We start from the raw sequence: 72,089 nt of genomic DNA on the forward strand, positions 1-72,089 counted from the left end.
CGTGTTCCTGCTACTTTTACATTTTTTTTGTTTTTTTTTTGGTTTTTTTGTTTGTTGAAGTTATGCATTGGACTTACAACACATTCGTGGGTTGCCTCCAATGTAGCGCCTGATTTAACGTCGCGGCACGACGCAGATGAGCGCATTTAAGGCTCGCTCAACCTCTGTGGTTCAGTCAGGTGTAGTTCAGACACTTCCTTAGGTTCTCTCATGCCCACATATAGTTTCAGTCTCTGCCCATTGACTCTAAATGTACGAGAGTCTTTCTCTGTGTCCACCTCGACAACACCTGAGGGGAAAACTTCGACCACTCTAAATGGTCTAGACCATCGTGACCTGAGTTTACCCGGAAATAGCCTTAATCATGAGTTATAAAGCAGCACCATATCTCCAGGATTGAAATTTCTCTCCACAATGTTCTTGTCGTGCAACCTTTTCATTCTTTCCTTGTACAACCTTGTGCTTTCAAAAACAAGATATCTGAACTCGTCGAGCTCATGCAATTCCGTGATTCTCGTTGTGCCCGCAGTCTCGATGTCTAGATTTAGCTGTTTCAGTGCCCACCACGCTATATGTTCAAGTTCCACTGGCAAATGGCAGGCCTTCCCGAACACCAACTTATATCGTGACATACCAATCGGTGTTTTAAAAGCAGTTCTATAGGCCCAGAGTGCATCATCTAACTTTTTCGCCCAATCAGTTCTTGTGGCGTTCACAGTCTTGGTGAGTACACTCTTTATCTCTCTGTTGGACACTTCAACTTGCCCACTAGTTTGCGGGTGATAAGGGTAGCCACCTTGTGGCGTACATCATACTTTGCAAGCAACTTCTCGAAAGCTCTATTACAGAAGTGAGTGCCTCCGTCACTGATAATCTCCCTTGGTGTCCCAAATCTAGTGAATATGTTCTTTTTCAAAAAACCCACCACCACTCTCGCATCATTGGTGGGCAATGCTGCAACTTCTACCCATTTGGACACGTAATCCACAGCAACAAGTATGTACTTATTGCCATAGGAGCTGACGAAGGGACCCATGAAGTCAATCCCCCAGACGTCAAACACTTCCACCTCTTGAATTGTGTTCATGGGCATCTCATGGCGACGGGAAATGTTCCCGGTCCGCTGACATTCATTGCAGCCCTTCACCCATTGGTGCACATCTTTAAACACTGTTGGCCAAAAGAATCCGGCCTCAAGCACTTTCGCAGCTGTCTTGACCCCTCCAAAATGTCCTCCATAAGCCGATGCATGACAAGCCTGCAAAATGGAAGATTGTTCTATCTCGGGGACACACCTCCGGATCATATTGTCAACACATATTCTAAATAGGTAAGGCTCATCCCAATAATACATGCGGCAGTCACGATAAAACTTTTTCTTTTGTACAGATGAAAGGTCATAGGGAACTATACCGCTAGCTAGGTAATTTGCAAAGTCTGCATACCATGGTGCTTCTTCAAGAGTAGTGGCGAGCAGCTGCTCGTCTGGAAAGGTTTCCAGAATATCTTCAACCTCAACTGCATTTTCAGCTCCCTCAAGTCGTGATAGATAATCAACGACTTGGTTCTCTGTGCCCTTGCGGTCACGAATTTCCAGGTTGAATTCTTGCAGCAGCAACACCCAACGAATCAGGTGCGGCTTAGACTCCTTCTTCTCGATCAAGTACCTGAGAGCTGCATGATCAGTGTATACAATTACCTTAGAACTAATCAGATATGATCTGAACTTGTCGAAAGCAAACACCACAACCAACATCTCCTTCTCAATCACAGTATAGTTCAGCTGGGCTTCACTCAGCGTTCTACTAGCATAGTAGATTGGATGCATCAGCTTGTCCTTCCGCTATCCCAGCACTACCCCCACTGTGGAGTCACTGGCATCACACATGAGTTCGAATGGTTGCTCCCAGTTGGGGGCAACAATGATAGGTGTTGTGACCAGTCTCTTTTTCAACTCCTCGAATGCTACTCTGCAATCATCAGAAAACAACAAAGTGTGATATTTTTCTAACAACTTACAGAGAGGGTTGGCAGTTTTTGAGAAGTCTTTTATGAATCTCCGGTAGAAACCGGCATGGCCAAGGATGCTTCTGATTGCTTTGACTGAAGTTGGAGGAGGTAGCTTTGCTATTACTTCCACTTTAGTACGATCTACCTCAATTCCTTTGCTTGACACCCGGTGCCCCAAGACTATGCCTTCTTGTTCCATGAAGTGGCACTTCTGCCAATTCAGAACTAGGTTAGTCTCCATACACTATTTCAGCACACGAGTCAGATTTATCAAGCACTCATCAAATAAGTTCCCCACCACTGAGAAGTCATCCATGAATACCTCCATTATATCCTCTACCATGTCAGTGAAGATGGCCATCATGCACCGTTGGAATGTGGCGGGTGCGTTGCATAGGCCAAATGGCATCCTCCGAAAGGCATAAATGCCATAAGGGCAAGTGAAGGAGGTCTTCTCTCTGTCCTCCGGTGCAATGGAGATCTGGTTGTATCCTGAGTACCCGTCCAGAAAACAGAAGTGTAACCTCCCCTGCCAGTCTGTCTAACATCTGATCAATGAAGGGAAGTGGGAAGTGGTCTTTCCGGGTGGCTAGATTTAGCTTTCTATAATCCATGCAAATTCTCCAGCCTGTGACTATTCTTGTAGAGATCAATTCGTTGTTATCATTCTTAACTACCATCATGCTACCCTTTTTAGGTACACATTGAACTGGGCTGACCCAGCTGCTGTCAGAGATTGGGAAGATAATTCCCGCGTCTAACCACTTTATTACTTCCTTCTTCACCACTTCCTTCATGTTAGGGTTCAGTCTTCTTTGGTGTTCCCTGGACGGTTTGTGTCCCTCTTCCAGTAGAATTTTATGCATACAGTAGGCGGTGATCCCCTTTATGTCTACCATGGTCCACCCAATGGCAGTTTTGCACTCCTTAAGTACCTGCAAGAGTTGTTGCGCCTGCACATCTAATAAACTAGATGAGATAATAACAGGTAATGTGGAGTTAGGTCCAAGGAATTCATACCTGAGATGGTTGGGCAATGGCTTTAGCTCCAGATTTGGTGGTTCTTCGATAGATGGCTTGGCTGGAGGAGTCTCTCGATTTTCCAAGTGCAAGGGCTCAAATTCTAGAGTTCTATCCCAGAACCCTCTACCCTCTAATGCCAACACCCATTCCGCCAGTTTCTCTCCATTCACCTCATCCAAATTCATTAAACATGCAACAAGGAGGTCCTCAATGGTTAGCACCTCATCATCAGTCTCTACGATTACATCCACGGCATCAATAAGAGAACAATTGACGAATTCACTTGGTCTCCTCATATATTTCTGCACATTGAATATTATCTCCTCATCATTTAATCTCATCTTTAGCTCCCCGGTTTCACAATCAATGAGAGCTCTCCCTGTGGCCAAGAATGGTCTTCCCAAAATTATGGGGATCTCTTCATCCACTCTGCAGTCTAAGATCACAAAATCTGCAGGGAAGATAAATTTTCCTACCTGAATTAGCACATCATCTAGTATACCAGATGGTCGTTTCACTGTCCTGTCAGCCAGCTGCAACAACATAGAGGTGGGTCTAGCTCTTCCAATGCCCAGCCTCTTGTAAATTGTCAGAGGCATAAGGTTGATGCTGGCCCCTAGATAACACAGTGCTTTGGAAAAAAGCAAAATTGCCAATAGTGCATAGGATTGTAAAGCTCCCTGGGTCAGACAGCTTTTCTGCAATTGGTCTAGTCACCACTGCACTACATGTCTGAGTAAGAGTAACTGTGGCCAAGTCATGGAAATCAAACTTTCGGGATATCAAGTCCTTCATCATTTTTGCATACCCAGGCATCTAATTCAAAGCTTCAATCAATGGTATGTTTACCTAGATTTGTTTCAGCATTTCTAAGAACTTCTTGTATTGCTCCTCCTTTTGGTACTTAGCCAACCTCTGAGGGAAAGGTGTAGGAGGTCTCTTCTTCCCAATCAACTGATATTGATCTTTATCAGCTGTTACATCAACTACAGGTTCCTGGACTGTCTCGGCTTCTTTCTCGGTCGCATTCTGAATGCTATTTTCTTCCTGGGCAGGCTGGACTGGCACCTCCATCAGTTTCGTTGACTCATCCAGCTCAATGGGCACTGGTATAAGTGTCTCATCTTGTCTAGTTTCTCGAACCCTCTCTTGCTCTACGTCCAGATCTCTGCCATTACGTAGACTTACTACCATCAACTGCTTTGGGCCTTGATCTTTTGGATTTTTCTGGGTGTCTGCGGGTAGTGTCCCATGAGGACGATTGTTCAGAGACATCGAAATTTGGCCTACCTGCACTTCAATATTCTTGATTGCTGCATCATGTGCATCCACTCTCTCATTAATCCTTGCATTAGACCTAATAACCTGTTGCATCATTGCCTCAAGTCTAGCAAACCCATCTTCCTGCCTTCCACCATACTGTTGTTGAGGAGGGTGATACCCCTGCTGCTGATTCTGATTATTATATCCCTGTAGCCTTGTGTAAGGTGCCATATTGTTAGGGGGTCTCATACCTCCCATGTTCCCAGTGTTGAACTGTGGCTGAGCTGGCCTGTACTGCTGCTAGTTCTGCTGACCCCAATTCTGACTACCCTGTCTCTGGCCTCCATAGTTAGATACATAATTCATGTCTTCCGGGTAGTGATAATGACCATGTTCTACATTCCACTGGTTACCAATGGGCTGACTAATGCAAGATGCACACAAGCCCCCATTAGTAGTATCTACGATGTGTACCTGCTGCTTCTGCCCTGACTCTTTCACCTTTTTGGTGAGTATACTCATCTGTGTCAATAAGGTAGCCATATTTTCAGCCACAGAATTTGATGGATCAAAAGGCACTGAGTGCACCACTGGAGTGATGGGTGCGTTCCTGATTGTCCATCCCGAATTCTATGCCATCTTGTCAATCAGACTCTGACCTTCTCTCTATATTTTGCTCAGGAATGCCCCACCAGCTGAGGCATCCATGATGTTCTTCATGCTATCTGACAATCCCATGTAAAACCGTTGTCCCAACATCTGATCTAGAATACCATGGTGTGGACATATAACCAACATTCCCTTAAAACGCTCCCATGTCTCATGTAGTGTCTCCATTGGTTTCTGTTTAAAGCTCAAAATTTCGTCAATTTGTTAAGCAGTTTTGTTGGGTGGGTGGAACTTGTTATGGAATTGCTTGACCAACTCATCCCAAGTTGTTATAGAATTTATGGGGAGTGAGTTTAGCCAGATCTGGGCAGCTCCTGTCACTGAAAATGGAAACAATAACAGCTTAATTGCTTCAGGAGTTACGTTGGGCTACCTTTGGGTCTTGCAGATAGATAGGAAGTTCTTCAAGTGCTGCTGAGGATCTTCGACTTGCGACCCCGAAAATAGTCCCTTGTTCTGCAACAAGTGCATCATGTTATTTGTAATTTGGAATGACTCAGCCTGTATCTGCGGAACTACAATGGCTGTTTACAAATTTTCAGCTGCGGGTTGTGCCCAGTCATAGAGAGCAGCCTCTAGAACTATTGGTACCGCTGGGTTTGCCTCGTGATCCCCCATGACTGTTTCGAACTGTGCAGTTATTGGTTATTGTTTGTTTTTCCGATTAGCCCAGTTCAAGGCCTTGAAAACTTTCTCGGGATCTGATAATGCTTCAAATACTTTACCAGATCTCGATGAGTTTCTAGGCATGCACCTGTCCAACCAAGTCAACAAACGTTAAAATTTCAATGTAAAAATTGGGTATAGAGAAAAATGACTACAATAAGAATTTTTGTACTTCTTTCAATTGTAATTGATAACACCGTTAATTCCCTGGCAACGACGCCAAAATTTGATCATGCCCAACTATGCCTTATAAAAAGGACAATGCGGACGTTGCAAATATAACCTGAGTATTTATGCCCAGAGTCGAATTCACAGAGAATTAACCTATCAATTACTTTTGTAGGACTTACTAAATTCTTTAGAATCAACTTCCCCAAACGTTGTCAATAACAGTTGATGGTATATTTAATAACTAAGATTGAAGTCAATCAACAGTTGTAAACTAACTATGCTTAAGCTGTGAACAATAATGAGAAGGTTCTAAAGTAGTGATTTCCCCTATTGATGGAATCTCTTCTGCTTATGTTTCATATAGATTTACCAACACATTCTATCAATCATGAACACTCTTTTCACCGTGAATCTCTCTCGAATAATCACGATAATTTACTAAACGCACTCTCCCGAGATACGCTAGCTGGCTTGTTTATTACAGTTCACTTTAGATTGCACCCAAGACTTCGTTATCCCTAATCACGCCTTTAAACCCACAGTTATCGATCCCTCTTATACTTTGGGAGTGATGTTGTTCAACAATTTCCTAAATATGCACTCTCTCCCGAGTTATGCACACTAAATAAGCACATCTAATTGAGGATCCTGTCAATTAACTATAACAAACACGTAGTTGAACAAATAGAGATTAAACTGGCAAACTATATTAACATAATCAAGAAGTTCATCCTTCAATAGGTTCCATCAAAACCCTAGACAAAGGATTTAGCTACTCATGACAATGGGTAAATAAACTATGAAAATATTCATGATTAAAATTGCAAGAAAAATAAAGAGAAGAAGAAACCAAGATGTTTTGGGTGATCTCTCACACTTGTTCTTCTTGCCAAAGTACTCTCTCAAACATTCCCCCCCTCCCTTGGGCAAGTTCTCTTGTTTAATATAGGGTTTTGGGCTAAAAATCCTGTGTTTTGCACTTCAGTCCCTGAAATTTACGCGTCCTGCCGCGGTACCGCGGTTACGCCAGGACAACGGCCAGAGTGGCCTTCAGAATCTGCAACAGTGTTCTGCCTCGGTCCGACCACGGTTACGCCGGGACCGCTGCAGTCCATCTTCAGTTCTGGTTTTGCTGCCTTCGCGTGGTGCACTTAGCGGATATTATAAGATTGACCTCTTTTTCTCCATAATTGATCCCAAAAGTACTCCATAGACTTTTTTTATTGTATATAGCCTGCAAAGCATGAAAAGCACTAATCAGAGCATTTTGTTATCACTTTTTACCATAAAAAACTATACAAGAAGGTGATTTTTTAGGGCATAATTATAGTCCAATTTACCTATTATCACAAAATAACGATGGCCGAGATTTTAATGGTGGGCATGGTAGAGGCCTTACATGATCAAGGATTCTCAAAATCCTTTAACGTTGCCCCTCAACAATTTTCTGCTCGCCTCTGACTTCCCTCGATATTAGGTCCTCCGCCCTTTTGCAGTCAAGCTTCGTTATTTTCCTCTCCAACCATTCATGGAATTATTTCTTGTCAACTTTGCTATTAGCCCTACCATACTGCTCGTGATTGCTCATTATTGGTTTCTAAAGCTTTTGTTTCAGATGTTCAGTCTAGTTCTTCTTTCTCGTCTCATGCTCCGCCAGGTGATGCCTCTTGATTTGTGGATAATGGAGTTTCTTCTCACAAGACCTAAATGTATCCATTTTATCATCCATTCATCCATATAATGGCTCCGATCATGTAACTGTGGGTAATGGTACTCGACTTCCTATCTCCTATACAGGGCATGATACACTTTTTACTCCTCATTCCGTCTTTTCTCTTAAGGATATTCTAATTGCTCCTCACCTTTTTGCTAATTTACTAAGTGTTCGTAAATTTGTCTCAAATAATAGTTGTTCTATTGAATTTGATCCTTTTGGTTTGTCTATTAAGAAATTCCCGACGAAGAGGCTCCTTCATCGATGAAATAGCTCTGGACCTCTGTATACTCTCTCTTAGCCTTTCGGTGGTCTAGTTGATTCATCTCACTCTTCTCTTTCCAGTGTTTGATTCTCTCCAAACTTTTGGCATCGTCGGCTAAGACATCCAAGTTCGGCAATTTTAGCTAGATTAGCTCCACGATTACAAGAAAGTCAGTTGTAAAGCTCTTCTAAAATTTAAGAAGATTATGAGAAGGAATATTTTGGTGATGGAAGATCTCTTGTTGTCCACCATGCAAAAGAAAGAGTATGTATGAGCGACCTAACCATCCTTAATTCATTTCTTACTTTGTTTTACTTTGCCTATAACTTTAAGTGATCATAAACTTGAAACAGTCCAATTGAATTTTTCTAACACTTGAATTCATATGTTTGGTGTTCACAGATAACACAAGCAGTAATGAATTTATAATGTAGAGACAAAATGAATTATTGAAGGATACATGTAACCTATTTTTGAATACGTAAGTTATGCACTAGCAACTATCACTCATTACTTCCTCGCGACAACATCCTATTTGGGCATAAAGTCTGCTATGGAGCAGAATTTTGAGTGATTGTCAAAGAATCCTAAAATTCCTAAAGCTAGCGTGATAATATGTCGAGTTATTGATGACATTGGCAACACATTAGATATGAGTTGTATATCACGAATTTATATTATTAAATGAGATTTGAACAAAGTGTTGCAACAATAATTGAGGCAATATAAAAGCTAACCCTTAATCTATCTGAATTTTCAGGTTGAGCAAGTAGGGGAAAAATTTGTATAGGGTAAAATATGATATGACACGTGATCATTTAAAGGAAAGACACGTGGAACCCAAGACGGGGATGGCTGAAGACCGAACGTAGCTATTCCGCTTGTCACCGGAAGGGATAACATTCATAAAGGTATATTAAATGCTCTGCGTCCGGTAACATTTAATAAAAAATATTCTGCAGCATTAAGAGCGACGATCCATTACATATAATTTGGAATTTATGTTCATCATTACATCTTCATCTATGACCCTCATAATGGACATTAAAGAAGGGCACGATCCTAGGACATCTTTCCCTAGACACAACTATAAACAGTGTGCCCAGTTATTATTATAAGGGACACGAATTTTCTGGCTAACTTACACTACATTCTATACAACACTTAATACAATATTACTTTCTCTCTTTTTGATCTCATCATTGTCGTGCCCGGAAATCTTGTTCCCGGAACTGTCATCTCTGCTGTTTCATCTACATTTTAAGGCTAAGTATTGTATAATTCTTCAATTATTTTATTATTTCACGATCAAATTAGTTTACTTGTCTAGAAACTACGTATAAATTCAACTGTACTGCTTTACGGTTAAATAGTTTGGCGCCAACCATAGGGACTAGACAACCGTGCAGTTAAATTAATCCTTGCCTTTTTCACTAACGTGATTTGATTATTTTTCTTAGAAAATATCACAAAAATGGCAGATAATACTGTTAACAACATTCATAACCCTGAAATTCTAGGGGATCAACCTTATTTCGAGGATTCAACTAATGACACCCGTAATAAGGGGAATGGCTCCACGCTGGTGCATGACAAGCAGTACCCTCAATAGGTTCGGGAGACGACTCTCGATGATGCTGATCAAGAGTATGTCATTGATGCGGTGAGGGTCCTGTAAGAGCAACATACGATCATTTTAGGCCATCTCACGCGGCAGGATAAAGTTATGACAAAGTTAAAGTAGGCGCTATCGGGGGCTTCGAATAATGCAAACATACGAGATCCAATTCCTCCCGGTGTTCCCGCAAACCAAACAATGCAGAGAGTCGATAACAACACTCCCAGGGGTGAAGTTGGCTTCGACGGCTCTTGGGGGAGCGGATCCGATCTTAATAACGAGAACGACCCATTCAAGAATAAACTTTTACGGTTTATGAGGAAAGTAAACGCTCGCATGGAACAAATCCTGGGCGCGCCACTAGTATTGAAAGGCCAAGACTCGAAAAAGTATACTCAATTGACGTACAAGCCGAGGGCGGCACCAAAACTAAAAGCGGTTAAATATGCCTGATGTGTCAAAGTATGACTGGACTTCAGACCCACATGAGCATATTACCACCTACACACGACGGTAAAAGGAAATGATTTATCTCCTCACGAAATTGAATCTGTGTTGCTAAAGAAATTTGGAGAAACTCTCACGACTGGAGCTCTAATGTGGTATTCATTAGTACCCGAGCATTCCATAGGTTCCTTTGAGATGCTCGCAGATTCTTTATCAAAGCTCATGCCGGGGCCAGAAAAGTACAAGCCGGGAAAGCCGATATATTCAGGATCACACAGGGAGAATCCGAATGATTACGAGAGTTCGTTACCCAATTCCAGAAAGAAAGAATGTTCCTCTCGGCTGTCCCGAATGAACGGGCAGCTGAAACATTCACTAAAGGACTGAATCCGAGAAGCTCAAATGCTTCCTGGAAGTTGAAAGAAAGCCTGCTTGGGTTTCAAGCAACAACTTGGGCAGATTTCCACAACCAGTACGAGTCAAAGATAAGGATGGAAGATGACCAGGTTGGTTCTACATTGTCGGCCAAAGGACGATAAAAGAACACAGAAAAATCTACGACACAGATAGACGGACTTCGAGGGGCCAATTTTTGCCTTACGAGCGGACCGAAGGCTGTGGAAGAAACTTCCATACAACAAACAAGTTCACCATTGATAGAGGGACCGATCGTGGTTAAGACAATAAATCACTTCAGGATAAAGAAACGTCGGGGTTTCAGGATCTTTCTTACCCCAAGTTATCAGAATATAAATTCATTGCAGTATAGTGGAGTTGGTGTCAGCCATGAGAAATATCAAAGAAGTACAATTCCTGAGACCTATGAGATCTGATTCCAGCCAGAGAGATCCCAACTTATGGTGTGAATACCATGGAACAAACGGCCACCGAAAAAGGGACTGCCGATACCTCTGGAAAGAAGTGGCAATACTATTAAAGAATGGTCATCTCAGAGAATTCTTGAGAGGTCGAGCTAAGAATAATTATGGTCGTAACAGAGACAACGGGGAACCCTCTAAAGTAGGAGAAGAACCCCCACGCCAAACGATCAATATGAACTTCGGAGGAAATGAGATTAACGGGGTCACATTTTCGGCAACAAAGAAGACAAAAGTATCAATAACTCATAGTAAAAAGCTTCGGGAAGATGATATCACTTTCACGGTGGAGGACGCAGATGGATTGCTGCTACCACACAACGTTGCACTGGTAATTTCTTTAAATGTGTTAGACTTTAAGATTAAACGTGTTCTAGTGGATCCAAGAAGTTCGGCTAATATCATACAATGGAGAGTATTGGAGCAAGATAAACTCACCGGAAGCATTATTCCGACCACAAAGCTCCTCGTTGGATTCAACCTTGCGAGCATGAAGACCTGGGGAGAGATTTTGCTGCTCACAAACGCCGAAAGAGTAATGAAAAAAACTCTCTTCGAAGTAGTAGATGGTGACATGGGATACAATATCATCCTGGGAAGGCCATGGTTACACGAGATAAAAGCTGTACCCTCAACATATCACCAATTTCTGAAGTTTCCAATGCCCGAAGGAATCAAGAGATAAGGGGCGATCAACCGGAAGCAAGGGAGATGAATACAATTTTGGTTTCCAGTAGCAAAGGTAAAAATATGCAGCGTATCAATTACAGGAACCGACATATACTCCCGAGCTAGAAGAAGTTAGCCCGGTAATAGTGTTGCCGGAACATTATCAGGTGCCGAGATATTTCCAAGCTCCAGCAGAGATAGACGCAACGAAGTCCACGGCAGAAGAACTTGAGCGAGTTGCATTGTTTGAAGAATTCCTAGAAAGAAAATTCCATTGGGAACAGGATTGCACCCGGGGCTAAGGTCTGATTTTATTGGATTCCTTAAATTTAATACCGATTGTTTTGCATTGTCGCACAAGGATATGACAGGTATCTCGATGGAGGTAGCTGTACACAAGTTGAGCTTGGATCCCAACATACCTCCAGTAAGACAAAAGAAATGCCCTATTTCCGAGGCCAAAAACAAATTCGTCAAAGAAGAGGTAACCCGCTTGCTTAATATCGGTTCGATCCGAGAGGTAAGATATCTAGATTGGCTAGATAATATAGTAGTAGTTCCTAAGAAGAATAATAAATTTCGCATGTGTATAGACTATAAAGACCTTAACAAGGTGTGCCCGAAAGACTTATTCCCACTGCCAAATATCGATCAAATAATTGATGTCATGGCCGGGCACGAGTTAATGAGTTTCCTTGATGCTTATTTTGGGTATAACCAAATCAAGATGAACCCGGAAGATCAGGAAAAAACTTCGTTTATAACGAATTTGGTTACATATTGTTACAATGTGATGCCCTTCAGGCTGAAAAACGCCAAAGCCACTTATCAACGACTCCTGAATAAGATGTTCGAAAAGAAAATAGGAAAAACTATTGAAGTTTATATAGACGATATGCTCATTAAGTATTTGCATGCAGGTGACCACTTTAAGCATTTTCAAGAAACATTCGACATCCTGTGGAAACATAACATGAAACTTAATACTAAGAAATATGCGTTCGGGTTCAGCTCCGGTAAGTTTCTAGGATTTCTGGTCTCACAAAGGGGAATTGAGGTAAACCCCGACAAATCAAGGCCATAAAGGATATCCCGGATCAATTGTCGAACGTAGTAGAAGTCCAAAGGCTCACATGGAGATTATCAGCTTTGAGCAGGTTCATTTCCTCGTCATTGAAAAAATGTCATCGCTTCTTCGCACTGCTCAAAAAGAAAAATAATTTCAAATGACACCAGAGTGCCAACAAGCCTTGAGGGTTGAAGAGGCACCTATCAAGCCCTCCGTTTCTTTTAAAACCAAAAGAAGGTGAAACATTGCTATTTTATCTCGCGGTTTCAGAAGTTGCGGTAAGTGCGGTTTTAGTCCGGGAGGATGAAGGTAAGAAATCTCCCATTTATGACGTTAATAAAATTATAACGGGGGCAGAAACTCGCTACCCACATTTGGAAAAACTGGCCCTACTTCCTATTCTACCCGATAGTTGTGGTGACTACTTTCCCTTTGCGCAACATCCTCCATAAACCCGAGATCTCGGGTAGATTGGACAAATGGGCCGCTGAAATAAGTGAGTTCGACATAGAATATAAATCAAGGACTACAATTAAGTCACAAATCTTAGCTGACTTTGTGGCCGATTTTAGTCCGAGACTACTGCTTCTAGCAACCAAGGAGGCAGTAATGGTGTCGGAATCGACATCAGGGATGTGTACCTTATTTACGGATGAAGCTTCAAACATAAAAGGGCTCGGACTCAAAATAGTCTTAATCACGCCTTCGGGGTATACCTTAAGGCAAGCCATCAGAACGATCCCTTTAACTAACAAAGAAGCAGAGTACGAAACTTTGATTGCAGGGATCGAATTGGCCCAGGGACTTGACTCTGAGGTCATCAAAATCAAATATGACTCGCAGCTAGTGGTAAATCAGGTCTACAGGATCTTTGACACTAAAGAAGAACGTATACAATACTATGTAGTAAAGGTCCAGGCCCTGTTGGCGTGATTTCGATAGTGGTTAATTACTCATATCAAGAGGGAGGATAACACGGAAGCAGATGCATTGGAAAACTTGGGATCATCGACGGAAATAAAGGGATCGGAGTTCGGGATGGTAGTACAATTGATGACTCAGTCCTGGATACAGATGGTTACTATGAGGTGAATTTGACTAGTTTGGTCTCGAACTGGAAAAATGAAATAATTGACTATCTCGAGCACGGGAAGTTGCTCGAAGACCCCAAAGCATCACGGGCATTACGCGCCAAAGCTTATAGCTTCAAGAGAGGCCAATTGTATAGAAAATCCTTACAAGGCCCACTGGCCTGGTGCTTAGGAGCGACAGAAGCTAATTATGTCATGAGAGAAGTCCATGAAGGGATATGCGACAACCACTCGAGCGCTGATTCTTTGGTGTTGAAGTTGGTACGAGAAGGATATTACTGTCCTAGCATGGAAAAAGATGCTAAAGACTTCGTATGAAAATATGATAAGTGCCAACGCTACGCACCACTAGTACATCAACTGACAGAACCCTTACATTCGGTTCTGTCCCCATGGCCGTTCATGAAATGAGGGGTGGAAATTGTCAGACTGCTGCCACCGGCTCCCGGAAAGGTAAGGTTTCTTGTAATTCTGACTGACTATTTTTCTAAATGGGTGGAAGCATGTCCTTATCAAAAGATCAGAGAACACGAAGTGGTCGATTCCTATGGGAAAATATAATTTGCAGAATCGGAATACCAAAAGCGATATCATGCGACAATGGACCACAGTTTATTGGTGCAAAAGTTACAAAGTTCCTCGATGATTTGAAGATAAAGAGGATCACATATTCTCCTTATCATCCGAGCACGAACGACCAAGCGGAGTCAATGAACAAAGTGATTATTTAAAACCTCAATAAAAAGGTTGGAAGTGGAAAAAGGCAAATGACCCTAGAATTGCCTGGAGTTCTATGGGCCTACAGAACAACGACCAAGTCAAGCATGGGAGAAACTCCTTTTTCCCTTGTGTACGGTACTGAAGCTTTAATCCCGATGGAAGTGGGTGAACCCACTTTGAGATATTTCCGGGTAGATGAAGAATCGAATAACGAAGCAATGTTAATCAACTTCGAACTACTCGAGGAACGCAGGGACATGTCGCGTGTAAGAATGGAAGCTCAAAAGCAGAGAATGGAGCGATATTATAATCGAAGAGCCAACCTCCGTTATTTTAAAGTAGGAGATTTGGTTATGAGGAAAGTAACTCAAAATGCCCGGGAGCTCAATGCGGGGAAGCTGGGTCCAATGTGAGAAGGTCCCTAGCGGATTTTGGCTATTACTAGGAAAGGTTCATACGAGTTGGAGAACCATAATGGAGATAAGTTGCCTAGCAACTAGAACGTGGTACACCTCAAAAAATATTATTGCTAATGAACATTATCTAAGTGGAAAGTATGTTCTGCACTCTTTTTCCCTTCATTCAGTTTTTGTCCCAATTGGATTTTTTTGGCAAGGATTTTCATGAGGCAGCGATAGAAAGCATACTACGAAGGCAGCAACAATAAGACCTTTGATAGTAAGGCAAACAAACAAGCTTCCACTCGAGGACTGTTAGATAATCTTTGGCTCGATAGAAAATTCTCATTGGGACGTTAAGTTTGCTACCGAACAAAGGTTACCCGATCGTTCATGAGCACAAACCACAAGAGGATTATTAGATAGTCTTTTGCTCGATAGCATGGATTCCTAAGGGAAAGTAAGGTGTGTTGCCGAGATAAGGATTATATAGTAATTCATTGATGGACTCTTTAAAGGCACAAGACTTCCAGTGTTCCAATTTGCATTCTTCGCATTCGAACACTGGGGGGATGGTATGAGGATACAACAACATTGACTACCACATCAACCGAAAAATGAAAATCCGGAAACAAAATACATCATAGGGGCCTGGGATTGCACAGCTAGCCCTGTAGCAATAAGTTGTACAAGATAGCTACAAGTAATGTCAATTTCTTTTTAGCATAATAAATGCTTGTGTACTTTGAAAATAGAAGGAATTATATGAAATGAAATCCTTTTATTTTTATCTTGTTTCTTGTCTGAACAATGAACTAACTTTGTCATTTGAAAGTTAAACAAGCATTTCAAATGTTAGTCTCGTAATGAACAAGATACGTCATCTTCAAGAGCACTTTAAACATAAGAGGGCCCTCTCTTATGGAAACCCTCACGTTAAAGGGTTGGTTTTGGAAAAATTTATGTCCGGATCAAAATGCCTTCGAGGAAAAATGCACCCAAAGACATACACGAAAGGACGCAAAAAGTAAACTTGCACAAATACTTATAGAAACCCTCACGTAAAAGGGAAAATGCTCAGAACCAAAGTGCTTCGAGGAAAATGCATCCGAGATTACACATAGTAACGCGCGAACAGAAAAACGTGCGCAGAATTCTTAAGCAAATGCAAATGTTTATTCAAATGAAAGTAAGACTCAAACAATACTTGAGCAAAAATATGTCTTTATTTATAAGAACATGCCAAAATGGTAAAAGTACAAAATGGGAAAAAGAAAAGAAAAGCTAAACTGCAGTATCTCCAAAACCATGAGGAAGAGAAGTGTCTGCATCCCGGGAGAAGTAGGTGGGTCCACCGATGACTCGATATTTTCCCCAGTTTGGTCCTCAACATTGTTCGCCCTCCGATACCTCTTTAGTTTCCGAAAACTCGGAACAGAACTAGAAGAACCAGGAGCATCAGACTGCTCGGGGAGTTCATTTTTAGCAGCTAACTCAAGCTCTCAGGCCTTAGCAATTTCAGCATCAAAGTCAATGAACCCTACTTTAGACTCTTCCAAGGTTTTCTCCTCTTGTTGTCGTAAGTTTTTTCAACAACGAAGGAAGCCGCTCGGCGCTTAAGTTCTTCTTTGAGTTGGGTAACCTCGGCAGAAAGGCTTTCCCGGGCGGACCTAACAAATCTGAGGCTAACATCAAGGTCACAGACACTTAAACTAAAAAGCCTGTTATGCTCAATAGTTTTCATGTACTTCTCTTCCAACTGGGCATGTTTCACCCCCACAGCAGCAAGCTCTTCAATTTTGGAGTTCAATGTTGCTTCTAAGTCAGTCATTTTTTCGGTAGTAGAAGCCTCGCGCTCGGTTGAAGCAAGAACAATGTCTTGGACTTCAGCTTGGCCTTGGCTTCATCAAATCTAACCCTTAGAGGGCCAATTTCTTGGCTAAGGGTTACCACCTCTTGCTGACTTTGCTGCAAATGAGCCTACAAAACAACGACTTCAGTAGCTTTGGTTTCCAGTTTCAAGAGGCGGAGAACAGACTGGTCCCGTTCCACCAAAAGTTGATTCCGCTCATAAGTAAGTTCCTCCTTCTCACGAATCAACCTCTGAAGGCCCTTGGATGCAAGAGAGTTGTCCTACAAAACAAGAGAAGTAAAACTTAGAATACATTCATACAAAAGTTGAAGAAGTAACAAAGGAAGAAAGGAACGCACCGCTGCGGCACTATGCATGGCATTGTTCAACAAACACTTTCCCGAGAGTGCTTGAATCTTTTCCCAATCCTTCTCTGAAGCCAAAGGCTTCAGATAGTACGCAAGTTCCACCAGCCGGGAAAGCAGGTTGCACCCGGTAGAGACCAGAAGGGTAATATTCCTCTTCCTCTGTGGATCTTCAGAAAGGGCAACATAATTTTGCCCCAAATTCCCATGAACTAGGGACTGGGGAAGAGGAACACCCTTTCCGTGGTAAGGTATGGTCGGCGGAGATGATGTAGAAGTTGCTAGTGAAAGAATGGATGAAAGTTGAAGTGATGTAGTAGTTGTTAATGTTGGTGAAGATGTAGATGAAGCTGATGGAGTCGAAGGGTGAGAAGCAGTTGCGTCAAATGCAGTGCTGGTGGATGGATGCTCTCCAACCAAAGACGGCAAGGATCCGGTACTCAGCCTTGCAGTACCGGACATAACAATTGGGGCCCAAAAATGGGAGTTGGCATTATCTACCAAATCAAACTCTCCCCAAAGTGCCTAGACATCGTCCTCGGTTGGTGTGAGTGTCTCAATAGGTCGAGTATCCTGTTGAGATGATGAGGATCGTCGCCTTATACGTAGAGAAGCTCCCTCATCACTAGCTTCTTCATCATCATAAATCATCATAGTGTCTATGACCATCCCAGAAGGAGGACCATTCACCATCTCTTTCGGAGATGACTCGGGGGCATCAGTCTTTGCCCTCTTATTCTTTTCCCTGTCCACGGAGGAGCGTCTTCTCTTTGGTTGTTTATCCTTTGGCCGGGGACTCCATAAAGAAGTGTTTGCGCCCGAAACGGGCCTGGAGATACCTGTTCAAGTAAGTGCCTCCTGAAGCAGCCTTGCTGCATCAGCAGGATCAGCCAAGACGTCCTCCTTGGGGACAGAAATAGAGCTCGTAGGTAGACCTAATTTCATGAACAAGCTAGAAGGGTTCAACCAAGTTCTTAACATAAAAAATGGAAGCAAGGTAAGTTAAAATTACCTTGATTTTTGGCATTCCACCCGTATTTAAGGGTCAATTCTTTCCACAAACGAGTTTCGGGCGTCGTAATGTCCAAAATCTTCTGAACTCACTGGTCCAAGACTTCCACCACCGGTGGGATCCATCTAGTTACTGAAACATGCGAGGGGTGAAGAGTCAATATGACCATAAAAGAATATTTAGTGAAAGAAAATATATTAAATAAAGATCTGACGAGTGCAGTTCCAAGCGGCCGGAAAGGATGAAGTCATTGTTGGAATAATATTATTGGTGGCAACTGCAACGAACTGTTCCGTCCACCCACAATCGTTATCTTCATCCATGCTAGTCAACAGAGCATGGTGACCACGTTTGCAGAGGTTTATCATACCTCCACAGAAATTCTTGGGGGAGTAGAAATTCATTATACAAGCTAATATTAGATTTTCTCTAGTCTCCTGGTACAAGCGCCGAAGGCAGGCGATTGTCCTCCACACTGAAGGACTTACCTGTGCCAAACACACTTGGTAGCGAAGGCAAAATTCCGCAATCGTGGAATTAAGCTTTCCACTCAAAGAAAATGCACCCAAAGTAAAAGGATACGTGTAAAAGTATGTAAAACCTTCCTTGGGAAGGGTCATTCACTCCGATAGATCAGGAGCAATGTTATCCAACTCATGGCAGCGGTAGTCTTCCTTCATAGCAGGAATACTGAAATGATGAATGGAAGAAGGGTACTTACTAACAACCCATGTACGAGGGTTAACAGTCAGGGATTTATCTGTTAAGTCCTTTCTGGTACTGAGTCTTCTTGGGATGATGGAACCACCGTTGGAGGAGCAGAGTCCTCGACTTTGTTCTTGTTCTTTGAAGAACCAGCACACTTGGAAGAAGACACCATTGATAAGAAAAAGGAAAAGGTTTTTGTTTGAAGAGAATTAGAGAAAAGATGGAGAACAAAGATGCAAATCAGAAGCTCGAGAAATTATGAAGTGCAAAGGAAAATAATGATGCGTATAGGTAAAATTTTGGTGGCTAGATTCATTGCCATGATTACCTCGATAATCGGCAAAAGTTGTGCTGAATCGTGGATGACGTGTGTTTGGGGCGTTAAATGCGGAGAGATGTGCATCTAATCAATCATCAGAAGCCTTCAGAGGGAGTTATAGTAATTCCCGCCAAAAGAGTATTTCTACCAACTTTCCGGTAACACAAAATTATGTCATCGGAAAGTAAGGGGACTATCTGTATAGGGTAAAATATGATATGACACGTGATCATCTAAAGAAAAGACACGTGGAATCCAAGACGGGAATTGCCGAAGATCGAACGCAGCTATTCTGATTGTCATGGAAGGGATAACGTTCATAAAGGTATATTAAATGTTCTGCGCCCGATAGCATTTAATAAAGAATATTCTGCAGCATTAAGAGAGACAGTCTGTTACAGAGAATTTGGCATTTATGTTCACCGTTACATCTTCATCTATAACCTCATAATGGACATTAAAGGAGAGCACGATCCTAAGACCTCCTTCCCTAGATACAACTATAAAGAGTGAGCCTAGTTATTATTATAAGGGACATGAATCTTCTGGCTAACTTACACTACATTCTATACAAAGCTTAATACAATCTTACTTTCTCGTTTTTTGATCTCATCATTGTTGTGCCCGGAAATCTTGTTCCTGAAATTGTCATCTCTGCCGTTTTATCTACATTTTAAGCCTAAGTATTGTATAATTCTTCAATTATTTTATTATTTCAGGATTAAATTAGGTTACTTGTCTAGAAACTACGTATAAATTCAACTATACCGGTTTACGGGTAAACAAAATTACAACATGGATTAAGTGTTGCATGAGAGATTATGTGTGTATCAATAAAAGAGGCAATGAATAAATTTCAGGAAATGGTTGAGGCGGCATGGAAGGATATGAAAAAAGGAATTCTTAGTTGATACTACTTTGGAATTGTTGAACTGAATATTTTTTTTCCAATATTTTTTAAGTTACTAAAAGACTTCAGCTGGAAATGATAGATTTCGCTTAAAAGGATGTCGAAGAATTATCTAAAAAAAGAAAAGATGAGAGAATGAAAAGAAAATTTCTGGAAGTGCCGACATAATCTTATAATTTGTTCCAAGTAAAATATGATATAATGACGCGTTTAATTGAGAGGTCTTCAATTTAATAACAATTAACACATAGTTGAACAAACGGGAATAAAATGGCTCGATTAATTGAAAGAATAATCAAAGAATTCAACTAACGGCTCCATAAAAATTCTAGATAATGAGTTTAACTACTCATATTTAAAGTAATAACAATAATAAAATAATAATAACTTATGATTCACAGTAGAAAGATTGATAGAAATCGAGTGACGATGATATAGATGTTGAAGGTTCCTCTCCAACATGAAAACCTTCGTCTCTCTACTCCTAATGTGTTGCTCAATTGCTTTTTCAATACAAATAGATAACCTAAATTATAAAAAAATTACTTAATTAAAAGATTTAATAAAAGCTGGATGTCAATGCTGGATCGCGCCCTAATAAAAATGGGTCTATACTAAAGGTTCGAACTCGAGATATGTAGTTAAGGTATTTATTATTTAAATTGTTAATTCTTAGTAGCTAATACTGAATTACATTGTTACAAGTTCCTAATTTATATGGGTATGCCTCCTATGGAATAGTTGACCAATGATTATGTTGTAGTAGCCATCACTATAATCAACCACTGTTAGCCATTATCACCTCCAGCTATATTTTATTGATATGGAATTAGATGAATTAGTATTAAATTTAGACTTTATATTTATTAAACTTAAATAAAAATAAGCTATATACATTCAAATATTAAAAAAACTAAACAATTAATCATTTCATATTCAGATCTAATTAATTCACATCTTAATATCTATACGGTAAAGGTGTACATGGGGCAGGTTGGTTCGAATTTTTCAATTACCAAATCAAACCAATTGTCTCGAATTTTTAAACTTATAAACCAAACCAAACCAACAAAAGTCGGGTTTTTCAATCACGGTTTTTCTTAGATTTTTTTTATTTTCTTGGGGTTTTCGGATTTTTTCCCGATAAAATCTTCATAGTATAAAATTTATAATTTGTGTTCTAATATTTCTTAGGTCATAGTAGGATAAAACTATATAAGATGTTACCCAATAGAATAATACAAAATAATATGAGATAATTCATGATTATACTAAAATACTCAACAAATCACATAAGATAAATATTGCTAATTAATAAGCCATAACAAAAATAAACATAATCTAAAAGTACTAAGTCGTGTTAAAATAAGTACAACTAATAAGTACTACGTATTAATTACATGAATAAATAATATTAAAAGCGAGTTATGCATTCTTACTATCTAAATCAATGCAAAACTAAAAAAACAAATCCATTACTATTGTCGTTTCTAGTATTTGAATTGAATTTTTTGTTAGCATTAGTATTAATTTGATTTTGCTTTGAGCTTTATTTGAGTTACTAACTTTTATGGGCTATAAAATATATATGACCATTCAAAGTTCTAAGTCCAAGCTTGAATACATTAAAAGAGAGAACTAGTAAAGAGTTTAAATTATATTTATAAATTACATTACAATAATTATTTTAAAATAATTTTTAAAACTTGTATACATGTAATGTATATATTAAAAGAGAGAACTTTTTTTTTCCCATTAATTTCCCAGCATTACCAGGGGTACTATTATTACTAAGGACACAGAAAGTCCTTCAAAAGGAACAAGAGAAGTATTATTACTTACTCTCTGTTCGACAAAAAAAATCTGCTAAGCCTATTCAACTAACAAAAAAATTGGCCTTATCATATTTTGTTCTAATGGTTTCGGTTTGACTTTTTTTTAATTAAAACCAAATTAAACCAATTATGGTCGGGTTTTTTTTCTAACACCAAATCAAATCAAACCAAATCGTAATCGGATTTTTTTTCTCGGTTTGACTCGGATTATCGGTTTGATGCGATTTGTTGGTTTCCTTTGTACACTCCTACTATACGGTATTGGGACTTAGACATCTCAATCTTAATACATATCTTAATATTCATATGTATTGGTCTTAATAAAATCAATAAGCCTAAATATAAAATCGTTGCAAAAGGTGGTGAAGATTCTTTTGCATGTGCTAGCATTTAGTACTAGATCTTGAACATATTTTCGACCTTTTTGTTTAATAGCATGAAGCTTGCATAACGAAGTTAATAATTGCTAAGATTATGTTCTTAATTAGTTTCAATAATAGAACTTCTTAGCATTGTCTTCTTAATTATCATTAATCAGTTCCAATATATATAAATTACAGTCAAACCTCTCTACAATAGCCATGTTTGTTCCAACATATTTTAGCTGCTATAGTGAAGTTTTGTTATAGAGGACAAATATTAATCAGTTCCTATACGTATAGATTATATTGATGCAAAGATCCAACCAACAAACACACTTCCTTTCAATGAAGAGATGCTCCTCCTCCACCTTTTCGCTATTAGCTATTAATATCTCTTCGCGTTATAACAACATGCTTAGCCATAAATATAAGCACAGACCAATGATGCTATAGTGAATGAGTGCTATATATGAATGGTGTTATATAAAAGTCTGACTGTATATTGATGCAAAGATCCAACCAACAAACACACTTCCTTTCAATGAAGAGATGCTCCTCCTCCTCCTCCTCCACCTCCGCCTTTTCGCTATTAGCTATTAATATCTCTTCGCGTTATAACAACATGCTTAGCCATAAATATAAGCACAGACCAATGATGCTATAGTGAATGAGTGCTATATATGAATGGTGCTATATAAAAGTCTGACTGTATATTGATGCAAAGATCCAACCAACAAACACACTTCCTTTCAATGAAGAGATGCTCCTCCTCCTCCTCCTCCACCTCCGCCTTTTCGCTATTAGCTATTAATATCTCTTCGCGTTATAACAACATGCTTAGCCATAAATATAAGCACAGACCAATGATGCTATAGTGAATGAGTGCTATATATGAATGGTGTTATATAAAAGTCTGACTGTATATTGATGCAAAGATCCAACCAACAAACACACTTCCTTTCAATGAAGAGATGCTCCTCCTCCTCCTCCTCCACCTCCGCCTTTTCGCTATTAGCTATTAATATCTCTTCGCGTTATAACAACATGCTTAGCCATAAATATAAGCACAGACCAATGATGCTATAGTGAATGAGTGCTATATATGAATGGTGCTATATAAAAGTCTGACTGTATATTGATGCAAAGATCCAACCAACAAACACACTTCCTTTCAATGAAGAGATGCTCCTCCTCCTCCTCCTCCACCTCCGCCTTTTCGCTATTAGCTATTAATATCTCTTCGCGTTATAACAACATGCTTAGCCATAAATATAAGCACAGACCAATGATGCTATAGTGAATGAGTGCTATATATGAATGGTGCTATATAAAAGTCTGACTGTATATTGATGCAAAGATCCAACCAACAAACACACTTCCTTTCAATGAAGAGATGCTCCTCCTCCTCCTCCTCCACCTCCGCCTTTTCGCTATTAGCTATTAATATCTCTTCGCGTTATAACAACATGCTTAGCCATAAATATAAGCACAGACCAATGATGCTATAGTGAATGAGTGCTATATATGAATGGTGCTATATAAAAGTCTGACTGTATATTGATGCAAAGATCCAACCAACAAACACACTTCCTTTCAATGGAGAAATCCTCCTCCTCCACCTCCGCCTCTACCTATTCGCTATTAGCATTTTTAGTAATATCTCTTCGCGTTATAACAACGTGCTTAGCGATGAATATAAGCACGGATCAATCTTCTCTTCTGGCGCTAAAAGCGCGCATCACTTCAGATCCTAATAACATTCTTTCAACAAATTGGTCTTCTTCAACCACAGTTTGTAAATGGATTGGAATTACTTGTGGTTCTCGTCATCAACGAGTTACTGTACTGAATATTTCAGGTTTAGGGTTTAATGGTACTATCCCTCCACAACTTGGAAACCTCTCTTTTCTTGTTTCACTTGATCTAAGCCACAACTATTTCCATGGCGAATTACCATCAGAAATCTCTCATTTACCAAGATTGAGAGCCATTGATCTTAGTGACAACTACTTAACTGGTCAAATTCCTTCGTTTTCGGGTGATATTCGAATGTTGTCTCTTGAAATAAATAGTTTCAGTGGGTTCATTCCTTCTTCTATCTCAAGAATCAAGAATCTTGAATTCTTGAAACTAGGTTACAACAATTTGGAAGGAAATATTCCTAAAGGAATAGCCACTGATCTTCAGAGTTTGAAATTGTTGAGCTTTGGATTCAATAAACTCAATGGCTCAAATGTGCTATCTATATTCAACATCTCATTACTAGAAGATTTGGATCTTGAAAAATCTGGTTTAAGTGGTAATCTTCCATCTGATTTGTGTCGTCGTCTTCCCAGATTGCGAAAGCTTGAACTTAATTTTAATAAGTTAAGAGGACAGATACCAAGAACCATTTCTGAATGCTCACTACTTCAAGTTCTATCTTTGATGGAAAATAACTTAGATGGAACAATTCCAAGAGAACTAGGTAACTTAAAGCTGCTGCAAGATTTAACTCTTGGAAATAATACGTTAGAAGGTATGTATGTGTTTACTATTTTTCTTGGGAGTTCAATTTTAGTGATAGTATTACAGAATTTGACAGAAGGAGAGTCTTGACGTAACTGATAAAGTTGTTGTCATGTGACTAGGAGGTCACCGGTTCAAACCGCGCCGTGGAAACGGCCTCTTGCAAGAATGCAGGGTAAGGCTGTGTACCAAGGGCGGATCTATAGCCTCAATTATGGGGCACGTGAACTCATGATCCTTCCGTCAAATTAGGTACTTTATAGAACTGATCCAATATTTTGTATTGGCACCTATGCTACATAAAAGTTGAATGGTGCACTTGGTTCAATACTTAATTATTTACTCAAAAAAACAACGATCAATTCCCACTTTACACTTTTTCCTCATCCTTTCTTTACTAGTGCACCCATGTTCTAGAAATTCTAGATCCGCCTCTTTTGTGTACAATAGACCTTTTTGGTCCGGCCATTCCCGGGACCCTACACATAGCGGAAGCTTAGTGAATCGGGGCTGCCTTATTATTATTATTATTATTATTATTATTATTATTATTATTATTATTATTATTATTATTGACATATCAGAGCGAAAACTGCTTCTTTGTCTTTTTTTTTTTTTTTAAAAAATGTGCTTATTTTAGAGAGTTGAAGTATTTAACCAAGTTTTTAGAAAAATACATATTTTTAAGTAGTAGCTGTAGTGGTAGAAAAATGTACATATCCCCCCGAATACACAATCTTTAATTTAGCATAAGCAGTTTTTCTGCTATGGGAAAGAAGGAAAAAAGTACTCCCTCCGTTTCAATTTATGTGAACCTATTTTTTTTTTTATTCGTGCCAAAAAGAATGATCTCTTTCCCTATTTGGAAACAATTTATCTTTATGCAATGATTTATAGCCACACAAAATATATGTGTTTCATTTTACACCACAAGTTCAAAAGTCTTCTCTCTTTTCTTAAACTCCATGCCCAGTCAAATGAGTTCACATAAATTGAAACGGAGGGAGTAACATTTCCTTGGTGTCAGAAGCCAACTTTAATTTTTTCCATCACAAAGATATATACCCTTTTCTAAAATTTATATACTAAATTATTCCTACTTAATTTAACCTAGTGTCTATCATGGCTAAAAATACAAACCTATTCTCCTCTCTATTTTTTTGTTCTAAGGTCCTCTCAATACAAACTAAACCTTTGAACTGTTAAAAACTAAACCATCTCATGCCTTAAGAAAGTTAGGCTTCAACTTACCTTGTACTTGACATGAAATAACGCTCCTACGATTCACTGCGCCCAATTCAGGGTTGGTTTGGTATGAATGAAAATAGTTTCCATTGAAAATATTTTCCTCAAAAAAATATTTTCTTAAAAAATAAATGGTTTTCATACTTATTTTCTGGTATTTGGTGACCTAATAGAAAATATTTTTTGGAAAATATATACTTAAGCATATACTGTGAGAGATAAAATGGGTAAAGATATGAGGATGAGCTAGGTAATGGGGGTCCGAGCCAAGGTTGAGGACTAGATCAGCAGGGATTTGTGGTTGGGGTGGGGGGCCGAGATCGGGGGCAAGAGTCAGGGTCGAGATCAGGACCGAGAGTTCGAGTTTAGGGATAGGGTCGGGGTTGTGGCCCAGCTCGGGTAGGAATTCGAGGTCGGGAGTCGGGGTTCAGGATTAGATTTGGGATCAGGATCTGGGTCAAGATGGAGGATAAATTTAGGTTTGAGGTTCAAGGAGGGTCGAACATCGGGGTCGAGATCGAATTTGAACCAGAATCCCTACCCCGACCCTAAACCTCAGACCTCGAACCCTGACCCCTTAGCTAGACGTCAACCTTCGACCTCGAACCCTGACCTGACCCACAAGCCCCAACTCAGCCCTAAGAGGGTCGTGGGCTAGGGCAGGACGACCCTTTTTTTTAGAAAAAAGAATTTCGTTAAATCCTTAAATATTTTTCGTGACATAGTCGATTAATCATGTAAACAATTAATATTTACTTAGAGCATACAAAAAGCTTGATATTTGACGAGGAATCTCATAATTGAAATGCAAATTCTCTATATCTCTAGCTCTTCTTTTTTAAAGTTACATGAGTATTTTCTTAAAATTTTTCTTTTATTTTTCTCAGGATTGCTTCAATAAGTTTATATGCTGAGGTTTTTTAATATAGGATTAATATCATTTACTGATTCATAATTATAGTCCATAAAATTTTTAAAATTCCTTAAATTTGATAGTGGTCAATTTTTTTGTGTATTTAAAATTGTTCTTTTTCTATACTGAAGAGCAGTTTAAATATTAATAATATATTAAAGTAATCCAAACTGATCATTGGCCACTTAAAATAATATTTTCTTTTGAAAAAAGATTATTATTTGTCACCTAAAACTTTTCGATTTCGTTATTAATTAAGCAAAAGAAAAACTAATTTCGTCATATTCCATGCATGTCAAAAATCTAAATTCTAGTTGATATGGAAGGGTAAATGAGCAATCTAGGGTTGGGGAATGAGGATTATAGTTAATAATTTTTTTAGTTTTTACTTTTTTTAAATATTAAATAATTAATTAATTTAAATTTAATTAATTTTTGGCCCACGGGCCGGCCCAGGCCCAGCCTCGGTCAAGTCCCAAGGGCCAGCAGGCTGACTTGGTCCGGGCTTATAAGCCCAGTTTTAAATGGGCTAAAAAAATCCTAGTCCAAGTTGGGTTGGCCTCACGTGCCAACCCCAATCTAGAAACCTGATCTTGATCACCAATCCTCGATTCCAACTCTAATCTCGATCTCAACCACAACCTCGACTTCGGACCCCAATCTTGACCCCAAATCTCAACCCCGACCTCGACCTCTTCCTAAGGGAAGGGGACCAGGGAAGAGTGGGTGGTGGGGCGGGTTGGGAGGTTACTGAGGGCAGGGGTTAGAGGGTGGGTGGAGGATACAGTGGTGGTGGTGGGTCAGGAGTCTCGTGGAAATTGGGTAGTAGCAAGGGTGTGGATTAGGGGTGGGTAAGATAGAAAGACAGTTTTAGAAAATATTATTTCTCTTCTCGGTAGGAAAGTTATTTTTCTTCATTTGGAGGAAAATAAATTCATAAGAAAAATATTTTGCAAAACATTTAAGACAATGAAATATGAAAAAATTAAAAAATACTTTTCTTCGTACTAAAACATAGCCTCAATCTAAACAAACATAACATCAATTTTATCAATTCAAATTCCACACAATCTGTTTAGGCCTTAGTGATTGGTTCTAGCCACCAAATCTTCACTTCTAAGCTTGAGGTGAAATCTTGATACACCAACCTTCCTTGGAAGCCTCAAGGTTCGAACCGAACTCAAATATCACCCATGCTTCAACCACCCTTCCTTCTTTACCTTTTTCTTCAAAAACTTAAGCTAATTAGACTGATGCTAGCAAATATCTGGACTTGGAATGGAGGGGGTATACAAAAAAGAAAAAAGGTCAAAGGGGTTGGATTACCTGGATTGCTAAGGAGTCATTTGGAGTAGTAAAAATAGCACGGGCTAACCAGTTTTCGTACTAGTCATTCAAAAATAATCAGCGGTTGCAAAGTCATTGAAAAATAGCCACTATTTTGCTGCAATAGGGACTGGTCCAACATAATATACTGGAGATCGTTGCACCTGTGTATGAACTTCCAGCATATTATGCTGGAACTCCAATACGCGGAAAGTTCCAACATAATATACTAGAGATTGGAGCACCTGTGTATGAACTTCTATCATATTATGCTAAACCGGTATACTGGAACTCCGGTATATTATACTGGAGTTCCAGTATACTTATGCTGAAACTCCAGTATATTATACTGGAATTCCAATATATTATGTTGGAGTATTTTCCAGATTTTAAACAGTGTTTTCGTTCAGATTTATCTTTACATGAAAAGTGACTAAATTTCGATTACTTTTGAAACTGTGACTATTTTTGAATGTTCACTTGTAAATCTAAGTATTTTTTAATTTCTCCCTTTGGAGTATGCATATACTGGCTTACCAACCTCACAAAATAGATAATGTCAAGTCTAGTGATAGTAAGATATTTAAGTTTTCCCACAAACCTCTGATGCATGCATCATCCAAGGGTTCCTTTCTCTTTTCTTCGAACTTATAATTTTCTTCTATTAACTTTTTCACATAAACTGGGAGAAAAGGTTACGATAGCAAGCCCCTCCCCTGCCGGAGAGCCTCAAGTACAAGGAGGAGGTGATCATAATGAATTTCTTGAAATCAATTTTAAGAGTAGAGTTATGCAACCAAGAATTGGACTTTGAAAGCTAAAGACACGAGCCAAGAAAATAATGTGAAAACGATGAAAAAAACACGAACAAATTGATTTCAAATATATTAAAAACTATTTAATTTAAACTAGCATTATATATGTTACTTCATCTATTGTCAACTGCAAATATATTATATATGGTTCGTTTGATTCTCTATGACCATTATTGTATAGAGTTGAGCTCTAGTTAAATTAATGCTTTTTTATGTGATATTTCTTTTGACAGGCACAATTCCATCTGAGATTGGTCATCTTTATAACTTGAAGTTGTTAGTCATGGAAAAAAATAAATTAAAGGGCCCGATCCCTTTAACCATATTCAACATTTCATCACTTGAATTTTTATATATGAGTGGTAACATGCTTGAAGGACCTTTACCAAGAGACATTGGAAATTTGACTATGCTTACTGCACTTGATCTTGGAAATAATCACTTGACAGGTATTGAAAAAATATCCAATCCGCGTTATTTTACAGTTCAATTTTTTGGATAAAAATGAAGCGGAGCATTAGCGTAGCTGGTAAAGTTGCTTCCATGTGACGAGGAGGTCATGGATTCAAGCCGTAGAAACAACTCTTGCAGAAATACAGGGTAAGGATGCATACAATAGACCTTTGTGGTTCGGCCCTTCCCTGCACCTCGCGCATAGCGGGGGCTTAGTGCACCGGACTACCTTTTTTAATATGAAAAATATGTATATAAAAAGGGTAGTTCGGTGCACAAAGTATCCCGCATCACGCAAGATACGGGGAAGGGCCGCACCCCAAAGGGCATGATGTAGACAACATACCCTAATGCTAGCAATAGTGGCTGCTTCCACGGCTCGAATCCTTGATCTATAGGTTACACGGAGACTCTGGAAAAAATATGACACTTCTTTTCATTCACCTTTACTAATTTTTGCAGGTGTAATTCCAGATGAACTTGGTAACCTTCAAGAGTTGGTGGACCTTTCATTGTATTTGAATAACTTTAGTGGTTCTATCCCTATTGGTATCTTCAATATCTCTACTCTTGAATCTATTTCACTATCAGATAACCACTTTTCAGGTAATCTTCCTTCAACTATAGGCCATGGTTTACCTAATATTGAAGGAATATTTCTAGGTGAAAACAATATTAATGGTATTTTACCAAGTTCCATCTCAAATTTGTCTAAGCTTACAGCTCTTGAACTAGGTGGAAATGAACTTACAGGTTCCATTCCTAAATCTCTAGTAAACTTAAGACTTCTTGAAGTTCTCCACTTACAAAGCAACTCCTTTATTGGTGAAACTTCAACATTGAGCTTCATTACTCCTTTGATAAACTTAGTAGATTTGAGGTTATCTTTCAATCCCCTAAATGCATTGCTTCCAAAGTCTATTGGCAATCTTTCTCTTCAATGGTTTTCGGCGATAGGTTGTAATCTCAAGGGTCATATTCCAAATGAAATTGGAAATTTGATAAATTTATCTTCTTTGGAGCTAGAAGATAATGACTTTACTGGCATTGTCCCGACGACGATAAGTTCTTTGAAAAACCTTCAACAACTTTCACTTGGTGTAAATAGAATAAGTGGTCCTTTTCCAAATGGTTTGTGTGAGCTATCTAGCTTGTTTTTTCTAAAACTTTCACAAAATCAAATGTGGGGAAGTATTCCTACATGTTTAGGGGATTTGACTTCCCTAAGGGAGGTTTATCTTGATTCTAATAACTTCACTTCTAGCATACCTTCAAGTCTATGGAATCTCAAAGACATCTTGAAGTTGAACTTGTCGTCTAATTTCTTCAATGGCTCTCTACCACTAGAATTTGGAAATCTCAAGGCTGCAATACTTCTGGATCTTTCATGGAATCAATTATCTGGCAACATACCAAATACATTAGGAACTCTACTGAAAGTGACTCAACTATATTTGGCTCATAACAGAATTGAAGGATCAATTCCTGAGACATTTGGAAAACTCGTAAATTTGGAAGCATTGGATCTTTCATATAACAATATGTCTGGTGTGATTCCAAAGTCATTAGAGGAACTTAAGCAACTAGACTCCTTTAATGTCTCGTTCAATAGGTTACACGGGGAAATTCCGAGTGGAGGGCCTTTTGTCCATCTTCCTTTCCAATCTTTCATGTCGAATAAAGGATTATGTGGTAACCCTCAAAAGCATGTCCCCCCTTGTCCTTCTAATTCAAAGAAAAGAAGATTGATATGGATTTTAGTTGCCTCTTTGGTTATCTTTGTAGTAGGGGTTGTTTCATCAATAGTTTTCATATTGATGAGACGTCGGGGTAAAACAATCAATACTGAAGATGAGTGGACACCTGAGATAGCACCACAAAGAATTTCTTACTATGAACTTCAAAGAGCAACTCAGAGCTTTGATGGAAATAACTTGATAGGTAGTGGAAGTTTTGGTTCTGTTTACAAAGGGACATTGGCAGATGGGATGATAGTTGCTATTAAAGTTTTCAATGTGCAGATGGAAGGTACATTTCAAACTTTTGATACAGAATGTGAAATCTTGCGGAATCTTCGTTACAGAAATCTCACCAAGATCATAAGCAGTTGTTGTAACTTGGATTTTAAAGCATTGATACTTGAGTACATGCCAAATGAGAGCTTAGACAAGTTGCTATATTCGCGAGATTATTGTTTGAATATAATGCAAAGATTGAATATCATGGTTGATGTTGCTTCTGCACTGGAATATCTCCATCATGGTTACTCAGTACCGGTTATTCACTGTGATCTGAAGCCTAGCAACGTGTTACTTGACAATGACATGGTGGGACACCTAACTGACTTTGGCATTGCCAAACTTTTGACTAAGGAAGAATCTATTGCTCACACTACAACCTTTGCCACAATTGGTTACATTGCTCCAGGTAAATTCTTTATGCAACTTTATCGGTCAGCCAGATGCACGAAGCATCCACGTTCACGCAGGGTCAGGGGAAGGGCCGCACCCCAAAGGGGATGTAATGTAGACAGCCTACCCTGATGCAAGCATCAATGGCTGATTCCACGACTCGAACCCATGACCTAGAGGTCACATGGAAACAATGTTACTGTTGTTCCAAGGCTCCCCTTCAAATTCGTTATTTAGCTTTGTAACAAAGTAATTGATTAACACATAATAAGTTTATTTGCTGACATATTGTTTTATTTTTTCTTGTTTAGAGTATGGTTTGGAAGGCCTTGTATCCAAGAGGTCTGATGTTTATAGTTATGGTATCGTGTTGCTGGAAACCTTTATAAAGAAGAAACCTAATGATGAAATGTTCGCGGGAGATTTGAATTTGAGAAGCTACGTGCATAATTCGCTTCCAGATGAGCTGAATAAAATCATAGATGCCGACTTACTAACACTAGATGAAGAAAACTTAAGTCAAAAGCTGCAATGTGTATCATCAATCATGGAGTTAGCCATGAATTGCACCGCTAATATTGCAACTGAAAGGATGAACATGACTAATGTTGTAGCAGCATTGAAAAAGATCAAACAGAAGCTTTCTTCATGTTATCAAACGACCTTACGACATGACATCAGGTACTTTAATTCCATATTTCATTTTGAAAGAAAAAAGTTATAAAGTTCAGTAGCATTTGACCATATCAGTAGTTGTAGTTGTTCGACGTAGGCGGATGTAGAATGAAAGTTATGGGTTCACATGAACCCAATAGCTTTTGCTCAGACTCTATATACTCATGTACTACGAAATTCTAAAATATCTATAAATATTTGACTCTGATCCCAGTTATTGCTATATATTAACTTGAGATCATTACAGGAACCAATAAACTTCAAATTCTAGATCCACCTCTGGTTGTTTGTCGAATGTTATTGCTGGATTCTATGGTTATTGGAAGTTAAAGGGATGAAGGCTCTCAACTACGTCATACTTAACGAAGTTACTACAATTTTGGAGACAAATGTTATATAAAACCGTTGATAGCTTGTGTCCATTTTCTTTTTCTTGATGATCCATATTTGTTTTAAGAATTTAAAACTTTTTACTCCAATTCTTGCATAACAATAAGTGTTTTTCTTTTTCCTTGTTCTTTACTAATCTAATATTATACAACTCCATGGCATGTCATACTCTGTATTTCTTGTGTAGCAACAAAGAGCCTTTCCTTTACCTAATTCTCTCAACATATCAACATCACAATACCACTACTTTGTTAGCACTAGTGGCCAAGCCAAGAATTTCGTTAAGAATGTTTATATTTGACTTATATATACAATAATTTTCCAGCAAAAGCGAAAGATGGTCAACTGACCATCCTTCGCAACCACCCTTAGCTTGTTGTAGCTCCTCCTCGGAGAGATTTATAGGATAATTTTTAGCAGAATGATCTCTGCCTACTATCAACCAATTAAAGAACTCCATACTGATGACTACAATACAATTACTGCACTGCCAAATCAACTTTATTTTTTTGACTAGAGAAAAATATTGTAAACTATTCAACAGTATCGAGACTGTAACAATATGCTACCCAACTCGCAACAGGAAACGTCTTTAATTATATGTTTTCATTCCCCCGCTCTAATTATCGCGTTCATGGATGTCACGGAGATGGAAGAATAAACATTTCATATGGCCAGAAAAACCTAAGAATGAAACCGTGAAAAAATCAACTGTGCTACAAATGAGTTTTTAGCATTTCTGTAGTTTGTTGTACTGAATGTCTAGAAGCTGCAATGCCAGGATAATAAGCAAAAAAGAAGTATATCTACATCTTCACGTCAACATAAGAAAAAGAATGAGTTATGAAAATTTCGATCCATCCAGCCCAACCAACAACTCATGACGGTTACAGATACTCAATCTGTACGACAACAACAACCCAGTGAGTGTCCCACAAGTGAGGTCTGGGGAGGCTAGTGTGTACGGAGACCTTACATTTACCTTGGGAGGATAGAGAGGTTGTATCCAATAGACCCTCGGCTCAAGAAGGAAGAGAGAAATAGTAAAAACAAGCACTACCAACACCAAGTGCTAGCGGCAACCCGGTGCACAAAGCATCTCGCATTATACAGGATCCGGGGAAGGGCCGCACCCCAAGGGGTGTGATGTAGACAACCTACCCTAATGCAAACATTAGTGGCTGCTTCAACGGCTCGAACCCGTGACCTATAGGTCACAAGGAGACAAAGTTACCGTTGCTCCAAGACTCACCTTCCTATTGAAAAGCATTTAGAAACCAAATGTCGAGTATGCTACACCAAAGCAAAGCAAACAGCTTGAAGAAACAATTATCCATGTTCGTTGAAACTTTTAGTAAGGACCTGAATGCATTCATTAATATGAAGATTCGTCATAACAATTTTTATGCTGGCCGTCGACCTACACGCTAAGCTCAGAAAAAAATGCAATTGCTTATGCTTCTCAGATATATATTAGCAATAGAAAAGCAGTACATATACAAGATATAGCATAGAACTATCATATGGAGGACCATATAATATGAAATATGGAACATTGTAACGTTACAGTTCCCTGTAACTTAACACTACGACATAGTTAAAAGCTTACTTTACGATATTCAAATGCTGGCAAGCTAAAATTTTACCTTTATTTTCACAAACATAAGAGGCATTCATTTAGCACTTGTTAAGCACTAGCGGCATCCCCAATAAGCTTGAAGTCTTCCAATTGCTTGAAGTTCTGCCACGGCTTCACCCAGACCTTGGCTTCGTATGCTTTCTTCTTACCACCTTCAGTTGCCTCCAGTGTTATGTAGTACATGGTTCCAGCAACCACTTGTTCCTTCACATTAACAACCTTTCCGAACTCCAGAAGTGCATTCTGATATAGAACATTGTTCAAAAAGCAAGAAAAGTAGCCCATGAGTGCTGAAGCAATCAATCTTAGTCGTAACAAAGTGCAAAGAAGATAAAGGCTGTCCCTGTACATGCTTAATCACAGAGACACCAGCAAAGATTTATCCAATTCAGGCTTTCTAAAGTGGAAGGGGAGCCTCGGCGTAACTAGTAAGGTTGCTGCCATGTGACCGGGAGGTCACGGGTTCGAGCCGTGAAAACAGCCTCTTGCAGAAATGCAGGATAAGGTTATGTACAATAGACCCGGCCCCGCGCATAGAGGGTGCTTAGTGCACCGGGCTGCCCCTTTTTTTAGACTTACTAAAGTGGTCAAAAGCATACTAAAATACTTATTTTGTTATTTCTGTTTGGATGAATGCAGCTCTTCTCCTCTTCTCTTGGCTCTCATTCCCACCATGAAAAAGCACTATCTAAACTACCGCATCCTAATGAAGAATGCCCATTTCAAGCACGTAAACTTAAACAAGATGAAAGTTTGAACATTTGTACAAGCTTATCGCAATTAGTTTAGCAACTTATAGGCTAGTACTCACTTTGTTCCAAAAATATGAGATGCAATTCAACATTCAAGATTCAAAAAGATGAAACTCTGGCTGAAATTTTCTTTAATAATTACCTATTAAGGTAATGACTAAAGGTCTAAATCATTACTATAAATGATGTTGTTTCAGAATATATCTACAAGATTTACATTTGAAAAGATTAATAAGTTTATCGCTAGTTTGAGGCAAACAGATCAAATTAACTCCTGAAAGATAATTAGATTCACACAATTTTGGATCAAGAAAATATCTATTCGATAACCGAGAAATTCCCTGAGGGCTGGTGGTGCAAGGTTCGACAATGGATCGGCCCGTCTTACCCTTCTCTACTTACCCAACTCTTAGCTTAGTAGCCTTAAAACTATTCATAAGCAGGTCAGGTATTAAATACTTGTGCTAAATGGTCAAACTACTTGTTCAAACAAGTTTTTGGTCTAACCACTAGATAGCCACTTATCATAGTCAGCACCTAGCTTAAAACTTCAGCTAACAATGTAGGTGCTTGGAGGATATTCCGTTATCAGTATATTATCACAATTCGGCTTGTACATGAGTTTAGATCTGGAATTGTGGAGATTTTAAGGCTTTACTTCCTATTCCAGAAAGATGTTACTTTGCAGTATTTTCTGAGGCATATTGTATCTATACATATTATTTTCTTAAAAAAATATTTAACCTACACATATTCATTGACATTTTTCTATGAAGCATTGTCATGTTCGATGATACGGCTTGTAATAAGGTATCCGCCACTGAGAAGGAGGATTGCAGTAAGTTGAGTTCGTCTAATTTGGAGAAAATGATCTCATGTACCCACTTACGATTTTAATAGAAGAAATTGCTCCTACGATGATCGCTTGTGTTTTATGTAAAGATCTCCCGTGTTATTTTTGCTGATCTTCAAGGTTCATATAACTAAAATAATATTTATAATGGACTACAAAATCAAATCACCCTCTTGAAGAAAATTGAGACACAGTAGATCAATAGCTTGATTGATTTTCTTTTTATTTTGTTTAAGTTACACACAATTTCAGTTTAAAGATTTTGCTACACTATCATGTCGCATTTACTTGTTGTAGCAAATAACCTATAAAATAGGCTTACAGTGACAGTGAGTATAACAAACCCATTTTTATATAACAATTTCTTTTGTTTTAAAAATAAAATAACACAGGTAAAAGAAACATTTGAACATGGGAACATTTGACAAACACATTGCAACCCTAGGTAAAAATAAGAGGAACAAACACAATCAATTCCACAATCAGGGGATAAAAACAAAGGTCAGTTCCAATTAGGGGTGTTAAATGGGCCGGTTGGATCAATTTTGGGCGGGTCAAAATAGATTCAATTAATGAACCGCCCAAAAGTTACTTGGATTGGGTCAAGATAGGCTAAACTTTGGATCATACCCCAAGCCGTCCAACTCTTGCCAAACTTTAATTAAGATGTGTTGTTTTCTTATGAATTGTATATTTCTAAGATATTCTGGGGCAAAATTACTCATGTATTAATTGGGGCTAAAAATAAACCCAACTTTCAATAAATATGCGGGTCAATAATCACTCCAACCTTGAGCGGGTTGGGCGGGCTTTTGCCAAATTTGACAGCCCTAACTCCAACAAAATCAAAGAAGAAAAAACAAAATATAACTTCTTGTTTGAGAATAAGGAAAAAGAAAAAAGAGGGACCTGTTTCTTGTTGTGTTCATCAACAGCAAAGCGAGCAAGATCATTGATCTCAAGACTGTTCTCAGATCCTCCTGCCTCACGAATTCCTCCTAGAGTTGCCATTAATTCTCAATTTTTGCACTAATTTTGGGTTTTCTGCAAATGGGTTTTTAAGAAGAATAAATATATAGAGACTAAAGCAAGTGTAAAGAAAGAAGATGAATGAATCGTCAGTCACTGTCTACGAATCTACAGAGCGCGTTTTGATTAAAGTTGCACCGAATAATGTCATGTCAAATCGGTCGTTACCTAAAGTTACGCTTTTATCGTCATGTAACAAGAAATTTAACAATACAATACAATAAAATTTAATTAATAATCAAAATAAATAATGTATTTAAAGTAAGAAAATCTTACGGAAATATCCAAAATAAGCTTAAACTTACCAACCTCTAACTAAAACTAGTCAAGTGGATACAAAAATTAAAAATCCAGATAAATAAGGATTCTTTTTTTTCAAGAATCATACACAAATATTCCATTCTATATTTTTAACCGTAATTAGCAATATTAGATGCTGCAATTCATAATGACATATATCTCAAATAGATGATAGCTAATGCACACAAAATCAATCTCATAACTTTTTTGCAAGCAGAAGAAAAGAGAAAAACGAGTGAAACAAAGTGAAGCTGACGGGAAGGGAAGATCTACTTGGAATTAGTTGTCAATGAATCCCAAGTATGACATATATAGAGGAAAGAAAATCCTGCTTGCAGTAAGAAGCTTAAAAAATGAAGCTCATTTGTTTTTATATCCCACTATAGTAATGCCAATAAAAATCGAAAATAGGAGACCAAAAATAATGAGAAAATAACTTGTAACTATGAAGCTATAAGGTATCAGACGTACGGAAACATCTAGTGTTTATGTCAAATCAATCATTACATGACATTTGGGTTTGACACATATGTTGATCACTTAAGATCAATTGATGTATACGCTCGTTACCTCAATATATCATTTATTTTAGAAATTATTGTTTTAATGGAATAGCAACCAAAGTTGGTCGCTTTTTGAGAAATCTGGGTTAATTAGCGACTAACTTTGGTCGCTATTTTCCAGAAAATAATTTTTTTAATAGAAAAGCGACCAAAGTTGGTCGCTTTTCTGGGGGCAGAAACTGCCTGTTTTGGCAGCTACACCACCTGTCAGCATACCAAATCCCTATTACAAGCAACAACAACAACAATACCAACAACAACACAACAACAACAACAATACAAAAACAACATTAAAACCAACAAAGTATAAAGTTCAATAGAACTACCACATTAAGCTAATCAAACTAAGTTAACTCTTATTACAAGCTCATTCGAAAATCGATTCTATTTTTCTAGTTCAAAGTGTATAAAAGTCAATGAGTGTTTTGTACATCATTATCATCACCGTCTGATGAGCTTTCATCAGCAAGACGGTATCCAGAAGGGTCTACTTGTCGAGGACGGGAAGAATGATCATGGGGAGGACGGGAGAAACGGGCACTTGGAGGACGGGAGGAACGAGCACGGGGAAGGCGAGCCTCTGGCGATGAGTCATGAGACCGGGGAATCGGAAAACCTCTAGAATCTAGGAGAGATTTGAGCTGCTCTTGCATGCCCTGGCACTGAGCGACCACACCAATGTACTGAGCATCTCTAAGCTTTTCTCTTTCCTTGGCCGCTTCTAGCTCGGATGTGAGCTTTGTCACAGTCTCCCGCATAGCGGAGAGGCTCTCCCCATCAAGTTGCTCGGCTTGCGAGGAAGTCCCTATTCCTTGCATTCCACACTTATAGCGATGAAATATCTTAGCAGGAAGCTCGTATACCTTCCCCCATTTTGGACCGCCTGCAGCCTCCGTCCACATTCTTTCAGCATCCTCGTCCGAAGGTTGGATTGGCTCGCCCGACTCATTAGGTGGCTGACTACGTATGAATTCTTCCACTTCAGCTGTGAAGCGACCCTATAAGAAAAATTACATTGAATTAGTATTTCAAAATTTATATAAAAGTAAATCAAAATACTTAATGAAAAGTGAAAACTTACATGTACAGTCGAGGCTCGTCCCTTGACCCACCTTTCTTGATCCGTCTCTTTCTTCTTCTTCACAATATGAGTCTCCTTGAATAGCTCATCTTGGTTCATCGGACGCCCCAACTTCTTTTCCTGAAAACACATAAATTTTAGTTAATAAATAGAATAGATATATTTTGAAAATTAAAATAAATTAAGCAATTACGTATCATTCTTCTTTTTATTGTCCCTAGGCTGATCGCACCTCCAGTGTGCAAGGATCCTCCCTTCTCAGATGCGCGAGCTTTCTTTCCTTTTTCGCTCTTCTCTAAAAACTTTGCAGTAAGCCATTGCCTTTGCAAATCCTCCCATAAATTCTGAAGCAACCAGTCAGGCTTCTGGTTCAACTTTCTAGCTTTGGAGAAAGTATGTGACAACCGCTTGCGAGCTTAGAGATGAAAATTTGCAGTCACGTCCGTGCTATAGCAATGTTTCCATACACGCTTGCTTTGTATTTCAAAAGTTAAATATTATATGGAAATATCATAAATATAAATAATTATACTGCTTAAAAGAACATTGATACCTTAAATTCATTGAAAATTTGCTCCTTCAGCGAGAATGGGAATTCACTCCAAGACGCATAAGGGCCATCATAAAGCTTTCTGGTTGCTTTTGTGATTATCCTCGTAGTAATATTACTCGGGATGAACCTGTAATTTAATAAAAAAATACATTAATATCTTAGTAAAAACTGTACAAAACAATAAACGTAAAAATAACAAATAACTCTTACCCATCACCCTCAGGGACTCTGATGATCCTGCCTTATTGATCATAATGCACCTCCTCGTCAACATCAACATCACCGTCCGAAACATGTATATTAGAGGCATGTGTGGAAGGCGTAGGGGGGTCAGAGCTAGTATCTCACAGTCGAAGGCCTGAAAGATGGAGTCCCTGATGAAGATGGATGCGATCCCTGTGACTGCGACATTGCTGTATGGACCACCAGTGGATGTGATACTGATTGCTGTGACCCGAGTGGCTGTGACACTGATGGCTGTGATCCATGTGGATGTGGCATGGATCGATGTGATCCATGTGATGCTGATGGGTGTGATCCACGTGGTAGTGAGACAGGTGGACTGTATGTCGGACGTATAGTCCTATGGCCCTGTGACGAAAGACCTGGTGTCTGCACGAAGGTGTAGGGCGTGTGATGCTGTGGCAACTCAGAATAGCCCTGGGGTGGAGGCAAAAACATAGGCATAAGCATAGGTACACCAGAAGAGGGTGGAAAAGAGTGAGTATTATCTTCTACCTCCTCTTTGGTTTTCTAGCCTTTTCTCGACCCCGAGAACCACTATGGTCATTGTTACCTCGATCATTGCCTGTCATCTGCATAATATAATACATATTTAGATTGAAACATATAAAGAAACTAGCTATAAACGAGAGTTATTAAAGAAACCAACTTTTTAAAGCTCATCGACGTATTGTTCCTCGTCAGAGAATTCTTCTTCCTCACTAGTTTGAGCTTCATCAGTTAATTCTTCTTCCTCGTTTTTTATAATTCTTACTTTATTTATATCAACTTCTTCCAATATGTGTTCAGGATGTTCCAAATCATTTTCTAACAGTTCGTCCACTATTTGGTGAACACTGGAGATATCATTTTGATATGCAACATCTAACACATTCTCGACTTCCACCCTACCTACTACTTTCACCCACAACCATGTTATGAAATATCCCATGGCTACCATCGATCTCTCCATGATTAGTCCACACAAAGAAATTTGCTATAAACTCCTTCATATAAAGATGATGCTTAACTTCCGCCGATTTTCCAAACTTCATACAGTCGCACCTAACACAAGGGCACCTAATTACTCCTTCACTTAGGTATGGTGGAAGTGACATTACATGTCTAATAAAGTCATCCACCCCTTCTACAAAATCCTCCCGCAATCCCTGCCGATTAGGATAATTCTTATTGTACATCCAAGTACGATGATCCATCTATACAAATAAAACAAGAACAAATTAGTTTAGTTAATTCATATCCTAATCTTTTTTTAGTTAATTAAAAATCCAATTCATATCCTAAAAGTCCAATTGAAGTCAATATAAATTAATACAAGAACTAAAAGTATTGCTAATGTTATCTTATGACTTTTCCTTGGGTAGTCTTTAATATAACCTTTTATTTCTATTTGTATAACCTTTTATTTAATTCTTGCTAAAGTTTTTTGGCTTAATTTACACAATTTTGTTAAATATAGTATTTATGGTGTACCTAAATAGTGTTTATAGCTTCCTTATAGCCAACCATACGAGATTACACAGTGGAATGCCAAGAGTAGAGTAAAATTCCAGTGGAATTATATAGTGGAATGCCAACCATACGGGATTACACAGTGACGGCTTCGAACCAAAAAGCCTAATATTTAGGTATTGCTATCCCCAAATTAGTAGGTAAAACTAAATATTTTAGCTACTAACAATTATCATAGATTTAATTTAGCTAAGAACAATTAATTTTTACAAATCAAACTAGGAGTAATTAAACAAAATCAGTGTATTTCGAAAAAAAACAAAGGAAGGAGAGGAAACCTACCGGGGAAGTGGAGGTCGCCGACGGTGGAGCTGTTACCGTCGGTAGGCGTCGGTGGCGCCGCTGCTGCTGGGAGTCAGAGGGGGGGGGGTTGAGTGTGAGAGAGAAAAGAGAGAGTTTGGGGAATTTTTTTGAAGAAAATAAGAGAATGGGAAAACCCGATTTGACACTGGAATTAGAAATAGCGACCAACTTTGGTCGCTATTTTGGTAGCAAAATAAGTTTTGACTGTTTGACCAAAATAGCGACCAAATTTGGTCGCTATTTTTTGACCGTTTGACCAAAATAGCGACCAAAGTTGGTCGCTATTTCTAAAAAAAAAATTAAATTATTTTTAATTCAATTTTAAATTATGTACATATGTAGTATAGTGTATATATACATCTACATACATACATATATACATATATACATATATACATATATATATATATATATATATATATATATATATATATATATATATATAGCTATATTCGATATAATATTAGCTAATGCACTAATACTTAGTGCATAGTATAGTGTGTGTGTGTGTGTGTATATATATATATAGTATAATGTATTATATATACTAAGTGCATAGTATACAGGGTATATTCGATATATATATAGTATATAGTATATAAGCCATATATATATATAGTTATAGTTATAATTGATTCATCGACTTATTATAACAGAGTTAATTGATTACATTCATTCATCACTAGGTTATAAGTCGATGAATCAATTATAATATATTAATTGATATAAGCCGAGATGTTTTGTTTTTAATAATATATACATGCATCTGAGTAGGTTATAAGTCGATGAATCAATTTACAAGTGTATCAATACCTAAAAGAACCCAGCCCTGTGTTCCGAGCGCTTCATGTTCTTCTAAATATATATATATATATATATATATATATATATATAGACACACACACACAGACACTTCACTGTAATACTATAACATATATATAACTTGTTATAGTATATGTTAGTGTGTGTATATATATAACACACACACACTTCATGCTACTTTAACTACATATATAGCATGTTATAGTACATGATATTGTATTCATTATTTGTATTGTAACAGAGTTAATGAATTACATTCATTCATCACTAGGTTATAAGTCGATGAATCAATTATAACAGATTAATAAATATAAGTCGAGACGTTTTGTTTTTAATATTCAACGATGCATCTGAATAGGTTATAAGTCGATGATTCAATTTACATATACATACATACATACATACATATATATATATATATATATATATATATATATATATATATATATATATATATATATATATATAACACGCTTCGTTGTACTACTTTAACTACATATATAGCATGTTAGAGTATATTTTAGTGTATTCATCCCTTGTATTACAAAAGTGTTAACGGATTATATTTATATTATTTAGATAGTAAATACAAAAGTGATTTTTAATTTTGACCAATGTTGACCTGAAAAGAGACCAACTTTGGTCGCTACTTATCCAGAAATTCAAATTAGCGACCAAAGTTGGTCGCTACTTATCCAGAAATTCAAATTAGCGACCAAAGTTGGTCGCTAAATATCCAGAAAATTAAAATTAGCGACCAACATTGGTCGCTAAATTTAAATCAGATTTATTTATATTTTATATAATATTTAAATTAATAATATAATTGTTAAACGTTAGAACTGGGTCCCAGATTAACGACCAAAGTTGGTCTCTATCTGCTTCCCTTTAGTAAGCGACCAACTTTGGTCGCTAACTTTGAATTATATTTATTTATATTTTATAATTTTTTAAAATAATAATATAATTATTAAAATTTATAACCGGGTCCCAGATTAGCGACCAAAGTTGGTCTCTATCTGCTTCCCCTTTCGTGAGCGACCAACTTTGGTCGCTAATTTAAATTATATTTATTTATATTTTATATTTTTTTAAATAATAATATAATTATTAAAATTTTATATTTGGTCGCTAATTTTAAATTATATTTATTTATATTTTATATTTTTTTAAATAATAATATAATTATTAAAATTTTATAAGTGGGTCCCACTTTAGCGATCAAAGTTGGTCGCTAATTTCAGTATTTCTTTGACCAAGCAAGTATGACCAGTCGGGTCAACATTTTGACCAAATTAGCGACCAACCTTGGTCGTTAATGTATTTAGAATAATTATTTAATTATTTCTCCAATTTAGCGACCAACGTTGGTCGCTTTTCTTGACAGATCAATTTTGGTCGCTTTTTTTCGGATTTCTAGTAGTGCCAGGTCCGCGGTCAATCCGCGACTGCAGACAGAACATATGTCGAATCCGTGGTCAATCCGCGGTCCATCCGCGGCCAAGGACGGGTTGCTCGGAGCCAAACATTGCTAGGTCAATTGTTAATTTTCAGGACAACTCTCCTTGACCTATAAGAAGCCCAGCTCGCCCAAATAGAGGATATCGAGGTTTTTGAAGTATTTTTGAAGGCAAGAATAGGCAAGAAGCAAGGTGGAAGATTCGACATAGAGTTTTTACCTTTCTTCTTCTTGTTTTTATCATTGAGAATGAATTATATCATTATGATTGTAAAAATGATTATGCATAGCTAAACTTTTAATCTAGGGTTTTGATGGAACCTCTTGGAGGATGAATTTCACGTTATGTTAATATAGACTTTCCCTAATAATTTCTCTATTTGTTCAACTATATTTTGATTGATGTTGATTGAAGGGCCCTCAATCAGTTGTGCCTATTTAGTATACATTACTCGGGAGAGAGTGTATATTTAGGTAGTTGTTCAACAACATCACTCCTAACGTATATGAGGGATCAATACGAAGGGTTTAAAGGTGGGATTAGGGATAACGAAACCTTGGGTGCGATCTAAGTGAGCTGTAACTAAGGCCAGCTAGCGTAATTCGGGAGAATATGTCTAGTATATTATTGTAATTACTCGGGAGAGAGTTACAACAGTCAGAGTGCTCATGATCGATAGAGAAGACTTAGGCAAATTTATATCAAACATAGCGGAAAGGATTCCGACAAGAGGGGAAATCATAACCTTAGACCATTCTCATTCTTGCTTACAATCAGTTTATAGCTAGTTCTTAATTACTGCATTTTTACTACGTAATATTTAGTTAATAAACACCCAATTTGTTATTCAAATATCTCTGAAGATTGAATGTGAATTTCTGTGAGTCCAATAGCTGTGATCGATAGGTTAATTCCCTATGGGATTCGAATCCGGACTTGTTAATCGGAATATATTTGCAGCGACCGCCTTGTCCTTTTTATAAGGCATAGTTGGGCGTGATCAAATTTTGGCGTCGTTGCCGGAGAATTAATGGTGTTATTGATTATAGTTAAAAAGAAGTGCAAAAATTCGTAATGTAGTCAATTCTCTTCAATTTAAACTGATCATTGAAATTTTAACCTTTGTAGTCGTGGTTGTTACAGGTGCATGCCTAGAAACTCCTCAAGAACTGGAGAATTGCTCGAAGCATTTTCAGATCCTGAGAAAGTCTTCAAGGCATTGAATCGTGCAAACAGGAAAGTCAAACAACAACAGAACTCAACCGAAAATATTGAACCAGACATGGAAGACAACAATCTAAACAACAGAGACAACATGAATGACCCAAAAAACAGAAACAACACAAATAACCCAAATGTTCAGAGTGTGGCACCTCTTGTGCCAGAAGCATCACTATATGACTGGGCATAACCCACAACTGACAACTTAGCAACTGCTATTGTAGTCCTTCACATACAAGCATATTTATTCCAGATCACAAATAATATGCTACATCTGTTGTAGAACAAGGGACTATTCTCTGGGTCATATGTTAAAGATCCTCAACAGTATCTCAAGAATTTCCTATCAATTTGTGCCACGCAGAGGCAACAGAATGTGACACTGGAAGCAATACGTTTGTTGTTGTTTCCATTCTCAGTGACAGGAACAACTCAGACTTGGCTTAATTCACTCCCCATCAACTCCATCACTACTTGGGAGGAATTAGTCAAGTAATATTTGAGCAAATTTCTTCCACCCAACAAGACTGCTCAGCAAATTGATGAGATATTGAGCTTCAAACAGAGACCAACTGAGACGCTACATGAAACGTGGGAGAGATTCAAGGGTTTGCTGGTTACGTGTCCATATCATGGTATTCCAGAGCAGATGTTGGGGCAGAGATTTTACATGGGTTTAGCAGATAATTTGAAAGCCAATGTTGATGCTTCAGCAGGTGGAGCATTTTTGAGCAAGACATTCAGAGAAAGCAAGATCCTGCTTGACAATATGGCACAAAGCTCAGGATGGACAACAAGGAACGATCCAATCACTCTTGTGGTTCACTCAGTGGCTCTAGACCCGGCTAACTCCATAGCTGAAAATATGGTCACTCTGATGACACAAATGAGCATCCTCACTAGAAAGGTTGAAGAACCAGGCCAGAAGCAGCAGGTACACATAGTTGATGCAACCAATGGGGGTCTATGTACATCCTGCATTAATCAATGGGGGACCGTTGATGGAGTGCTGAAGGTGAGAATCAACAATATCAGGAGAACATGAATTATGTATCCAACTACGGGGGACCGAGACCAGGTGGTCAGAATTGGGGTCAACAAAATCAACAATACAGACCAACTCAATAGCAGTACAATAATAATAATAATAATAATAATCATGGGGCTATGCGACCACAGGGGCAAATAGTGCCTTACCAAAGGCAATAAGGGTCAACCGGCAAAATCAGTAGCAGGTTTATCAACAACCTCCACAACAACAGATTATGAGACATGAAGATAGGTTTGCTAAACTCGAGGGTATGATGCAACAAGTGGGTCTACTGGAAAACTAGCTGATAGAGTAGACTCACATGAGTCAGCAATTAAGAATATTGAGATACAGTTAGGACAAATTTCCATGGCCCTAAATAATCGTCCTCATAGGACGTTACCTGCAGACACCCAAATCAATCCAAAAGAGCAGTGCTTGAAGCAGTTGATGGCAGTGAGGCTCTAAAATGGTAGGGACTTAGATCTGGATCAAGAAATTACTCGCGAAAGCTGGCCGACTAAGACACTGGTTCCAGTACCCATTGAGATAGATGATTCAGCCGGTTTAACTAAGGTGACAATATAGAATGCGTAAGAGAACACCAACAAAGAAAAAGAGGTTGTGAAAGAGACTGAAGCTGCACCAGAACCGACAGTAGAAGTAGTGCCTGAATAAGAGAAAAACCAAATTACAGGGAAGAAGCGACCTCCAGCACCATTCCCACAGAGATTGGCCAAGTATCAAAAAGATGAGCAGTACAAGAAATTTTTAGAGATGTTGAAGCAAATTCAGGTAAGCATTCCATTGATTAATGCTTTAAAGGAAATGCCTGGGTATGTAAAGATGATGAAGGACTTGATGTCCCGCAAGTTCGACTTCCAAGACTTGGCCACTATTACACTAACTCAGACCTGTAGTGCTATTATGACGAGACCCATAACTGAGAAGCCATCTGACCTAGGGAGTTTCAGAATCCCTTGCACAATAGGAAACTTTGCTTTTACCAAGGCACTATTTGATCTGGAAGCAAGCATAAATCTTATGCCCCTAGCTATCTACAAAAATCTAGGCATTGGAAGAGCTAGACCCGCGTCTATGCTATAACAGCTAGCTGACCGAACAGTAAAGAGGCCCTCTCGAATTCTAGATGATGTATTGGTGCAGGTTGGGAAGTTTGTGTTCCCAGCAGATTTTGTCATCCTTGAATGTCAGGTTGACGAGGAAATTCCCATAATTTTGGGAAGGCCATTCTTGGCCACTGGGAGAGCTCTAATTGATTGTGAAACTGGAGAGCTCAAGATGAGATTAAACGATAAAGATATAATATTAAACGTGCAGAAATTTATGCGCAAACCCAGTGAATTTGCCAATTGCTCTCTAATAGATACGGTGGATGTAGTGTTGGAGGAGGACAATGAAGCATTGAATGTTAAAGATCCCCTAGCATCTTGTCTCATGAACCTAGACGAAACTAATGGTGAAGACTTAGCAGAGTAGGTACTGGCTCTTGAAGGCCAAGGTTTTTGTAAAAGGTAGCTTGAATTTGAGCCTTTGCACTTGGAGGAAAGAAAAACTTCTCCAGCTAAGTCATCAATAGAAGATCCACCAAAGTTGGAACTGAAGCCACTGCCCTCTCACCTCAGGTATGCATTCTTAGGACCTAACTCAACTCTCCCTGTTATTATCTCATCCAGTTTGTTAGATGTGCAGGCAGAACAACTTTTGCAGGTACTAACTGAGTGCAAGACTACAATTGGATGGACCATTGCAGACATTAAGGGGATCAGCCTGGCCTTCTGTATGCATAAGATTCTGCTGGAAGATGGGCACAAACCTTCCAGAGAACATCAAAGAAGGCTGATCCCCAACATGAAAGAAGTCGTGAAAAAGGAAATGATTAAATGGTTAGACGTGGGAATCATATTCCCTATCTCTGAGAACAACTGGGTTAGCCCAGTGTAGTGTGTACCAAAAAAGGGAGGTATAACGGTGGCGACAAATGAAAAGAACGAGTTGATCTCTACCCGAACAATCACAGGTTGGCAGATTACAGGAAGTTGAACTTGGCCACCAGGAAGGACCACTTCCCACTGCCATTCATTTATCAGATGCTAGATAGATTGACAAGGAGGTCTCGTTTTTGCTTCCTGGATGGGTACTCGGGGTATAATCAGATTTCCATTTCCCTAGAGGATAGAGAGAAAATGTCATTCACCTGCCCTTATGGAATCTATGCTTTTCGGCGAATGCCATTTAGCCTATGCAACTCACCCGCCACATTCCAAAGGTACATGATGGCCATCTTCACGGATATGGTGGAGGAGATAATGGAGGTTTTCATGGATGACTTCTTAGTGGTGGGGAATTCATTCGATGATTGTCTTGTGAACCTGAGGCGAGTTTTGAAAAGGTGTATCGAGGCTAATCTAGTACAGGAAGGTATAGTGTTGGGGCACCTAGTGTCAAGTAAAGGTATTGAGGTGGATCGTGCAAAAGTTGATGTGATAGAAAAGCTTCCACCACCCACCTCCGTCAAAGCAATCAGAAGTTTTCTTGGGCACGCCAATTTCTATAGGAGATTTATAAAAGATTTTTCCAAAATTGCTAACCCCTTGTGTAAATTGCTTGAAAAAGATCACCCTTTTGTGTTTTCTGATGACTGTAGGGTAGCTTTTGAGGAATTAAAGAAGATACTGGTAACAACACCTATCATAGTTGCCCCCAACTGGGAGTAACCATTTGAGCTGATGTGTGATGCTAGTGACTATGCTGTGGGAGCAGTTCTTGGGCAGCAAAAAGATAAAATCATGCATCCAATATACTACGTAAGTAGAACGTTGAGTGAAGCCTAGCTGAATTACACTGTGACCGAAAGGGAGATGCTGGCAGTGGTGTTCGTATTTGACAAGTTCAGGTCTTACCTGGTAGGCTTAAAGGTAATTGTTTATACTAACCATGCTGCTCTCAGGTACTTAATCGAGTAGAAGGAGTCAAAATCGTGCCTGATTCGATGGGCGCTACTGTTGCAAGAATTTGATTTGGAGATTTGTGACCGAAAGGGAACAGAGAACCAAATAGCTGAACATTTATCCAGGCTGGAAGGAGCTGAAAAGAAGGTTGAGGTAGAAGAGATTCTAGAAACTTTTCCAAATGAACAACTACTAGCCACGAGTCTCGAGGAAGCGCCATGGTATGCAGACATTGCAAACTACATGACGAGTGGTATTAATCCTTATGACCTTTCCTTTATTCAAAAGAAAAAGTTCTTTCGTGATTGTCCCATGTATTATTGGGATGAGCCTTATCTGTTCAGGATTTGTGTTGATAACATAATCCGGAGATGTATCCCCGAGATAGACCAGTCTTCAATTTTGTAGGCTTGTCACGCGTCACTATATGGTAGGCACTTCGGGGGAGTGAGGACAGTTGCGAAAGTCTTGGAGTCAGGGTTCTATTGGCCAACACTGTTCAAAGAGACACATCTATGGATAAAAGGGTGTGACGAATGCCAACGAACCAGGAACATTTCCCGCAGAAAGAGATGCCCATGAACCTAATTCAAGAGGTTGAAGTGTTTGATGTATGAGGGATCGACTTCATGGGGTTGTTCATCAGCTCATATGGTAACAAGTACATACTCGTCGCTGTGGACTACATGTCCAAATGGGTAGAAGCTGCAGCACTCCTGACAAGTGATGCAAAGGGGGTATGGTAATTGGTTTTCTGAGAAAGAACACTTTCACCCAATTTAGCACCCCAAAGGCAATAATCAGTGACGGAGGCACTCACTTTTGCAATCGAGCCTTTACAAAGTTGTTGGAGAAGTATGATGTACGCCACAAGGTGGCCACCCCATATCATCCACAAACAAGCGGGCAAGTGGAAGTTTCGAATAGAGAAATAAAGAGTGTGCTGACAAAAACTGTGAATGCAACTAGAACAGATTGGGCAAGGAAGTTACATAATGCATTTTGGGCATATCGAACCGCTTTCAAAACTCTAATTGGCATGTTGCCATACAAGTTGGTGTTTGGGAAGGCGTGTCATTTACCAGTAGAGTTGGAGCATAGAGCTTGGTGGGCGTTGAGACAGTTAAATCTTGATAGTGAAGTTGCAGGAACAAGTAGAGTAACGGAGTTGCACGAGCTTGATGAGTTTAGATATCACGCTTTTGAGAGCATAAGATTATACAAGGAGAGAATGAAGATGGTGCATGATAGGAATATTATTGAGTGGAATTTATACTCGGAGATATGGTATTGCTATATAACTCACATCTGAGGTTGTTTCCGGCCAAATTGAAGTCACGATGGTCTGGGCCTTTTTGTGTGGTTGAAATTCACCCCACAGATGCTATAGAGATTGCTGCGAGTAATGACTCTCACACGTTTAGAGTCAATGGGCATAGGTTGAAGCATTATGTGGGCATGGAGGAAGCAAAGAAAGTGTCAGTGACTCATTTGATCGAGCCTCCAAAGTTGAGCGTACTTTAAATACGCTATTCTACGTCGTGCCGCAATGTTAAATCATGCGCTTCATGGGAGGCAACCCATTGATTTGTTGTATTCCTCGGGGTTACATAAGTATCCCAGAGGTACGTACAAACATAAAAAAAAATTAAATTTTGGACACCTAATCCGCGGCCGCGAATCTGACCGCAGATAGACCGCGAATTCTGCAAGAGTTCTGTCTGCGGCCACGGATCTGACCGCGAACCTGGCGACTCAGGTATCGATTTTTTTTTAATTTTCTCCCCCCACCCCCTTTTTAATTAGTTTTTTTCCTTTAATTAACCCCCCCCCCATCCGCATTCCCCCGTTTCTTCTATCCCCCTCACTTCACATAAACAACACAACACCAAACAAAAGAAAAAAAACCTCCTCTTCCCCGAATTTCTAACACGTATCCCTTCCCCCTTCTCTACCAAATCCCCTTCTCTTATCACCACTCTCTACTCACCCAACCTTCCATCTCCGTTCATCACAAGGTTCTCAAGTAAGTACATGATTTTATCCCTTCTTTTAGTTTCTTTTGTTTTATTCTTTTCGATTTTGTTTCTTTTCTTTTCATTCTTTGTTTCTTATTTTGTAATTGTAAGAAAGTAGAATTCTAGGTACTCTCATTGATGTGTATTTTTCGGTATAATTGTGATATGTGAAGACATTAGGTTGGTTGGGTTGGAAAAATATTGTTGAGTTGTGAGGAATGAGGGTTTAATTGGTTCCTTTGGTCCATTGGGGGGCATATGCACATGAGGTGTTCGTTGAATTGCCCCAATGATCTGTATAATATAAATTATGACCTAGAGGGTGCGTGAAGTCTGAGTAACTGCTCTTGGGTCACCTATTCCGCTGATTCTTGATAAGTGTGGTTGTTGTGTACATATAATGAGATCTTCCAAGAAATGATGCACTACCAGTGGTTCATCTCGGGCACAGGCATCATCCAGTTCAAGGCAGTTTGATAGCACCTGGTTTGTCTCCAAAGCTGCCCAATACCGTTTCGTTGAAAAAGGTATTAGAAAGCCGGTACCAGAATAGAGAATTGAAAGGGGCTCCCTTTAGGCTGAGTGCCCCAATATGTTTAGGGAGCTGACTAGGTGCAGGCTCAACATCTTCTTCGAAGATCCGGAGGATGGTAACTTGTTGCTTGTTAGGGAGTTCTACGCCAACTATCCCGAACATGAGGATCATGTTTGCATGGTGTGACAAAAGAGGGTGAATGCCTCGATTGAAGCTATCAGGCGAGTGTATCACTTGCCTGCATTTACTGGGGAGAGAGATTACTATGATACTTACAAGCGAGAACCCACACAGTAGGAAATGTTTTTCCAAACTATCTGTAATCCAGACAAGGAGGTAGTGTGGGTTACTCAGGGATCGAAGTTGCACTCCTCCTCACTCACCTTTAAAGGCAAACATTGGTTGTACATTATTAATAATCGACTGTTGTCGTCCCACAACACCACTAAAGTCAATGGACCGCGAGCTGCTTTGATCTGGTGCTTTATGAATGGCCACGATTTTGATGTGGCCGAGGTTATTCACCCGAAGATGTTCATCCGTTCACCACTGCGGAGGTATGGTTTATTTTTTCCATCTCTGGTAACTCAATTGTGCCGGGCTGTAGGGGTAGCAGAGAACCCCCATGTAGACGGCAAGGTGAAGAAAGAAACCATGTTCCGAGCTTCCAAGGTGACCACTAAGAAAGAGGCAGTGGCAGCCAGTTCAACTGATAGTGATGATTCTAAGGCATTTGAGGAGGGGTATGATGAGCAGGATGAAGTGGGGGTTGCGTCGCCCTCCCATGAGCATGTTGTGGAAGCTGAAGGGCCATCTAGGATTGGTCGGGTTACACGGCTGGCAGCCTTAGAGCAGGAAATGGCAGGGCTGCGGACTACAGTCACAAACTTGGGGACTAGAGTTGATGCCTTGGCCACCTAGAATGCTAAATCAGAGAAGAAAATCATGGGCCGGTTGCATGCGCTAGGGAGAGCGTGTCACTTAGACCCTAGCACAGTCTCTGATCAAGACTGGTCTTCCGGGGAAGTTCCTTTGCCTCGCATTACTTTCTATTTTATGACATGAGGATATGCCATTTTTTTAAGTGTGGGTTGGGGGTTACTTCATTGGTATGTTGTGTATATATAGGAATGTAGCTTGATTCTAGTTTGATTGTAGTCTTTGGTTAATTTGATTGTAGTCATTGGTTAGTTTGATTTTTGTTTTTGATTAGTAGTCTAAATGTGTTCGACTTGTCCCGACGACGGATATCACTCGATGGGTTTCTTGAGGGTCTAAGTCGATATATAAAAAAAGGATTTTCTTTTGTAGGTAGTATATCAATTACCCCTTGGTTTTTCTTTTGACCGCGGTTCTTTCCCAAGGGTTTTTGTTTGAACCGGGTTAGTTTTTTTTGTTATTTTTTTAATTTTTAGGTACTTGTGGGCTAAGGGCTGATATGGAAGGAGGATCCCTTATCGTCATTATGCTATGAACACAGTAGATACTTTAATATGACGCTTGGGGCTCAATTGTTGATTCTTATTAGAGTACCTTAAATTGTATGTTCTTAATTTGGCTTAAGTACTCTGACTAGAGCGTTTCGATGATCCAATCTGGAGTGAGTCATGTTCCATGTGTGTGTGAGGATTGTTGTATTCTGTGCACTGCATTGGATACCTAGAACTTGCCATGTGTGTTTGCAAAGCGAAATAGTAGTTTGTTTAGTCTTGGAAATGATATAGGCTTTTATTTGTTAAACCAGATATATATATTTTACCCGCCTAATTGTTATGTATCGTAGTTAACCCCTTTGAGCCTATAATCCTGTTCTTTGGCAACCACATTACAAGCCTTACCCATTTGTTTGAATTAATCATCTATTTGAATCTTTACCTCTCATGAGCACCTGAATTGTTCTAAACTTTGTAAAAGTTAAAGTGTGGGGTGGGTGGTTTGGCTTTTGAGTGGAACTAATAAAATAAGGAGAAGGGTGCACTGTTTTGAACAAGTAAGAGCCAATTGAAGTGAAAGAGAAAGAAAATAATAGTGTATTGTTGTGAAAAAAAAAATATTCCTTGATAAGGGAATAGGGGTGGCTCTTGATGTAATTGTGCTTAAAGAAGAATGGAGTTAATATATAGTGATATGAAGGTAGAGCTATGGTTTGACATAGGTGTGGGGTTTTAAATGATAAAGGTTATGTATTAAAATGCTTAGGGAGGTGTAGTCACTCTTCTACCTAAATGTATCCTACCCATCCCGTAACCTACATTACAATCAAATGAAGTCTTAATTGATTCTAGACTGAATGAACTCGAGTTAGTGGAGTAGTACACTACAGGCAAGCCTGTGGTGCATTTTTTGTGGCATATGAATGTTCTTTTTGAGTAAGTGAATTCTTTTTATCTTGAGTTCCTAATTGTTCTTAAATGTTATTGTGTGTGGAACCACTCTCATTTGTTATGAAAGGGCACTTGACTCATGAAGAAAAGGTGAGTCTTAACCTCTGTGCTAGAGTAAGTGAGTAAAGTTAGGAATATTGTGTGGCATGGGAGAGTCAGCTCTTGAGGCGAAGATGTTACACTATTGAGCTCAATTCTTGTGAAATGTTCTTGGTGTGACGAGTTAGGGGAGTCGCTCAGTGAAGTTAGGCCGTTGTAGAGTGTGGTTTGATTGCTCGAGGACGAGCAAGAATTTAAGTGTGGGGTGTGATAATAGATGATAATCATGCAAGTTAGCTAATTTTTACACTCTAATTTGGCTGCACTTTACCTATGTTTGATTGTAAAAGATAACAAAATGCTCTAATTACGAGTTTATTGCTTTGTAGGAGCCACTCCGAGCTAGAAGAAAGCTAAAAGAGTGTTTTAAAGTCAATATGGAGCATGGAAGGCCAATCGGAGGACAACACGATCGAAAAAGAGAAGAAAGAGCAAGGATGAAATCCGCGCCCAGGTCTAGGGTCAATCCACAGTCGCGGACAGAACATATGTCGAATCCGCGGTCAATCCGTGGCCGCGGACGGGGTGCTCGGAGCCAAACATTCCAAGGTCAATTGTGTAATTTTCAGGACGACTCTCCTTGACCTATAAGAAACCCAGCTCGCCTAAATAGAGGATATCGAGGTTTTTGAAATATTTTTGAAGGCAAGAACAGGCAAGAAGCAAGGCGGAAGATTCGACATAGAGTTTTTACCTTTCTTCTTCTTGTTTTTATCATTGAGAATGAATTATATCATTATGATTGTGAAAATGATTATACGTAGCTAAACTTCTAATCTAGAGTTTTGATGGAATCTCTTGGAGGATGAATTTTGTGTTATGTTAATATAGATTTGCCCTAATAATTTCTCTATTTGTTCAACTATATTGTGATTGATGTTGATTGAAGGGCCCTCAATCGGCTGTACCTATTTAGTATGCATTACTCGGAAAAGAGTGTATGTTTAGGTAGTTGTTGAATAACATCACTCCTAACGTATATGAGGGATCATACGAAGGGTTTAAAGGTGAGATTAGGGATAACGAAACTTTAGGTGCGATCTAAGTGAGCTGTAACTAAGGCTAGCTAGCGTAATTCGAGAGAATATGTCTAGTATATTGTTGTAATTACTCGGGAGAGAGTTACGACAGTTTTAGAGTACTCATGATCGATTGAGAAGACTTAGGAAAATTTATATCAAACATAGCGGAAAGGATTCCAACAAGAGGAGAAATCATAACCTTAGACCATTCTCATTCTTGCTTACAATCAGTTTATAGCTAGTTCTTATTTTTACTACGTAATATCTAGTTAATAAACACCAAATTTGTTATTCAAATATCTCTGAAGATTGAATACATGAATTTCTGTGAGTCCAATAGCTGTGATCGATAGGTTAATTCCCTGTGAGATTCGACTCCTGACTTGTTAACCTGAATATATTTGCAGCGACCGCTTTGTCCTTTTTATAAAGTATGGTTGGGTGTGATCACCTGTATTCTATTGGCTTGTGGTATATAAGAGGAAAATGACAGCTGAATGCATAAGGCATCCCGTATTCACGTAGAGTTCAGGGAAGGGATCGCACTCCAAGTAGTATATAAGTGACGAAGAGTAAATTAATTAAAAGAAGATCGATATATGGTATTTGAGAGAGAAACTGTTCCGGAAACAATTTATGCAATTACATATATTATTGAGTTTAATCAGCTTCACATGTTTGGTAATGTGAGCGAGCTGGAATAATTACTCAAAAAATTATGGATTTAAGATCACTCAATCCTATCATAAATTGATTATTGTAAAATCATAAAATTAATTATTGATAATCTTCATGCCTTCACTCAATGAACCAAATGAGTCAATGTCGTCATGGACTGCGATTGACCTGAAATTATTCGTGCAGTTGAAGGGTTTTGTCCCAAAACTATACAATAACCATCATCATAATTCTCCATCCCTTGTGCCATAAGTTGCCATACTAAGCTTCCTGCCATAGTTCCTCCTTCTTTTGCTAAATTATAGACATTTTTATACACACTACTCATGAATGTGTCTCTTGAACTAAGACTATATCCTTAACCTTTATTAGACTTTCCAAATTCAGCTAGAACTAGAGGTTTCTTTAGTGTGGTTCTTGCATCTTGCCAATGGCTTGTAATCCACCTTTCCATCCATGCTAATTGTGCATCATCGCTCTGTCCCGATACCCTGTAAATGTAAAAATATTTTATTCACCGATAGCGTAATAATTTTTTACACAAGTAGGTCACTTATAAGGTAATTATATAGGTAAATTTCTATAACTAGCTTTGATAACCTAATAACATAATGACTGCTATAATAAGTTAAACTACACTAATCATGTATAATATGTATATATCTATACAGCCAGCATATATAACTTAATTAGATCTAAAGTTATATGTTCTCTTTCTTCGAGTAGTTTAGAGTTCTTTCCTTTTCATAGTATATATTATAACGGAATTATATGAATTTTTGAGTGGAGAAAAGATGTTAATATACCATTGGTCAGTGTAAGCGTGAATAGTGGCAAAATCAATCTCATTGATAAGTTGGTTACTGATGAAATCTGTTCCAACTTGATAACCAGGATTAACTTGCTTCCTTTCAGGAATTGAATCACCATAAAATCCCTCTATTCCTACCTCTAGCAAGTGTTTGTTGTCTAGTGACTTCACGAAACTTGCCATTTCTTGAACCCAAACCTAGAGTGGTATTAGTAAGAAATCAAAATTTTACAGCAAAAAGTCAGTCATTGCTATTTCTAATAAACTTAAACTAATTTGGAAATGAATTAAAAGGCATTACTTGAGACTTACATTAACAGTTTTTCCAGAATAGTCAGCTTGGTCACGTGGCTCATTAATGAGTTCCCATGCCATGATTGTTGGATCATCTCTGTAAGAAACCCTAGTAATGGTATTGTACCTCGAAATGACTTTCTGTAGCGATTTCACAAAAACGTAAATTTATTAACCACCAACAAGCTTCTTCAAATTTACTTAATAATGAAGATACTATGTAGATTGAAAATTAGAATGCATAAATATCAAACAGTTGTTATTTACGTGAAAAAATTTCAAGCATTGCTATCCATACCTTAATGTGGTTCTTGTAATAATCTTTGAGTGTAGGATGAGTATAGAAATCGTCGTCATTATTGATTTGAGCCCCTGCATTTCGTGCCCACTGAATATATTGAGCTTTTCCTCCAAAGTCGTTCCAGTTGTTTACAAAGCTCAAGATTAAGCGAACACCATATTTTTTAGCTTCCGAAATCACAAAATCCAAACCCTAAAACCAGAAAATACACAGCAATTACCCTAAATTAGAAAAATTTTAAAAAAGTATCTAATTAACTAATGACACACTTCATATTGCTTAAATAATTAAACAAGAAATATTTAATCATAGCCTAACTTAATGAATTTAAGTTATATACATGTTGCGATGACAAAGGATTCTTACATTATCATAGCCTAACTTAATGAATTAGTACTCGATATATCTTCCGGGTTACCATATCATACAATATATAAAAAACTACATGTTGTTATGTTAACTTAACTTGGTAATGTAAAATTTATTTATGTGGTCGTTGCACAAAACATAAATCTTTACCTGGAAAACACGTTCATCATAAACGCCAGGTGATACTTGTAATGCTCTGTCACCTCCATCACTGAAAGCCCAAGTGCGACAAACAGAAAGACCAGCCTAAGTTCAAAATGAGCATCATTAACTGCTATAAACCCTGCATTAGCATTTCTTGGAACCCTAGCTTCACATGCAAGAGCTAGGAACAAGAATAAGAACCCACAAATACAGCTTGCTCTTGTAAAAGACATTTTGTTGTTTAAGTTCTATAGTGAATGGAAGAGATGTGATATGTTAGAGAGGTCACCTATTGTAGGCTTTTATAATGAGTTGATGATAAGAAAATTTATTAAAAATAGCAAATTTTGCAGGAACTAAGAAATCTTTCCAGTGGATGTTTACCTGAAAATATTTTATTTTTAAAGGTATCATGGTGTTTAACCAAAAATATGAGTCTTGGTCAAAGCTAAAAGAGAAATTCGGGTTACTGATAATCAGGAGACAAAAATAAAATACTTTTGAGAACAATGGCAGAAGGTAAATAAATAAGTATTTCAATGAATTCTCAATAGTATTCCGTGTCCTTACAAATGATGATCCTTCTTCCTTTTATAGATCATTCTAGGTAAAGGAATAAAGCCTCAGCTTTAATGATATAATCATGAGCAATAAATGACATTAAATAGGCCGTTACACAATCATTCCTATTAAATACCAACTTTATAACGTATCAGACATTTAATAATGAATTTGGGCTCCTTTCTGTCATCTGATCCTTGCTTTCAATGCCTTCTAATCCGTTGGCTGCAAATAATTTAAATTGGTACGAGACTCGTATCTATACGTTGTCTCGTGCTTATTTAAATTCTTCTTCCCGTGGCTGTTTTCACCGTGCCTCTTAGTCAATTGCTGTTCTTTGACCATTCAACTAATCCACGTGTCATGCCATATCATTTTTAATATAAATTCAGTTTTTTTCCCAATACAGATAGTCCCCCCACTTTCCATTTTTTTTATCAATTAAATAATTGGGAAGTGGATCTTCATGTAAAAAGAACTTTTGCCACAATTAATGCTCATGACAGTACTAATGTCTCAGCAGTCTTTTCCATTTAATGCTCTGTCCATGTGTCATTTTATAATTGATTCCGCTATTCATTCCTTTCTTCGAGACTTCTTCATTCTCACTATTTACGAAGTGATAGCTGCCTTTATTATAGGCTTTTCATCATTATACTTAAAAAGTTGACGGTTCCCATTTTACACATAACTTTGTCTTCCTTTGTCTTCTTCACTAATCTTCGACACATACCTTCTTCTTGACAATGTCTTCTTCAAACCCTAACCGTAAAAAAGTTCCAATTCTAGATCAGTTCCCCAACGCCCCTATTAGACACAGAAGAGGCGGAGGAAATAGGCCTCGAACAGGGTTAGAATCTACGCGAGGCGGTTCCTCTGGTTCTTCTTCAAGGAGTTTTGTTCCAAAAGCCCCTTCTTCTAAGAGTAGGGAAATTCTTGATACTTCTCAAGAACCCTCAGTTGATGATATAGTTCCCAGTGATTTGTCTTTTGAAAGTGACAAAACGTCTCTTCAAAAACAAATTAAAAATTTAGAAAGAGCCGATACTTACCCAACATTAGTAACCGAGCTTACAATCCCCACTATAAGAAGAGATTGTAATTGGAAGGATAGTCTTCGAATGTCAATTCCTTCCCCAAATCAAAGAATTTCTTCTTTTAGAAATGGGTATTCTTCTGTTTACACTTACCCCTTCACTTTGGGTTTTAATCCTCCGATTGACCCAGTTATTCTCGATTTTTGTCGTTTCTTTACCATTTGTTTGGCCCAAATTGGTCCATTGGTGTGGAGAACAGTGGCTTGTTTGAGATATTTATCATCCAAGGCCAATGTCAATTTCACCTTTTCTCATCTCATTCATCTATACCATCCCAACTTAATACGCCATGGGGTTTTCACCTTAACTGCAAGGAGCAAAAAGTTTTGGTAAACCCTGAGGATGACAGAGATCGTGGATGGTATATCCGTTACGTTGCTGTCCGTACAGTGGATTTGATTGGTGAAACAAATATTCCCTTTCCTGAGAAGTGGAATTTTGAACGTAAGTTTTCTCTTATTTACCGTACCTACTTTTGAGAATTTCAAAAGAATGTTGTTTTTTAACCTCGTCCCTTCTTGGTTTTTTGTAGCAACCATGGGAGATGTGGAACCTATTCCCAACTTTCGTGGTTGGGTAGACTCACTTTTGAAAATTGCTACTAGGGAGCAAAGAACTTGGAAATCAATTTCTTCCTTACATGGCTGGAAAGTCAAAACACACGGTATCCCCTCTTTTACAAAATTTTGTTTTACATGTTAAGCACTTTTTCCTCAACTTTAATCATGTATATCCATTCTTTAATCAGGATTTGGCATTAGAGGAATGACAGCTGAAGTAGCTATGGCCATTCGCATGTCTGCGAATGCTGCTCTGGATTTAGATAAGGCTCGAGCCTTGTTGCCTAAAAGAAAAGCTACAAAGGAAAGTTCTGAAGAAGAAGAGGAGGGTACCTCCCTAATTACCAGGCCAAGGGCCAGGAGACGAATAATAATTGATAATGAAATTGAAAACTCTCCTGCTCGTACCTCCACCACCGAGCCTGTTTTGATTCAATCTGATATGGATGCCGAACCAAGAGATAATAATGAATCAATTCAGCACCTTTTTGACAGTGGTTTCGAGAGTGGCGAGCTCGGACCTGTTTTTGACGAAGCTCCTCTTTCCTCACTTGTTCCTATTTCCTCCATTCCTCTGCCTACCGTAAGTGTTTCTTTACCAGCTTTAACACCTTCCATTTGTTTGCCAATTTCTACTGCTCCTATATCTGTTCCCTTGGCTACTTCAACCGCACCTGCTTCTGCTCCGGTGTTGGTTTCGACATCTTTTCCCTCCATTCCTTCTATTCCCTCCACTGCTCCTCTTCCCTCTGTTCATCATACAAAGACAGGTTCTAGCAGCGGAAATATGTCAATGAGAAGTGTTACTTTGGAAGTTCCTGCCAATCATAGCCTCCTGAGGAAGACTGGCAGAGCCGATGTTTGGCTCGAACCTCTCATTGGAGATATCGAGAAGAAGAAGATGGAGAGACATAGCTGCTTAACTTTGATGAACGACGTAGTTCATTCTACTTTGAAGGTATTTCTACCAACAAGTTTTTTTTTAAATTATCTTCAATTTCTCATTTCCATGACTTACCTCTGTAGGCTAACCTTATTAGCACGGAACTAATGAGAAGAATTTCCTTACTGGAAAGAAAAGCTCGTGAGTCTGAAAAGTCTATCCACGAGGCTGAGGAAATAGCTAGGGGAGCCCAACTTGAAGCAACCAACTGGAAGGAACAGTTTGAAAATGCTCAAGGAACTATAGAAGAGTTGCAAGAAGATAAAAACCTCCTAGAGCAGCAAAACCGTGGTTTAACTTCTGAGCTGGCAACAGTCAAAGCTTCTTCAAGCCAATTGAAAAGAGACAAAGAGCTTTTGGAATGCTCTTTATCAGAACAATTATCCAGAGCTAGTGAAGAAGTTAGAGAGCTGAAGGCACTTTTGGCTAAAAAGGAAGAATATGCAGGAGAGTTAGTGCAAATCTTGACTCAAGCTCAGGCTGACTTACAGACTTCTTCTGTCGAGATTCAAGCCTTGAAGAGTTCTCATGCTTCTTTTGAAGCTTCCCTTGATTCCCATTTAGCTGAAAATCAAATTTTAAAAAACGATCTTGCTATGTGGGAAAAGGAATATGGACTTCTAGAGGAAAATTTTAACATAGAAGTGAGTTGGGCTTTTCTGAATTCTCGTCGTGATGCTTTGACGGAAGCTGCTCAAGAGGGTTTTGACTTGCAGTCTGAACTGGCTAAAGTCATAGATACCATCGAGAAAAGCCAACAGTCTACTGATACTCCTTCTCCTGCCCTTGAAGTTCCTGAAAATGTTGCTATTCCAGCTTCAGAGGGTGAAACTTCTACAACCCAGTCTATGGAAGTTGAAGCTTCTGTGACAATCCCCTCAACTGAATGATGGTTTGATCCCTTAGTTTTTTTTTTAAAGGATTTTTTGGTGAAAGTCCCCAGTTATCATAATGGGGCAATTGTATAAACTTTCATTGACTAAGTTTCTACTTAGTCTTTTTAATTAGATCAAGAAGTTTGCTAATACTTCAATGTGTTCTACTCTTGCCTTTTCTTTACTTATTTAGGACTTATAGAATAGTTTAGCATTTTTATCATTTGAAAATGCTTTATGATTCTCCCATGACTTATTGACATGAGGCTTATAAAAGAGGGCCCTTTTATTTTATCGACACTTAATGAAGAAGACGTCTCAACTTCATAATGGTGTTAAAATACGATGAAAGTAATAGGAAAACACACGTTTTGTATGAAACAACTTTGGCAAGTTTTCATTCATAAACTTTTAACAAGTGTTTGACTGTTACATGTATTACAATACATCTACAACTTTTCTCGTAACTGTTTTTCTTGTAACAGATTTGTAAATAACATAAACTAAACAAGGTTTTTTTTATAACCTGTTTCAGTACATAGTCATGACCCTATCTTTACATGTTAAGAAGGGTTTGAGAGGTGACTTTGTTTATGAGTTTGAGAGATGACTCTGTTGTTCTCATGAATGCTGAAGACTTCGTAACTTCTTCTCAACACTTGCTTCAGTTTGGCCGACTTTTATTCGATACTCGTATCTGTTTCTTTGCACCTATCTGTGTATAATAAAATTTTACCATCCATTGTTTCCAACTGGTATGCTCCTTTTCCCGCAATGCCACGAACTTTGTATGGTCATTCCCATGTTGGACTTAGCTTTCCTGAGTTAACAGTTTTTGTAGATTGGAAAACCTTTTTAAGCACGAAGTCCCCAATTTTGAAAAATCTGAGGCGTGCTTTCCTGTTGTAATATCATTCTATTACTTGCTTTTGTGCTACCATCCTTATCAAAGCAGCTTCTCTTCTTCCTTCAAGTAAATCTAGGCTAACCCGCATCTCTTCATTATTGGATTCCTCCGTTGCCTGATCGTACCGTGTGCTTGGCTCACCTATTTCAACTGGTATTAAGGCTTCCGTACCATAAACCATCGAAAATGGTGTTTCTCCAGTGCCTGTTTTGGTCGTTGTACGATAAGCCCATAGTACTCCGGGTAACACCTCAGGCCAATTACCTTTTGAATCTTGTAACCTCTTTTTCAAGTTATTGATAATAACTTTGTTAGTTGATTCCGCTTGTCCATTCCCCACTGGATGGTATGGCGTAGATGTTATTCTTTTGATCTGCCAACTTTGAAAAAATTCTGTAACTTGTGCTCCAATGAATTGTGGTCCATTGTCACATACGATCTCCTTTGGTACTCCAAAGCGGCATATTATATTGCGCCATATGAAGTCTTTAACTTCTTTTTCTCGTACCTGTTTAAATGCCCCTGCTTCTACCCATTTAGTGAAATAATCTGTAAGTACGAGTAGAAATTTTACCTGACCTTTTGCTTGTGGAAGTGGACCTACGATATCCATTCCCCATTTCATAAAGGGCCAAGGGGCTAAAACAGTATGTAGTAACTCAGCTGGTCTGTGCATATTATTGCCGTACCTTTGACATTTATCACATTTGGACACGAAAATGGTTGCCTCTTCTTCCATCTTAGGCCAATAATATCCTGTGCGAATTAACGTTCTTACCAGTGACCGTCCTCCTGCGTGATTCCCACAATGTCCTTCATGTACTTCTCTCATGACATATTCGGTTTGAGAGGGACCGAGACACCTTGCTAGTGGTCCGCCGAACATCTTTCGATAAAGATTACCTTGATATAAACAATATCGTGCAGCTTTTTTGCGAAGCGTGTAAGCCTTTCCTTTGTCATTAGGCACGGTTCCGTGCTGTAAAAAGGAAACAATTTCATTTCTCCAATCCCATGTTAGATGATTAAAATTTACCTCGTTTTTGTCAGGTTCGAGAACAGAATGAAATAGATGTATGACTGAAGCATCTGTATTGTTTGCCATGTCTGCTGCGGATGCAAGGTTTGCTAAAGCATCTGCCTCTGCATTCTCATCTCTTGGGACTTGCACTACTTTCCAAGTTTGGAATTGCTTTACTAAATCCCGTACCTTTGCGAGGTATTCTTGCATTCGTGACTCTCTGGCTGTGTAAGTCCCCAGCATCTGATTAACCACGAGTTGAGAATCACTCTTGATTATAATCTGTGTTATGCCGAGTTCTCGTGCCAATTCTAAACCTGCAATTACAGCTTCATATTCTGCTTCATTGTTAGTTATAGAATGACATTTTATAGCCTGTCTAATGGTCTCACCCGCAGGTGGTACGAGGACTATTCCTAAGCCTGCCCCTTTTACATTAGATGAACCGTCAGTGTATAAAACCCAAGTCCCCGGGTTCGCACCATTAAAAACTAATAATTCTTTCTCTGCTTCTAAATGCATCCCCTGGCTAAAATCAGCCACGAAATCAGCTAGTACTTGAGACTTTATAGCGGTCCTGGGTTGATAAATAACTTCATATTCACTTAGTTCTATAGCCCATTTCGCTAATCTTCCTGAAAGCTCATGTTTATGCAAAATATTTCGAAGCGGAAAAGCAGTAACTACAACAATGGGATGACATTGAAAATAAGGTCTTAACTTTCTAGATGTCATGACCAAAGCTAATACTAATTTTTCTAACTGTGGGTATCGTGTCTCAGCTTCCAATAAAGACTTACTTACGTAATAAATAGGAGATTGTTTACCTTGGTCCTCGCGGACTAAAACAGCACTTACCGCGACTTCAGATACGGCCAGATAAATGAGAAGTTTTTCTCCTACCTTTGGTTTTGCCAACAACGGTGGTTTTGACAAGTAAGTTTTCAAATTTCTAAGGGCTTGCTGACAATCTTCATTCCACTCAAAATGATCCTGCTTTTTAAGTGCAGAGAAAAACTTAAAACACCTTTCTGAGGATTTGGAAATAAATCTCCCCAAAGCAGCAATTCTTCCCGTTAATCGTTGTACTTCCTTTTTATTAGTAAGGATATCCGGGATTTCTTCTATTGCTTTGATCTGAGAAGGATTCACTTCAATACCACGGTTAGAAACAAGAAAACCCAAAAACTTACCTGATGCAACTCCAAATGCACATTTTTCTGGGTTGAGTTTCATATTAAATTTTCGCAAAATTTCAAAAGTAATAGATAGATGAGAAATATGATCATGAGATTGCTGGGTTTTGACGAGCATATCGTCTATATATACCTCCATTGTTTTCCCTAAATGTTCTTGGAACATTTTGGTGACCAACCTTTGATAGGTTGCCCCAGCATTTTTGAGACCAAAGGGCATTACTTTATAACAATAAGTCCCCCTGTCTGTGATGAAAGAAGTTTTTTCTTCATCACCAGGATCCATTTTGATTTGATTATATCCTGAGTATGCATCTAAAAAACTTAAAAGTTCATGACCTGCGGTCGCATCAATTAGTTGATCTATATGTGGTAAGGAAAAGGAATCTTTTGGACATGCTTTATTTAAATCAGTGTAATCTACACAAACACGCCACTTACCATTTTTCTTGGGTACAACCACCGTATTAGCTAACCAAGTTGGATATTTTACCTCACGGATTGATCCGATTTTTAATAATTTTTGGACTTCATCCTGAATCACCTGGTTCTTGAAAGCACCTTGTTTCCGTTTCTTTTGCTTTACTGGTGTGAAAGAAGGGTCCTCGTTGAGTTTGTGAGTCATCACATTTGGAGGTATCCCTGTCATATCAGCGTGGGACCAAGCAAAGCAATCTAAGTTAGCTTTTAAAAATTCGATTATCATACCTCGCATGTTCGTGTCTAAATTAGCTCCGATATAAACCTTCCGTTCAGGCTGTTGATCAAATAACGTCACTGCATCAAGCTCTTCAATCGTCGTTTTGATGCTTTCGTTCTCTTCAGGTTCTTGAATTGTGTCAGGCCTTGAGTCCAAATCTGTTTTCTCTTGTTCAGTTGAAGTTTGATCTTTTTTACTTTCAACTGTTTCTTGTAATTGCTATTTTGCTTTATTTACGGCGCTCGTACTTGTTACAGCGTTGACATTTCTGGCCATCTGCTGATCCCCACGAATTTGACAAATTCCCCATGGTGATGGGAATTTGATAACTTGATGCAGGGTTGATGGGACAGCATCCATATCGTGTATCCATGGCCTTCCCATGATCATATTGTAGGCCATTTCCATATCAACTACCTGAAATTTAGTTTCCTTCACAACACCCATAGCAAAAGTTGTTAGTATTACCTCACCTTTTGTTACTACACTTGAGTTGTCGAAACCTGACAAGGTGTGCGCCTTGGGTAACATTTTGTCTTCAGCTTGCATTTCCCGCAGTACCCTTAGTAATATAATATTTACAGAACTTCCTGGATCAATCAAAACTCGCTTTACATTAGTATCATATACAAGTAAAGATATTACCAGTGCATCATTATGTGGAGTTGTCACTCCTTCGTTATCTGCGTCATCGAACGAAATGCTTTCATTGTCAAGGACCTGCCGCACCCGTTTCCCGTGTGTAATCGTTACCTTAGAAACCTTGTTGGAAGCTATGTAAGTTATGCCATGAATATCTTCTCCCCCGCTTATGACATTCACTGTCCTCTTGGGTGAAGGAGGTTGTGGTGGTTCTTATCTGTTTTTCATATAAGCTTGTTTTCCTTTCTCACTAAATAATTCAGTGAGATATCCTTGCTTTAATAAATGATCTACTTCACTTTGCAGGAATCTGCATTCTGAAGTTTTGTGCCCGTGATCGTTGTGAAATTCGCACCAATGATCCGGATTGCGTCTATTTGGGTTTGACCGCATTTCTTTCGGCCACCGTATCTTATCTCCCATGCTTCTTAAAACAGCTACGAGCTCGGAGGTAGAGACGTTGAAATTATATCCACCGAATCGTGCCTTTAAACTCCTGTCATCATCATGTGATTCTTGTCTATTCCGATCATTCCTGAACATTGAAGAAGAGCTAGAATCCCGGTTCCTTGATTTTCGATCGTATTGTTGGTTATCTTGTTTCGACCGTGGGTCCTTTCCTGCGGGTCCCATATATGGATCGTACCTGTTTTTACCTGATCTTTTTTCGGAATCTGACCTTCGGGTACCGCCCCTTTCTTCATGATGGAGCTTAGGTACGGTATCTTCTTCGATTCGCAGCTTCGTGCTATACCTGTTGTAAACATCATTCCATGTGGTTGCAGGAAATTCTCGAAGACTTTCTTTGAGTCGTCTCGTGGCTTCAGAACTTTTGTCATTTAAATTACTTGCAAAAGCTATAGCAGCCCAATTGTCAGGCACACGAGGTAGAGTCATTCTTTCACGTTGGAACCTATCAACGAAGTTTCTAAGCAACTCTGAATCCCCTTGTTTGATTTTGAAAATATCTTCCATCCTTTTCTCAACTTTTTGTGCTCCCGAATGTGCTTTAATAAAAGAATCTGCAAGCTCAGCAAAAGAATTAATAGAATTTTCAGATAAAAGAGAATACCAGGTTAATGCACCCTTGGTGAGTGTTTCTCCAAATTTCTTGACCAATACTGATTCAATTTCTTGTTTGGTCAAGTCGTTGCCTTTCACGCCAGTTGTAAATGCAGTCACGTGGTCACGTGGGTCTGTAGTACCATCATATTTCGGGATGTCAGACATTTTGAATTTTTTCGAAATTGGAAGGGGAGCAGCACTAGGCTTCCATGGTTGTTGTGAGTATTTGTCCATGTCTACTCCTTTTATTATAGGTGGAACTCCAGGGATTTGCTCTATTCGCTCATTTTGTTCCTTCAGCTGTTTCTGCAAGGTTAGTACTAAATTTTGCAAATATGAATTATTTAAATTACCTGGTCCCCCTTCTTGTGGTTCACTGGGGGTTGCTCCGTTTCCAGAATTATCAAGACCAGAACGGGGGTTCTCCAATGTATTATTATTAGGAGTCGGCGTAGGTGGCGCAGCAGGCAATCGACTAACAAGTGCCTGAAGAGCTTTGCCGACTTGTGCATCGATTAGCTTTTGCAAAGCTTCAGTTGTAACTCCTTCAAAATGTTCAGATTGCTCTTGTTGATCAGCACGGGATTCAGTAACAGGAGTGCCTTCACGAGATTGACGTGGTGAATTTAAAGGAGAGGGAACCACGGTATCTTGATTTTGATGTATTTGATTTTCATGGCTTCCCAATGTGTTGTTACTGTTGTTGTCGGCGTTATTGTTTGACATGGTGACGATAATAGATAAGATATAGTTTAAAAGGAAAGATTATCAGATTCCCGGCAACGGAACCAATTTGTTTAACTAAAAATATGAGTCCTTGGTCAAAGCTAAAAGAGAAATTCGGGTTACTGATAATCAGGAGACAAAAATAAAATACTTTTGAGAACAATGGCAGAAGGTAAATAGATAAGTATTTCAATGAATTCTCAATAGTATTCCGTGTCCTTACAAATGATGATCCTTCTTCCTTTTATAGATCATTCTAGGTAAAGGAATAAAGCCTCAGCTTTAATGATATAATCATGAGCAATAAATGACATTAAATAGGCCGTTACACAATCATTCCTATTAAATACCAACTTTATAACATATCAGACATTTAATAATGAATTTGGGCTCCTTTCTGTCATCTGATCCTTGCTTTCAATGCCTTCTAATCCGTTGGCTGCAAATAATTTAAATTGGTATGAGACTCGTATCTATACGTCGTCTCGTGCTTATTTAAATTCTTCTTCCCGTGACTGTTTTCACTGTGCCTCTTAGTCAATTGCTGTTCTTTGACCATTCAACTAATCCACGTGTCATGCCACATCATTTTTAATATAAATTCAGTTTTTTTCCCAATACACATGGGATGTTGATAGAAGAGGAAGGAAGTTATTTGCTTAAAGCAGAAAGAGACAAATTATGGGGAAAAAGAAATAAAAGAGAAGGAAAAAGAAAATGAAAAGATGTTGTAATATGGGTGATATATTACAATTTGCATTTGGTTGGTCTTTAAAGTTTGATCAGTACTAGATTTGATAATGAATATTATATAGAAACGTGTGCTCAAGTAATTGCAGTTAGAAAAGGTTGGCTATATTGAGTTATTTTATTTGGAAAAGGAGAATTTCCAGCTGGGGGTTCTTGTTTTTAGCCCATATATATAGCAGACATGGTGGCCCTCGCAGAGTTTATGTGGGAGTCTTGAGTCTGACATGCGGAATAGATACTCACATTTTTCACCTGTCCAGATACTTTTCTATGTTCGTTCGAGGACCGATATTTGTTTTAGAGGTGAAAAATGTAATGATCCGATATGTCATTTTGAGTTTAACCTTTATTTTTGTATTCCGTGACCTCGAATAGTTCCGTCTAGTCCTTCTCAATTTGTGCGCATAGTCCGTATTTTTTTTCGAAAAAAATTTATTTGAAAAATTGAAGAAAATGTGAATTTTAGCCTTGAAAATAATTTGAGTTGACTATGGTCAATATTTTGTGTAAACGGACCCGGATCAGTATTTTGACGGTTCCGATGGTCCGTATTTTGATTTGGGACTTGGGCGTATGCCTGAAACTGAATTTGGAAGTCCCTAACTTGATTTAACGTGATTTGTTGAAAACTAATAATTTGAAGGTTTAAAGAATTCCTAAGTTTGACCATAGGTTGATTTTGTTGCTATCGGGTTCAAATTTCGATTCTGGAACTTGGTATAGGTTTATTTTACTATTTATGACTTGTTTGCAAAATTTGGTGCAAAACAAAATTGATTTGATGTGATTCGGACGTCCGGTTGTAAATTTAAAAGTTCTTAAGTTTCTTTGAAAATTTCATACATTTTGATGTACAATTCGTGGTTCTAGGTGTAATTTTAGTCTTTTAATCACGCGAGCGAGTTCCCATGATATTGTTAAACTTGTGTGCATATTTGGTTTGGAGCCCGAGGGGTTCGGGCGAGTTTCAGACGTGTTTCGGATGAATTTGGTTAAGGTTGGAATAGCTAGTGCACTTCTGGTGCTGGTGCTCTACTGCAGATTTCGCATTTGCGAGGTCTGACTCGCAGTTTCGAGCCTCGCATTTGCGAACAAGTGTTTGCATTTGCGAGCATAGGCTAGATTGGGTGGTTTCATATTTGCGAGGATTATGTTCGCATTTGCAAATAGTCAGTGATTGCAATTGCGATCTCAGAGTCGCATTTGCGACTCAATAGTCCTAGAGTTGTCTTCTTATTTGCGAAGGTTGGGTGTTCGCATTTGTGAACCAAATGTCACAATTGCAACTTCTGTGGCCCTGAGACACGTTTCACATTTGTGACCCTTGTCTTGCAGTTGCGATCTTAGAAATTGCGAAAAGATATCGCAATTGCGACATCCGCAGCTGGGTAAAAGAGGAAAAAACGGGACTTAGCTCATTTCTCACAATTTCTCAACTCTAAACACCTAGAGGCAATTTTTTCAAGATCCTTTTCTTCCCAAATTCGTTGGTAAGTGACTTTAATCCATTTCATTTCAATTACCTAAAACATTTTATGAGATTTCAACATCAAATCTAAGATTTCCATGGTAGGAATTAGGGATTTCGGTAGAATTGAGAATTTTTGTAAAAAAATTGAGATTTAGACCTCGAATTGGGGTTGAATTTCAAAACAAATCATATAACCGGGCTCGAGGGTGAATAAGTAATTGGGTTTTGGTCCGAATCTAGGGTTTTGACCAAGCAGCCCCTAGGTTGACTTTTGTTGACTTTTTCCAAAATCATTAAAGATTGAATCTTTTTCACTCGTGGGTAGTTTCTAAAACCTATTTGAATTGTTTGAACTATATTTGGTTAGATTTGATTGGTTTGGAGGCTAATTCTAGAGGCAAAGCCTCGGTTGAGCTTTGATTTGGTTGCGGAGCGAGGTAAGTATTGTGGTTAACCTTGACTTGAGGGATTAGGACTTGTTAGCCTATTTGCTACACGTTTTATGTATGGGGACAATGTATATGTGAGGTGATGAGTACTTATACATTGTTATTGGGTTAAAGCATACGAGTAGAACTTGTTCCTTTGTATTTTATTGCTTTGCTAACTATGATATCCATGCTTAGGTTAGGCTCTTATTTCTTTGATTACTCGTTTCATAATTATTGCTCATTTCATAGTTGTTGAATATTTTTGGAATTTGAAATTGGGTAATATGGCACCATATTTGACGTTAAATTTATTCCCCGCATTATTTATTACTTGAATTCATACATTATTACATGACGAGGAAGAGAGTAAAAGCACGAAGGGTGATGTCGTGTTATTTCATTTACATTATCATGATTACATCGTTAGGAAGAGAGTAAAAACAAAAAAGGGTGATACTGTGCCATTTCATTTACATTATCATGATCTCATGGTGAGGAAGAGAGTAAAAGCACGAAGAGTGATACCGTGGCATTTTATTCATATTATTACTACATGGTGAGGATGAGAGTAAAAGCACGAAGGGTAATGACGTGTCATTACATTCCCATTAATGCATGTGAGGACGAGAGTAAAAGTACGAAGGTTAATGACGTGTCATTACATTCCCATTATTGCATGTGAGGACGAGAGAGCACGAAGGGTGATGCTATGCCATTTTCATATTATTGGTTTATCTGATTTCATCGGTTGATGATTTATTTGGCTATTTCGTGATTTCACACCTTCCGCAGCTGTTATATTTTCCCCTTTTGCATGTCCCCTCCCAGTTGGCACGTTATCATTCTCTATTATTGTTGCTGCTTTATACTTGTACAGGTTTATCTACGTAGGTGTCTTGTCATAGCTTCGTCACTACCTGGTTGAGGTTAGGCTCGACACTTACTGAGTAAATTGGGTCAGTTGTACTCATACGACACTTCTGCACTTTTTGTGCAGATACTGGTATTGGTCCTATTTGTGCATGAGGTGCGCCAGCTCGAGTCATTGCATACAAAAGTTGGGGTAGATCTACTGGTGTATGCAGACCTTGAAGTCCCCTTATTTTTCTCACCTTTACTGTTCATTTCTTCGAACCACTTGTACTTATTTCAGACTTTGCTTGTAGACTTCTAGTTGCTTATGTACTCGTGACTCCGAATTTTTAGGAGTAGATATTATCACGTAATTTATATCAGTAATGTGTTAGACTAGGTTTCTATTTCTCTTTGTATATCACCATTGTTTTTTTAACTGTTAAAATTAATTATTTAATTATCTCACATCAGCTTGCTTCGCAAGTGGATGTTAGGTGCCATCACAACTTCGAGGTTAGGATTTGGGGTCGT

General features: G+C 38.5%; 5 protein-coding genes, 2 non-coding genes and 1 pseudogene across 7 annotated transcripts; 5 read left to right on the forward strand and 3 right to left on the reverse strand.

Moving 5' to 3' along the window:
- The first annotated feature begins 5,065 nt into the window (after positions 1 to 5,065).
- LOC138878840 (small nucleolar RNA R71) lies at positions 5,066 to 5,172 on the forward strand. The gene has a single exon (XR_011402613.1). It is a non-coding gene; the product is annotated as a small nucleolar RNA R71 (small nucleolar RNA).
- A 5,460-nt stretch (positions 5,173 to 10,632) lies between these two features.
- On the forward strand, positions 10,633 to 11,409 carry LOC104212136 (uncharacterized). The gene has a single exon (XM_009761332.1). It carries the CDS (start codon positions 10,633 to 10,635, stop codon positions 11,407 to 11,409), a length of 777 nt encoding a protein of 258 aa, XP_009759634.1.
- Positions 11,410 to 14,320: 2,911 nt separating this feature from the next.
- Positions 14,321 to 14,686, forward strand: LOC138877193 (uncharacterized). Its single transcript, XM_070156785.1, has one exon. It carries the CDS (start codon positions 14,321 to 14,323, stop codon positions 14,684 to 14,686), a length of 366 nt encoding a protein of 121 aa, XP_070012886.1.
- A 9,037-nt stretch (positions 14,687 to 23,723) lies between these two features.
- Positions 23,724 to 33,084, forward strand: LOC104212133 (probable LRR receptor-like serine/threonine-protein kinase At3g47570). The gene is made up of 5 exons (XM_009761330.2): positions 23,724 to 24,552; positions 29,075 to 29,290; positions 29,757 to 31,721; positions 32,017 to 32,386; positions 32,628 to 33,084. The coding sequence occupies exons 1-5, from the start codon at positions 23,724 to 23,726 to the stop codon at positions 32,635 to 32,637; spliced, it is 3,390 nt and encodes a 1,129-aa protein (XP_009759632.2). The 3' UTR covers positions 32,638 to 33,084.
- Positions 33,085 to 34,203: 1,119 nt separating this feature from the next.
- LOC104212132 (cysteine proteinase inhibitor A-like) lies at positions 34,204 to 37,192 on the reverse strand. Its single transcript, XM_009761328.2, has 2 exons — positions 36,924 to 37,192; positions 34,204 to 34,652 (listed from the first exon to the last, which is right to left on the reverse strand). The coding sequence occupies exons 1-2, from the start codon at positions 37,023 to 37,025 to the stop codon at positions 34,458 to 34,460; spliced, it is 297 nt and encodes a 98-aa protein (XP_009759630.1). The 5' UTR covers positions 37,026 to 37,192; the 3' UTR covers positions 34,204 to 34,457.
- Positions 37,193 to 45,634: 8,442 nt separating this feature from the next.
- On the reverse strand, positions 45,635 to 45,740 carry LOC138878784 (small nucleolar RNA R71). The gene has a single exon (XR_011402560.1). It is a non-coding gene; the product is annotated as a small nucleolar RNA R71 (small nucleolar RNA).
- Positions 45,741 to 55,963: 10,223 nt separating this feature from the next.
- Positions 55,964 to 57,991, reverse strand: LOC104212134 (mannan endo-1,4-beta-mannosidase 1-like; annotated as a pseudogene).
- Positions 57,992 to 60,418: 2,427 nt separating this feature from the next.
- LOC138877194 (uncharacterized) lies at positions 60,419 to 61,809 on the forward strand. Its single transcript, XM_070156786.1, has 3 exons — positions 60,419 to 60,835; positions 61,003 to 61,227; positions 61,636 to 61,809. The coding sequence occupies exons 1-3, from the start codon at positions 60,419 to 60,421 to the stop codon at positions 61,807 to 61,809; spliced, it is 816 nt and encodes a 271-aa protein (XP_070012887.1).
- The last annotated feature ends 10,280 nt before the right edge of the window (positions 61,810 to 72,089 follow it).

Source organism: Nicotiana sylvestris, chromosome 9 (genome assembly GCF_000393655.2).
Source record: "Nicotiana sylvestris chromosome 9, ASM39365v2, whole genome shotgun sequence".
In the NCBI taxonomy this organism is placed as follows: Eukaryota; Viridiplantae; Streptophyta; class Magnoliopsida; order Solanales; family Solanaceae; genus Nicotiana; species Nicotiana sylvestris.

Excerpts from the sequence above, each read along its gene's own strand:
- LOC104212133 (XM_009761330.2), top strand. The coding sequence starts at position 23,724 with ATGAATATAAGCACGGATCAATCTTCTCTTCTGGCGCTAAAAGCGCGC. Across the intron at positions 24,553-29,074 it reads TGGAAATAATACGTTAGAAG|GCACAATTCCATCTGAGATT; the intron begins GTATGTATGTGT and ends TTCTTTTGACAG. Across the intron at positions 31,722-32,016 it reads AATTGGTTACATTGCTCCAG|AGTATGGTTTGGAAGGCCTT; the intron begins GTAAATTCTTTA and ends TTTCTTGTTTAG.
- LOC138877193 (XM_070156785.1), top strand. The coding sequence starts at position 14,321 with ATGACCCTAGAATTGCCTGGAGTTCTATGGGCCTACAGAACAACGACC.
- LOC138877194 (XM_070156786.1), top strand. The coding sequence starts at position 60,419 with ATGGATGCCGAACCAAGAGATAATAATGAATCAATTCAGCACCTTTTT. Across the intron at positions 60,836-61,002 it reads GGAAGACTGGCAGAGCCGAT|GCTAACCTTATTAGCACGGA; the intron begins GTTTGGCTCGAA and ends TTACCTCTGTAG. Across the intron at positions 61,228-61,635 it reads GTGGTTTAACTTCTGAGCTG|TCTGAACTGGCTAAAGTCAT; the intron begins GCAACAGTCAAA and ends TTTGACTTGCAG.
- LOC104212136 (XM_009761332.1), top strand. The coding sequence starts at position 10,633 with ATGAGAAATATCAAAGAAGTACAATTCCTGAGACCTATGAGATCTGAT.
- LOC104212132 (XM_009761328.2), bottom strand. The coding sequence starts at position 37,025 with ATGGCAACTCTAGGAGGAATTCGTGAGGCAGGAGGATCTGAGAACAGT. Across the intron at positions 34,653-36,923 it reads ATGAACACAACAAGAAACAG|AATGCACTTCTGGAGTTCGG; the intron begins GTCCCTCTTTTT and ends GTTCTATATCAG.